The 71,293-nt window shown below is 44.6% G+C and overlaps 3 protein-coding genes, 1 long non-coding RNA gene, 1 other non-coding gene and 2 gene segments (V, D, J or C); 3 read left to right on the top strand and 4 right to left on the bottom strand.

The window, feature by feature from the left end:
* LOC139566120 (uncharacterized) overlaps positions 1-3,079 on the bottom strand; it is a 5,147-nt gene extending 2,068 nt beyond the window's left edge. The window contains exons 1-7 of one of the 4 annotated variants that reach the window (XM_071387052.1): positions 2,668-3,079; positions 2,191-2,393; positions 2,023-2,103; positions 1,474-1,569; positions 1,274-1,384; positions 985-1,105; positions 1-749 (exon numbers count right to left, since the gene is read on the bottom strand). The exon at positions 1-749 is cut by the window's left edge and continues 2,068 nt beyond it. In XM_071387052.1, coding sequence (XP_071243153.1) covers positions 1-749; positions 985-1,105; positions 1,274-1,384; positions 1,474-1,569; positions 2,023-2,103; positions 2,191-2,393; positions 2,668-2,704 — 1,398 coding nt within the window. In that variant the 5' untranslated portion in view covers positions 2,705-3,079. The remainder of the gene's footprint in view (positions 750-984; positions 1,106-1,273; positions 1,385-1,473; positions 1,570-2,022; positions 2,104-2,190; positions 2,394-2,667) is intronic. The other 3 variants (XM_071387054.1, XM_071387055.1, XM_071387056.1) reach the window with 3 other exon arrangements.
* A 107-nt stretch (positions 3,080-3,186) lies between these two features.
* LOC139566118 (uncharacterized) lies at positions 3,187-9,130 on the bottom strand. 4 transcript variants are annotated; one of them, XM_071387048.1, is made up of 7 exons: positions 8,949-9,130; positions 8,472-8,674; positions 8,305-8,385; positions 7,742-7,837; positions 7,542-7,652; positions 5,624-5,744; positions 3,187-5,356 (listed from the first exon to the last, which is right to left on the bottom strand). In XM_071387048.1, the coding sequence occupies exons 1-7, from the start codon at positions 8,983-8,985 to the stop codon at positions 3,618-3,620; spliced, it is 2,388 nt and encodes a 795-aa protein (XP_071243149.1). In that variant the 5' UTR covers positions 8,986-9,130; the 3' UTR covers positions 3,187-3,617. The 4 variants fall into 4 exon arrangements, with proteins under 4 accessions (XP_071243149.1, XP_071243150.1, XP_071243151.1 ...); XM_071387049.1 differs by having other exon boundaries at positions 7,742-7,834; XM_071387050.1 differs by having other exon boundaries at positions 8,955-9,130.
* A 314-nt stretch (positions 9,131-9,444) lies between these two features.
* Positions 9,445-13,746, bottom strand: LOC139566117 (uncharacterized). Its single transcript, XM_071387047.1, has 7 exons — positions 13,590-13,746; positions 13,048-13,250; positions 12,806-12,898; positions 12,586-12,681; positions 12,373-12,483; positions 12,075-12,204; positions 9,445-11,636 (listed from the first exon to the last, which is right to left on the bottom strand). Exons 1-7 carry the CDS (start codon positions 13,621-13,623, stop codon positions 9,895-9,897), a joined length of 2,409 nt encoding a protein of 802 aa, XP_071243148.1. The 5' UTR covers positions 13,624-13,746; the 3' UTR covers positions 9,445-9,894.
* On the top strand, positions 11,524-12,764 carry LOC139566121 (uncharacterized). Its single transcript, XR_011673058.1, has 2 exons — positions 11,524-11,633; positions 12,103-12,764. It is a non-coding gene; the product is annotated as an uncharacterized lncRNA (long non-coding RNA).
* Positions 13,747-34,454: 20,708 nt separating the features above from the next.
* Positions 34,455-36,323, top strand: LOC139566020 (Ig kappa-b4 chain C region-like; the record flags this gene model as incomplete). The annotated part of the segment is given in 2 exon segments: positions 34,455-34,572; positions 35,751-36,323. Coding segments are annotated over 2 exon segments (435 nt in total), but the record flags the coding sequence as incomplete, so codon positions are not given.
* An 18,140-nt stretch (positions 36,324-54,463) lies between these two features.
* Positions 54,464-61,082, top strand: LOC139565716 (Ig kappa-b4 chain C region-like). The segment is given in 3 exon segments: positions 54,464-54,483; positions 59,732-59,841; positions 60,514-61,082. Coding segments are annotated over 3 exon segments (447 nt in total).
* A 7,059-nt stretch (positions 61,083-68,141) lies between these two features.
* Positions 68,142-68,218, bottom strand: trnaa-ugc (transfer RNA alanine (anticodon UGC)). The gene has a single exon. It is a non-coding gene; the product is annotated as a tRNA-Ala (tRNA).
* Positions 68,219-71,293: the final 3,075 nt, after the last annotated feature.

Raw genomic sequence — 71,293 nt, 5'->3', positions numbered from 1 at the left:
CCGAGACAGAAAACGCTTCCCACACTCTTGGCAGGAGTTGGTTGCAGGGTTTCTCTTTTTAGAGCACGCTACTCGTAGTGGCTTTTGCACCCTCTTCCTCTGGATAATGGAACTCTCAAAGAGATCGACCTCTGTTTCCTGACCCCCGATCACCACACTGCTTCCGAGACCTGTGTCGGCCGACTCCATCTCCTTGTCCAAATTATCATTTTGTGGAAGGGGTGGCAAGGAATGGAGCGATAAATTGTAACTGGCAATATGGGAGACCCACTGGTCGACATTCGTTAGCTCGATCGGCTGGTTATCCGTGGCAGGGATGACTATCTGTGAAGGAGAGGCTTCAGTGATGGAAATACTCATCTGTGATACAAGCTGTTGCTGTCTCATCGTTTGCAACATACTCCTTACTGTTGGTGCCCCTTTTGATGGTGCCCCTCCCACCAGTCCGCTAACACCTTGAGGACAAGAGCAGACCACGGCGCTCTCTGGCAGTGAATTCTCTTCTTCACCGCCACGCACTGCATCCTCTTCTCTCTCCACAGTACTATCTTCTCCAGCATGTGGCGAGTCATCTGACATAATTCCCAGATCCTCCAAGTCACTGAAGGAGGCAGGGTTCATGAGGCTTAGAGTGGCTTCTAGTGATTCTGATGGCTTGTCAAGATCTGGCTCCATTGATGGCATTCCACAGGCGAGGCGGAAGGACAGCGAAGACAGCACACAGTCACCCACAGAAGACGTGACAGGTACTGAGGAAAAGGAACAAATATAGAAAAATGACATTCTGATTGGTTAAATTTGAAAGCCTAGGAATGAGCATGTTTACATTAATACCATTGAAAAACTATTTCACAATCCTGTAAATACAGCTAGTTCAAAGTGATCCATGACAGTTTGGGGAAAAATACATTGTTCTTTGTTTATCTGTTGATAATTCTACTTAACATTAACAGGAAGGAGAATATATAATTAAAGTAAGCCTACCAAACAGAATCTTATTTAGCAGGTTCTGGTGCTGGAGGAGGATCTTCAGGTGCTCAGGATCAGACACAGACTGTCCACACTCCTCCAGGTCAGAGGGGGCAGCACTGATAATGGATGCTATCTGAGAAGGAGAGGTAAAAGCTAAGATCAGCAACCAGGGAGTTTCTTAGGATGAAAGGATGAAAAATATTATGGCATGTGTTGACACATATACATTGTCTAACAATGTCAACATTAGATATAATTGGTGAATTGATAGTTATAGACTTGTTGTTTACCAGTTCATTACCTGGGAGAGATCTGGCACAGATAGCAGTCGTTCCAGTCTGAGGACCAAGCCTCCCACAAGGGCCTGCAGTGCTGTGTCATACTTGGAGCCATAATGTGTATGGAACTCCTCCTACAGGGAAGGAAAGAAAAAGTTAAAATCAGTGTCTATGACATGACAAAGTGGACAGTGTGAGAGGAAAGGGAGGAAGCCTGCCGAACCTGGAAGAAGTGCTTCCTCTCATAAGGGTTTTTCAGCAGGGTTTGGACCAGCGCCACAAAGTTAGCCTGTGACTCATCCACTTCTGCATCTTGCTGCTGTAACACAAATTGGGAATCATTTGATACAAAGTACAGCCACTTCCGTCATCAGAATTACATGTTACTAAAAAGAGGGGTATTGAGTGTATGGGTGACAGGGTCTGTAGAAGTCACAAGTCTAGCCTGAGAACAACTTTTATCTCTTACCCTATTTGCAGATCTAAGGAATCAGATAGGTGACAGCAAAGCAAGACAGATGGCAGAAAGCTCCCGCAACCCCACTGGAAGGTGTTAACACTTGTCGCTTACACTTATCCAGTCCCCTCAAATTTGTGCACTGCAGAGCTAAAGGCTATTTTCAAACCAGACCAACATGCAAATGTTACTTCTTTTAAGTAGTCGTCCGAGAATGGTATTGACAGCAATATTTTTGAATGCTGTGTTACAGGTGTGTTGTGAGTTTGTGCCACGGTATGGGGTGGAATTTCCACACAGGAGAAATATTCTTACCCCCAAGATGTTCATCTTTTCCAGGAGACGTTGGATGTCCTGAAGGTTGGGTGGGTCCTTGCGGAACAACTCCAAGATCATCTAAAATAATGGGACAAAAATTGTATATGATTTTTCTAATACAGTTTCAAAACCACCCCTCCCATGACCACACATCATGTCACTCACCCTTGCTCTCAGGCCTAGGATGAGTTGAGCCCTCTGTTTGTAACTCAGCAACTTTGGAACAGCTTCAGTCACTACAGTTACAAATTCCTCGACCTTCCCATAGTGCATCACATTGCGTTGATTCACCACATGCCATACAAATGAATACATCAGCCGCAGCGGGGAAACCAATAGTCGTAAAGAGGAGAGAGGAAGTGGGGGACCTATAGCAAGACGATAGAACAACATGTTAGCTTGTGTGGCTTCATCCTCTTTCTTTAGCAACAAATACCTCCAGCAACATGGCTAACTAGCTAGCAAACTTAATTTAGAAGGCAAGCCGAAACGGACATTAGCTTTATACTTAGCTACCCATTGAAGATAGTCGCTAGCGCTCCGCACTGCAGTGACTTGGGTCTAGCTAGGTTCACATTTGTAAAATGGGTTAGATTGCTAATACATGGCTAGTAAGTGTCATATAATGTAACCTAACGTTACCCGTACTGGCTGTACTCTTCTTGACTCGTTTGTCCATGCCGGAATGTTACCAAATATGTACTATAAGCAGAAATCTAACAGTAAAGGTAACTAGCATGATAGATAGCTATCATCAACTCACTGACGAAAAATTATGAAAATGGCGACAACAACAGATGGAAAAGGAACCAAAACCAGAACAGAGTTTTGACCGGACTTTAACAATAATTTTGGCAGCTTAACATCATTACCGCCACCTATCGTGCTGGAATAAGAGCCACAATTGAAACCTGCTCTTTTCTTGGAATTACATTTTAGGTAAAAACACGAATTCCATAATTTTTCTGTATATATATTTGGTTGAGTATGAATCTTTATTTTGTGGCTTAATTAACTTTTGTGGTTTAATGAACACTTTAAATGTATTATATTGCTCTGCTAAATGACTTAAATGTAAATGTTATAAAATGTCATCACACAGTACCTTTCTAGCATACATTTGGTTTCCCATGCTGTGAATAAAATAGCAAAACAAGAAAGTAGTGGCACACAATTGTGACTTTATTTGCCTTTATCCAACACCAAATGTTGTGCTTATTTTTTGTAAAGGCTCCCTGCAATCATTGACTACTCTCAAAAAGAGAAATAAGTGAGTAGCTATCAATTTACATCTTGTGTCATTGGAATTTCAATAACCTATCCAAAAAAAGAAAAGCATCACAAACAAATGTTTTAATGACACAATCATTAATTGTTATCCAACAGGAGATATGCTTGTTGCTGCATTAATTAAGCCAGACATTATACTATTTTTCAATGTTCAGTCTATTAAGGGAATCCTGAATTCTGGTCCAAATTCTAAAGTTTACAACTAAAAATTAGAAATATTATTACAGCTAATGGCAATTTGTCAGGATATTAAAACTAGCATCCCAGTCGGTGTCTGTGGAGGGCAGCCACTGTGCAGTAAATCAACTCATTTTGGAGGAATTTCTCCTGCGACGGCTGGTGTGACTGTATTTCCTTGTCTGCTCAGATCGCTCTCCTGAGTGCAACCGCTCATGCGCCTTCAGAAGACGTGGTAACTTGAAGACCTTTCCACACTGGTCACAGGGGTGCCCCTCCGCCGTGTGGTGGATAATTATGTGCTCCTTCAGGTGCTGATTCAGCTTGTATGTCTTCCCACACATGTCGCAGTGGTAAGGGCGCTCGCCCGTGTGCAGACGTTTGTGACTGCTCAAGCTGCTGCTCTGTTTAAAGGTCTTGTCACATATGTCACATCTGTAAGGTTTTACAGAGGTGTGCGTAAACATGTGGGCCTTAATGAGTCCGTTGCTGCCAAACACTTTCTGGCAGACAGGGCATGGGATCTTGGGCTTGGGGCCATGGTCCCTTTGGTGTTTCTTCAGGTCAAACTCATAAACAAAAGTCTTTCCACACTGGGCACACAGGAACGGGCGGTTCCCAATGTGATAGCCCATGTGCCTCTTCAGCCCACTGGGATGAAAGAAGCGCATCCCACACTGCTCACAGATGAACGGTCGCTCCATGGTGTGCCAGCGCTCGTGGACAGACAGCTTGTATTGGGTTGGGAATCTCTTCTGACAATGGGTGCAGGGAAAGTTATTTTCACTTGCATGAGACTGGATGTGTATTCTGCAATAGAATGCTTGGGTGAAGCCCTTTCCGCAGATGGTGCATTTATGTGGTTTCGCACCCATATGGATGGGCTGATGCTTCTTCAAGTCAGCCTTTTTCCGAAAGCCCTTGTCACACTTTTCACACTTAAATGGCCGAGCTTCAGAGTGATTTTTCATATGAGTGGTCATGCCTCCTAAGGACCTGAAGGCCCTGCCACACTCAGTGCATTTGAAAGGTTTCTCTCCTGTGTGAATGCGGAGGTGATTTTCCAGCTGAGACGAATACACAAAACTCTTTCCACACTCCTGGCAAATGATGGTTGCCTCAGGGATTTTCCTCTTCGAGGGTACCGTTATTCTTTGTGGCTTGGGCAGTCTCCTTCGGATAACAGCCCTCTCAAAGAGATTGGCTTCTGTTTCCTGACCCCCAATTTCCACACTGCTTCCAAGACACGTGTCACCTGACCGGATCTCCTTGTCTACATCATTGTTTTGTGGAAGGGGTGGCAAGGAAGGGAGCGAAATCGAGTTACTTGCAATGTGGGAGACCCACTGGTGGACACTCGCTAGCTCGACCGGCTGGTTATCTGGCTGGTTCCCATTGGTGACCGTGGCAGGGGTGACAATATGTGAAGGAGAGGCTTCGGTGATGAAAGTATTCATCAGTGTTGCAAGCTCTTTGTGTCTCTCTGTTGGCAGCATGCTCTCTACTGTTGGTGCCCCTCCCACTGGCCTGCTTACACTTTGAGGAGTAGGTGAGACTATGTCGTTCTTTGACAGTGCATTGTCTTCTTCACTGTCGAGTACTGAATTTTTCACCAGACCTCCGTTATCCCTGGCATTCTGCTCTTCTCTCTCCACAGTAGTTACTGCTCCAGCGTGTTCCGATTCAACTGACATCATTCCCAGATCCTCCAAGTCACTGAAGGAGGCAGGGCTCATGATGCTTAGAGCGGCTTCTAATGATTCCGCTGGTTCGTCAAAATCTGTCTGCATGGACTGCATTCCACAGGTTAAGCGGAAAGACAGCGAGGACAGCACACAGTCCCCTACAGAGGACGTGACAGGTACTGAGAAAAAGGGACAAATACAGAAAAATCTATGAGTATTTTATATTACACCACATTCTGATTGTTTGAATTTGAAGGTATTGGGCATGCGATTAATACCATTTCAAAATAATTCAAATTCCTGTAAATACAGCTGGTTCAAAGTTATCAATAGATTGAACCATGGCAGTTTGACAAAAAGGGAAAATTACATTGTTCTTTGTTCAGCTGTTGATAATTCCACTGAACATTAACATGGAGAAGATATACTAATTAAAGTAGCCCTACCCAACTGAATCTTATTTAGCAGGTTCTGGTGCTGGAGGAGGATCTTCAGGTGCTCAGGGTCAGACACAGACTGTCCACACTCCTCCAGGTCAGAGGGGGCAGCACTGATAATGGATGCTATCTGAGAAGGAGAGGTAGAAGCTAAGATCAGCAACCAGGGGGTTTCTTAGAGTGCGCAGGATGAAAAATATTATGGCATGTGTTGGCACGTATACTAACGGTCAAAAGTTTAGGGTCACTTAGAAATGTCCTTGTTTTTTAAAGAAAAGCAGATTTTTTGTCCATTAAAATAACATAAAATTGATCAGAAATACAGTGTAGACATTGTAAATGACTATTGTAGCTGGAAACTGATGATTTTTAAAGGAATATCTACGTAGGCGTACAGAGGTACATTAACAGCAACCATCACTCCTGTGTTCCAATGGCACGTTGTGTTAGCTATTCCAAGTTTATCATTTTAAAAGGCTAATTGATCATTAGAAAAACCTTTTGCAATTATGTTAGCACAGCTGAAAACTGTTGCTCTGATTAAAGAAGCAATAAAACTGGCCTTCTTTAGACTAGTTGAATATCTGGAGCATCAGCATTTGTGGGTTCGATTACAGGCTCAAAATGGCAATAAACAAATAACTTTCTTCTGAAACTCATTAGTCTATTCTTGTTCTGAGAAATTAAGGCTATTCCATGTGAGAAATTGCCAAGACACTGAAGATCTCGTACAACGCTGTGTACTACTCCCTTCACAGAACAGAACAAACTGTCTCTAACCAGAATAGAAAGAGGAGTGGGAGGCCCCGGTGCACAACTGAGCAAGAGGACAAGTACATTAGTGTCCAGTTTGAGAACCAGACGCCTCACAAGTCCTCAACTGGCAGCTTCATTAAATAGTACCCGCAAAACACCAGTCTCAACGTCAACAGTGAAGAGGCGACTCCAGGATGCTGGCTTTCTAGGCAGAGTCGCAAAGAAAAAGACATATCTCAGACTGGCCAATCAAAATAAAAGATTAAGATGGGCAAACGAACACAGACACTGGACAGAGGAAGATTGGAAAAAAAATGTTATGGACAGACAAATCTACATTTGAGGTGTTTGGATCACAAAGAAGAACATTCGTGAGATGCATAAAAAATTAAAAGATGCTGGAAGAGTGCTTGACGCCATCTGTCAAGCATGGTGGAGGCAATGTGATGGTCTGGGGCTGCTTTGGTGGTGGTAAAGTGGGAGATGTGTACAGGGTAAAAGGGATCTTGAAGAAGGAAGGCTATCACTCCATTTTGCAACACCATGCCATACCCTGTGAACGGCGCTTAATTGTAGCCAATTTCCTCCTACACCAGGACAATGACCAAACGCATAGCTCCAAACTATGCAAAAACTATTTAGGGAAGAAGCAGTCAGCTGGTATTCTGTCTATAATGGAGTGGCCATCACAGTCACTGGATCTCTTGCCTAGTTAAATAAAGGTTACCCATCTCAACCCTATTGAGCTATTGTGGGAGCAGCTTGACCGTATGGTACGTAAGAAGTGCCCATCAAGCCAATCCAACTTTTGGGAGGTGCTACAGGAAGCATAGGGTGAAATCTATTCAGATTACCTAAAAAAATTGACAACTAGAATGCCAAAGGTCTGGCTGTAATTGCTGCAAATGGAGGATTCTTTGACGAAAGCAAAGTTTAAAAGGACAAAATTATTATTTCAATTAAAAATCCTCATTTATAACCTTGTAAACATCTTGACTATATTTCCTATTCATTTTGCAACTCATTTCATGTATGTTTTCATGGAAAACAAGGACATTACTAAGTGACCCCAAATTTTTGAACGGTAGTGTATATAGTTGTCTAACAATGTCAACATTAGATATGACTGGTAAATTGTTAGTTATAGACTTGTTGTTTACCAGTTTATTACCTGGGAGAGATCTGGCACAGATAGCAGTCGTTCCAGTCTGAGGACCAAGCCTCCCACAAGGGCCTGCAGTGCTGTGTCATACTTGGAGCCATAATGTGTATGGAACTCCTCCTACAGGGAAGGAAAGAAAAAGTTAAAATCAGTGTCTATGACATGACAAAGTGGACAGTGTGAGAGGAAAGGGAGGAAGCCTGCCGAACCTGGAAGAAGTGCTTCCTCTCATAAGGGTTTTTCAGCAGGGTTTGGACCAGCGCCACAAAGTTAGCCTGTGACTCATCCACTTCTGCATCTTGCTGCTGTAACACAAATTGGGAATCATTTGATACAAAGTACAGCCACTTCCGTCATCAGAATTACATGTTACTAAAAAGAGGGGTATTGAGTGTATGGGTGACAGGGTCTGTAGAAGTCACAAGTCTAGCCTGAGAACAACTTTTATCTCTTACCCTATTTGCAGATCTAAGGAATCAGATGGGTGACAGCAAAGCAAGACAGATGGCAGAAAGCTCCCGCAACCCCACTGGAAGGTGCTAACACTTGTCGTTTACACTTATCCAGTCCCCTCAGATCTGTACACTGCACTGCTATTTTCAAATCAGAGTACAGCACATATTTGACCCTCTTTTAAGTGATGTCGCTCCAGCCTTGGTTTTTCTGGTTTAATGGTATCGACAGTCATTCTTGAATATGTTGTGTTACATGTGAGTTGTTCACTGGTATGGGGCGGAATTTCCACACTTTCACACAGGAAAAATATTCTTACCCCCAAGATGTTCATCTTTTCCAGGAGACGTTGGATGTCCTGAAGGTTGGGTGGGTCGTTGCGGAACAACTCCAAGATCATCTAAAATAATGGGACAAAATTGTATATGATTTTTCTAATACAGTTTCAAAACCACCCCTCCCATGACCACACAACATGTCACTCACCCTTGCTCTCAGGCCCAGGATGAGTTGAGCCCTCTGTTTGTAACTCAGCAACTTTGGAACAGCTTCAGTCACCACAGTTACAAATTCCTCGACCTTCCCATAGTGCATCACATTGCGTTGATTCACCACATGCCATACAAATGAATACATCAGCCGCAGCGGGGAAACCAATAGTCGCAAAGAGGAGAGAGGAAGTGGGGGACCTATAGCAAGACGATAGAACAACATGTTAGCTTGTGTGGCTTCATCCTCTTTCTTTAGCAACAAATACCTCCAGCAACATGGCTAACTAGCTAGCAAACTTAATTTAGAAGGCAAGCCGAAACGGACATTAGCTTTATACTTAGCTACCCATTGAAGATAGTCGCTAGCGCTCTGCACTGCAGTGACTTGGGTCTAGCCAGATTCACATTTGTAAAATGGGTTAGATTGCTAATACATGGCTAGTAAGTGTCATATAATGTAACCTAACGTTACCCGTACTGGCTGTACTCTTCTTGACTCGTTTGTCCATGCCGGAATGTTACCAAATATGTACGATAAGCAGAAATCTAACAGTAAAGGTAACTAGCATGATAGATAGCTATCAACTCATTGACGATTTTTTGTGTGAAAATGGTGACAACAACGGGACAGAGGGAAACGGAACCAAATCCAGAAAAGAGTTTTGACCGGACTATTAACAATAAGAGTGGTAGCATAACAACATTACCGCCACCTACCGTGCTGGAATAAGAGCCGCAAGTGAATCCTGCTCTTTTCTTGAAATTACATTTTAGGTAAAAACATGAATTTCATATTTTTTCTGTATAACGTTATATATCTGGATGAGTATTAATCTTTATTAATGAACTTTTGTGGCTTAATACAATCTTTAAATGTATTATAAAAAGTAATCGCACAGGACCATTCTAGCAAACATTTGGTTTCCCTTGCTGTGAATGTTTTCAACTTAAACAGCAAAACAAATGAGTAGTGGCACACAATAATGACTTTATTTGCCTTTATCCAAAACCAAATGTTGTTCATATTTTTTTGTAAAGGCTTCCGGCAATCATTGACTACTCTCAAAAAGAGATATGTAAGTAGCTGTCAATTTACATCTTATGTCATTGGAATTTCAACCTATCCAAAAAAAAGCATCACAAACAAATATGTTTTTAATGACAATCATTCATTGTTGGTATCTAACAGGACATATGTTTGTTTCTGCATGAATTAAGCCAGCCATTCTACCATTTGTCAATGTTCAGTCTAGGGAATCCTGGATTATGGTCCAAAATTGTCAAGTTTACAACAAAAAAAACCAAGAACATGATTACAGCCAATGGCATGGCATTGTGACAAAGTTAAACTTGTGTCAGAACAATAAAACTAGCATCCCAGTCAGTGTGTGTGTGGAGGCCAGCCACTGTGCAGAAAATCAACTCCTTTTGGAGGAATGTCTCCTGCGACGGTTGGTGTGACTGTATTTCCTTGTCTGCTCAGATCGCTCTCCTGAGTGCAACCGCTCATGCGCCTTTAGAAGACGTGGTAACTTGAAGACCTTTCCACACTGGTCACAGGGGTGCCCCTCCGTCGTGTGGTGGATAATTATGTGCTCCTTCAGGTGCTGATTCAGCTTGTATGTCTTCCCACACATGTCACAGTGGTAAGGGCGTTCGCCTGTGTGCAGACGTTTGTGACTGCTCAAGCTGCTGCTCTGTTTAAAGGTCTTGTCACATATGTCACATCTGTAAGGTTTTACAGAGGTGTGCGTAAACATGTGGGCCTTAATGAGTCCGTTGCTGCCAAACACCTTCTGGCAGACAGGGCATGGGATCTTGGGCTTGGGGCCATGGTCCCTTTGGTGTTTCTTCAGGTCAAACTCATAAACAAAAGTCTTTCCACACTGGGCACACAGGAACGGGCGGTTCCCAATGTGATAGCCCATGTGCCTCTTCAGCCCACTGGGATGAAAGAAGCGCATCCCACACTGCTCACAGATGAACGGGCGCTCCATGGTGTGCCAGCGCTCGTGGACAGACAGCTTGTATTGGGTTGGGAATCTCTTCTGACAATGAGTGCAGGGAAAGTTATTTTCACTTGCATGAGACTGGATGTGTATTCTGCAATAGAATGCTTGGCTGAAGCCCTTTCCACAGATGGTGCATTTATGTGGTTTTGCACCCGTGTGGATGAGCTGATGCTTCTTCAGGTCAGCCTTTTTCCGAAAGCCCTTGTCACACTCATCACACTTAAATGGCCGCGCTTCAGAGTGATTTTTCATATGAGTGGTCATACCTCCTAAGGACCTGAAGGCCCTGCCACACTCAGTGCACTTGAAAGGTTTCTCTCCTGTGTGAATGCGGAGGTGATTTTCCAGCTGAGACGGATAGACAAAACTCTTCCCACACTCCTGGCAAATTATGGTTGCCTCAGGAATTCTCCTTTTCGAGGGTACTGTTATTCTTTGTGGCTTGGGCACCCATCTCCTTCGGATAACAGCCTTCTCAAAGAGATTGGCTTCTGTTTCCTGACCACCAATTACCACACTGCTTCCAAGACATGTGTCACCTGACCGGATCTCCTTATCTACATCATTGTTTTGTGGAAGGGGTGGCAAGGAAGGGAGCGAGATCGAGTTACTTGCAATGTGGGAGACCCACTGGTGGACACTCGCTACTTTGACCGGTGGGTTACACGGTTGGTTCCCATTGGTGACCGTGGCAGGGATGACTAATTTGACTATCTGTAAAGGAGAGGATTTGGTGAAGGAACTACTCATCAGTGATACAAGCTGTTGGTGTCTCTGTGTTGGCAACATACTCCTTACTGTTGGTGCCCCTTTTGATGGTGACCCTCCCACTAGTCCGCTAACACCTTGAGGACTAGACACGCTCTCTGGCAGTGCATTGTCACACACTGCATTTTTCACCCCATTTCCGTTATCCCTGGCATCCTCTTCTCTCTCTATAGTACTATCTTCTCCAGCATGTGGCGAGTCATCTGACATCATTCCCAGATCCTCCAAGTCACTGAAGGAGGCAGGGTTCATGAGGCTTAGAGTGGCTTCTAGTGATTCTGATGGCTTGTCAAGATCTGGCTCCATTGATGGCATTCCACAGGCGAGGCGGAAGGACAGCGAAGACAGCACACAGTCACCCACAGAGGAAGTGACAGGTACTGAGGAAAAAAAAAATATATATATTTAAGTACATCACAGTTAAGGATATTCTGCTAATTAAAAAAAATACTACTATTAAGTTTAGCTTTTTAATCTTTTTATTTAAGGTTTTGTAAACTAAATTCATACAGCAAAAAATATTATATTCATGATCATTGAAAATATATTTCACAGTGGTTTATATTGTACAGCCATTATTTAAATTGCTTTTTTTTGTCACATACTGAAAGTAGGAGAACATTACAGAATTTTACCAACCAGGTAATGGCTGAGCGATTTCTCCACATTGTACTTTTAATTTTCGATGTCAAAAATAAAACTTGTAAAGTTTTTTTTTTATAGCTGTTTATAAATCTACTGTACATACACAGAGAGGATAACAGATACTGATTGAAGTAGAGACTCCAAAGCTTTCTATGGACTATTTTCAAGCCTACCATTTTTGTTTAACTGGATTTTATTTAGCAGGTTCTGGTGCTGGAGGAGGATCTTCAGGTGCTCAGGGTCAGACACAAACTGTCCACACTCCTCCAGGTCAGAGGGGGCAGCACTGATAATGGATGCTATCTGAGAAGGAGAGGAAGAACATAAGATCAGCAAAAGGGGGGTGGCTTAGCATGTGAGGTCAAGACAATAATATGGCATGTGTTGACATAAACTGTTATCTAATAATGACAAAATTAGGTATGATCAGTGAACTGTTAGTTATAGACTTGTCATGTACCAGTTCATTACCTGGGAGAGATCTGGCACAGATAGCAGTTGTTCCAGTCTGAGGACCAAGCCTCCCACAAGGGCCTGCAGTGCTGTGTCATACTTGGAGCCATAATGTGTATGGAACTCCTCCTACAGGGAAGCAAAGAGTGACAGTGTCTGAGAGAACCTACCTGAATGATGAGGCGCTAAAATCAAGTCAGACGAAAGGGAGAGAGAGAAAGTATGTCAAACCTGGAAGAAGTGCTTCCTCTCATAAGGGTTTTTCAGCAGGGTTTGGACCAGTGCCACAAAGTTAGCCTGTGACTCCTCCACTTCCATATCTTGCTGCTGTAACACAGAATGTGAATAATTTGATACAAGTATAACTTATCTGGTTATCTGAATTGAGCTATTAAAATGAGTAGCTGTTACATCCTTTGAATGTATGCAGGAGAGAGAAAAATATTCTTACCCCTGCGGATGCACTGATGTTAATCTTTCCCAGGAGACGTTGGATGGCCTGAGGGTTAGGTGGACAATCGTTGCGGAACATCTCCAAGATCATCTAATTAATGGGAATCATGGCGATATTGAGCAAACTTGCAACTTCCCTGCCCTCCTTACACACATATAGTTTCTACTGGCATTGATATAAATGTGTCAATCAAAGCATAATCAACTACTCCTCCCATAACCACACATCATGTCACTCACCCTTGCTCTCAGGCCCAGGATGAGTTGAGCCCTCTGTTTGTAACTCAGCAACTTTGGAACAGCTTCAGTCACCACAGTCACAAATTCCTCGACCTTCCCATAGTGCATCACATTGCGTTGATTCACCACATGCCATACAAATGAATACATCAGCCGCAGCGGGGAAACCAATAGTCGTAAAGAGGAGAGAGGAAGAGGGGGACCTATGGAAAGAAGAGGGACCCAATAAATATTTAGGCTGTACTGGTTGTTGCATAACAAAAAATCATATTCGTCTACAACATCAAGGCTATACAAAATATTATGATAAGACTATACCACAGATGAGAGTTATAATCTTTGGTTTTACTATATTTAGCAGCAATAGCTAGCTACATTTAGAAAGAAAGCCAACATGATATTAACATGAAACGAATGTAGTTAGCTATGTTACTTTACAGTTCACTTGGGGCTGCCTGTATGTTGAATTTGAGCTACTCTAGCTTACGTTAGCCAGAGTTAATAGCATAGACTGTAACGTTACTTTTAGAAACAACCCCTACCCGTACTGGCAGCCGCTTTGACTCGTTTGTCCATGATGGAAAAGTTGTTATCAAAAGTATGTATGGATAATTAACAGCATACAACTGTATATCAACATGCAATAAAATAAATGTGGAAATGGAAACAACAACCGTACATTCAGAAAGTAATTAGTGTCTCGTCAGCAACACTAGAAAAGTATTTCCGGGTCACTGTTTCGGGAAATTCCAAAATAAAAGTAACCACGTAATAGTAAAAAAGTAATTCACCTCTATTTCAGTGGCGATTTTAGCATGTAAATCTTGTTGGGGCAAACACATTTTTTGGGGGATGCATGCCAGCAAAGCCACTACACAACTCAACACTAAACAATACATGAATTGCACTATAATGGTGACAAACAGTGCCCACAAACTGTTAGGGCCGATATCAAGCTGTCCCAACAGCAGTCCCGACACCTTAGCACTGCTACACCTTGCTTTCAGCGGAGCCTTGTCTGGCAGCGAAACAGTTCATTCAGACTCATTTACTGCCTTTAAAAAAAACATTGCTGATATGGCTGATTTGCCTAAACAAATGTGATTTCTACTGACAATTGAGATGTACACACTATGGCATAAGGGGAGGAAAAGCGTATAAGAGGCAATCCATAATTTCGATTAAGACATGAATGAGCGAGTAACGACAGACGTAGTCAATATAACTATTTGTTCAGCCTTTTTGAAATGTGCAGCGACTGAATTGGGCCGTTCTTACAGTGTACTCCCTGTACAACATGTCAGAACCGTAGGATAAATAAAGGGGGCATATAAACAGAAAATTAAATGATTTAATGATTTACTCGATGATTACATTTCTCTAAAACAGGTTATAGGCTACATGTGCACCACCATCTTAGAATAGTAGGGGAAATTAAGAGGTGGAAATAGACCAGATTATTAGGGTGAGGCACATTGAATGCCATTTGGGCTCCCGAGTGGCACAGCGGTCTAAGACACTGCATCTCAGTGCTAAAGGTGTCACTACAGACACCCTGGTTCGAATCCAGGCTGTATCACATGATGGCCGGTGTAGGACGTCATTGTAAATCAGAATTTGTTCTTAACTGACTTGCGTAGTTAAATAAAATAAAAATTGTGTCTTTGCGTGTCAAAAAACATACATGTCATATAAGACAATTTGACATGTTAAATAACACTATTATATAATGTTGTTTGTGCTGAATTTGCACATGCAAGCCAAGCACCACCACTGCTATCAGTAGCACTGTCAAAGCTGTACAAAAAAAGTTGTCAAACAAGCACACACCGGCCACGAACGATGTGTTTACAATACCACGTTGGTGAAATTAGACTACATTTTTAGGGTTAGGCACATGGGCTACTAACAGCTTACTACACTTAGTATTACTTGCTTAGCTACAGTATACATACAGTTGAAGTCGGAAGTTTACATACACTTAGGTTGCAGTCATTAAAACTCGTTTTTCAACCACTCCACAAATTTCTTGTTAACAAACTATAGTTTTGGCAAGTCGGTTAGGATATCTACTTTGTGCATGACACAAGTAATTTTTCCAACAATTGTTTACAGACATATTATTTCACTTATAATTCACTGTATCATAATTCCAGTGGGTCAGAAGTTTACATACACTAAATTGACTGTGCCTTTAAACAGCTTGGGAAATTCCAGAAAATAATGTCATGGCTTTAGAAGCTTCTGATAGGCTAATTGACATCATTTGAGTCAATTGGAGGTGTACCTGTGGATGTATTTCAAGGCCTACCTTCAAACTCAGTGCCTCTTTGCTTGACATCATGGGAAAATCAGCCAAGACCTCAGAGAAAAATGGTAGACCTCCACAAGTCTGGTTCATCCTTGGGAGCAATTTCCAAACGCATGAAGGTACCACGTTCATCTGTACAAACAATAGTATGCAATTATAAACACCATGGGACCACGCAACCATCATACCGCTCAGGAAGGAGACGCGTTCTGTCTCCTAGAGATGAACATATTTTGGAGTGAAAAGTGCAAATCAATCCCAGAACAACAGCAAAGGACCTTGTGAAGATGTTGGAGGAAACAGGTACAAAAGTGAAGCAACATCTCAAGACATCAGTCATGAAGTTAAAGCTTGGTCGCAAATGGGTCTTCCAAATGGACAATGACCCTAAGCATCCTTCCAAAGTTGTGACAAAGTGGCTTAAGGACAACAAAGTCAAGGTATTGGAGTGGCCATCACAAAGCCCTGATCTCAATCCCATAGAAAATTTGTGGGCAGAACTGAAAAAGCGTGTGGGAGCAAGTAGGCCTACAAACCTGACTCAGTTACACCAGCTCTGTCAGGAGGAATGGGCCAAAATTCACCCAACATATTGGGGGGAAGCTTGTGGAAGGCTCCCTGAAATGTTTGACCCAAGTTAAACAATTTAAAGGCAATGCTACCAAATATTAATTGTGTTTGTAAACTTCTGACCCACTGGGAATGTGAAAATCATTCTCTCAACTATTATTCTGACATTTCACATTCTTAAATTAAAGTGGTGATCCTAACTGACCTAAGACATGGAATTTTTACCAGTATTAAATGTCAGGAATTGTGAAAAACTGAGGTTAAATGTATTTGGCCAAAGTGTATGTACATTTCCGACTTCAACTGTATCTCCCTTGAATTTTACATAATATATGCAGTAGCCTACAAGACATTTTTGGACTCACCTTGTGAAGGTGGCACAGCGGTCCTTTGTGGGCAAATTCTGTCATCAAACTTTGTCATCAAAGTCTGGCATTCTCTGCATTTTTGGTGGGAACTCTGAAAAAAAACACACAGCCACTCCGTTGAATAGCAGGATAACGTTAATTGTTGCTTTGCAATGCTTGCAGTTAGCCACTGATTCCTTCCAAACTATTCATTGTTGAGTTTGCTATTTCCAACTTGTTGTGTAATCTTTATGTCCAATGGCCGATGAGCACCGATACGTTTTATCTATAATTTCTCTTCCTTATTTCTCTTCATTTGACAAGGATTAAAAAGGATTTGCCAGTAGATTGTCGACTTTATTCATGATGATGACTGCTAGCTAATACTTTGAAAGTAAGATGTTGACATGATAAGTCCAATCAAAGCTACTATACATATAACGTGATTTGACATAATTTTTTCTTTTGCCAATGACCTTGAGCCAACTTGGAATGGCACTTGTCATATAACTCTATGGCAGTACCCCAAGGGCTGAAATTTTAGATGTCTACCATTATCAAGGACTTAAACCTGGCGATGACGTACTTTCCCCATGATTGACAGAACACTAAGCCAATCACGGCTCAATGCTCCTATTTGCTGCTGGCTCGCCCCACCACCACTACAGAAAGCACTGAGCTTGGCTGAAATACCTGCATTTTGGAGCTGCCTTACTTAAGAAAACAAAAAAGAGACCATGTGTGTATGCAGCTTTATTAACTGAATGACATGTATCTATTTTTTACATTGTTTGCAAACTGATATGTGACACGTATTAATTCCAAAATAACATGCAAAACGGACAAGCTAAAAAAACACATATATTTATATATATATGCAGTCATAGTAAGTACATTTTTTCTCAGGAAAATAGCTATCAGCAAAGTCAGTGTCAAGTGCTAGTGTTAGTTAACAAAAGTATTTTAAGGGGGGATTATTTAAAATACTAATTGAAGAGGTAGGGTTTAATATGTTTTTTGGAAGATGGGCAGGGACTCTACTGTCCTAGCTTCAGGGGGAAACTGGTTCCACCATTGGGGTGCCAGGACAGAGAAGAGCTTGGACGGGGCTGAGTGGGAGCTGCTCTCCCGTGGGGGTGGAAGGGCCAAGAGACCCAGAAGTGGCAGAACAGAGTGCTTGGGGTGTAGGGTTTGAGCATAGCCTAAAGGCAGTGCCTCTTGCTGCTCCGTAGGCAAGTACCATGGTCTTGAAGTGGATGCGAGCTTCGACTGGAAGCCAGTGGAGTGTGTGGAAGAGTGGGGTGACATGGGAGAACTTTTAAAGGTTGAACACCAGGCAGGCTGCAGTGTTTTGGGTAAGTTGCAGGGGTTTGATGGCACAAGCGGGGAGCCCAGACTACAGTGAGTTGCAGTAGTCCAGACAGGAGATGACAAGTGCCTGGATTAGGACCTGCACTGCTTCCTGTGTGAGGTAGGGTCGTACTCTATGGATGTTGTAGAGCATGAACCTGCAGGAGCGAGTCACTGCTTTGATGTTTGCAGAGAACGACAGGGTGTTGTCAAGGGTCACGCCATGGTGATTTTCACTCTGGAAGTGGGACACCACTTCCAGCCATGATAAAGAGGTGAAATAGATATCTGCCAGGCATGCAGAGATGCGTGTCACCACCTGAGTGTCAGAAGGGTGGGAAAAAGTAGTTGAGTGTCTTCCGCATAGCAATGATAGGAGAGACCATGTGAGGATATGACGGAGCCGAGTGACTTGGTGTATAGACAGAAGAGGGCCCAGAACCAAGCCCTGGTGGACATCGGTAGTGAGAGTACGTGGTGCAGACAAAGATTGTCTCCATGTCACCTGGTAGGAGCGGCCTGCCAGATAGGATGCAATCCAAGACTGTACAGAGCCTGAGACACCAAGCTCTCAGAGGGTGGAGAGGAGGATCTAATGGTTCATATTTTCGAAGGAAGAGGATAGATCTAGAAGGATGAGAACAGAGGAGAGAGAGTCAGCTTTGGCAGTGCGGAGAGCCTCCGTGACACAGAGAAGAGCAGTCTCAGTTGAGTGACCCGTCTTGAAGCCTGACCGGTTTGGGTCAAGAAGATCATTCTGAGAGAGACAGGGAGAGAGTAGGTCTGAGACAGCACGCTCAAGTGTTTTGGAAAGAAAATCAAGAAGGGATGCCGGTCTGTAGTTTTTGAGGTCAGAGGTGTCGAGTGTTGTTTTCTTGAGAAGGGGAGCAACTCAGAACATTTTGAAGTCACAGGGGACGCAGCCAATGGTCAAGGATAAGTTGATGAGGGAAGTGAGGAGTGGGATAATCAAATCAAATCAAAGTTTATTTGTCACGTGCGCCGAAAACAACAGGTGTAGACCTTACAGTGAAATGCTTACTTACAGCCTGTAACCAATAGTGCGAAAAAAAGGTATATGTGTGTGTGTGTGTGTGCGTGCGTGCGTGCGTGCGTGCGTGCGTGCGTGCGTGCGTGCGTGCGTGCGTGTGTGTGTGTGTGTGTGTGTGTGCGTGCGTGTGTGTGTGTGTGTAGGTAAGTAAAGAAATAAAACAGCAGTAAAAAGACATTTGAAAATACCAGTAGCAAGGCTATATACAGACACCGGTTAGTCAGTCTTATTGAGGTAGTATGTACATGTAGGTATGATTAAAGTGACTATGCACATATGATGAACAGAGAGTAGCAGTAGCGTAAAAAGAGGGGTTGGCGGGTGGTGGGACGCAATGCAGATAGCCCGGTTAGCCAATGTGCGGTAGCACTGGTTGGTCGGGCCAATTGAGGTAGTATGTACATGAGTTAAAGTGACTATGCATATGTGATAAACAGAGAGTAGCAGCAGCGAAAAGAAGGTTTGGGGGGTGCAAACAATGCAAATAGTCCATTTGGTTACCTGTTCAGGAGTCTTATGGCTTGGGGGTAAAAACTGTTGAGAAGCCTTTTTGTCCTAGACTTGGCACTCCGGTACCGCTTGCCATGCGGTAGTAGAGAGAACAGTTTATGACTGGGGTGGCTGGGGTCTTTGACAGTTTTCAGGTCCTTCCTCTGACACCGCCTGGTGAAGAGGTCCAGGATGGCAGGCAGCTTTGCCCCAGTGATGTACTGGGCCGTACGCACTACCCTCTGAAGTGCCTTGCGGTCAGGGGCCGAGCAATTGCCGTACCAGGCAGTGATGCAACCGGTCAGGATGCTCTCGATGGTGATGCTGTAGAACCTTTTGAGGATCTCAGGACCTATGCCAAATCTCAGGACCTATGCCAAATCGTTTCCTGATGGGGAATAGGCTTTGTCGTGCCCTCTTCACGCCTGTCTTGGTGTGTTTGGACCATTCTAGTTTGTTGTTGATGTGGACACCAAGGAACTTGAAGCTCTCAACCTGCTCCACTACAGCCCCGTCGATGAGAATGGGGCGTGCTCAGTGCTCCTTTTCCTGTAGTCCACAATCATCTCCTTAGTCTTGGTTACGTTGAGGGATAGGTTGTTATTCTGGCACCACCCGGCCAGGTCTCTGACCTCCTCCCTATAGCCTGTCTCGTTGTTGTCGGTGATCAGGCCTACCACTGTTGTGTCGTCTGCAAACTTAATGATGGTGTTGGAGTCGTGCCTGGCCATGCAGTCGTGGGTGAACAGGGAGTACAGGAGTGGACTGAGCACGCACCCCTGGGGAGCTCCAGTGTTGAGGATCAGCGTGGCAGATGTATTGCTACCTACCCTCACCACCTGGGAGCGGCCCGTCAGGAAGTCCAGGATCCAGTTGCAGAGGGAGGTGTTTAGTACCAGGTTCCTTAGCTTAGTGATGAGCTTTGAGGGTACTATGGTGTTGAACGCCGAGCTGTAGTCAATGAAAAGCATTCTCACATAGGTGTTCCTTTTGTCCAGGTGGGAAAGGGCAGTGTGGAGTGCAATAGAGATAGCATCATCTGTGGATCTGTTTGGGCGGTATGCAAATTGGAGTGGGTCTAGGGTTTCTCGGATAATGGTGTTGATGTGAGCCATGACCAGCCTTTCAAAGCACTTCATGGCTGCAGGCGTGAGAGCTACGGGTCGGTAGTCATTTAGGCAGGTTACCTTAGTGTTCTTGGGCACGGGGACTACTCTGCTTAAAAGATGTTGGTATTACAGACTCAGACAGGGAGAGGTTGAAAATGTCAGTGAAGACAATTTCCAGTTGGTCAGCGCATGCTCGCAGTACACGTCCTGGTAATCCATCTGGCCCTGCGGCCTTGTGAATGTTGAACTATTTAAAGGTCTTACTCACATCGGCTGTGGAGAGCATGATCACACAGTCGTCCGGAACAGCTGGTGCTCTCATGCATGTTTCAGTGTTATTTGCGTCGAAGCGAGCATAGAAGTAGTTTAGCTCGTCTGGTAGGTTTGTGTCACTGGGCAGCACTCGTCTGTGCTTCCCTTTGTAGTCTGTAATGGTTTGCAAGCCCTGCCACATCCGACGAGCATCGGATCCAGTGTAGTAAGATTCGATTTTAGTCCTGTTTTGAAGCTTTGCCTGTTTGGTGGTTAGTCGGAGGGCATAGCGGGATTTCTTATAAGCTTCCGGGTTAGAGTCCCACTCCTTGAAAGCGGCAGCTCTAGCCTTTAGCTCAGTGCGGATGTTGCCTGTAATCCATGGCTTCTGGTTGGGGTATGTACATACGGTCACTGTGGGGACGACGTCATCGATGCACTTATTGATGTAGCCAATGACTGATGTTGTGTACTCCTCAAAGCCATCGGAAGAATCCCGGAACATATTCCAGTCTGTGCTAGCAAAAGAGTCCTGTAGCTTAGCATCTGCTTCATCTGACCACTTTTTTATTGACCAAGTCACTGGTGCTTTCTGCTTAAACCTCTTGACACTAGGGGGGCGCCATTTCGACTTTGTAAAAATTCGTTCCCAAATTAAACTGCCTCGTACTCAATTCTTGCTCGTACAATATGCATATTATTATTACTATTGGATAGAAAACACTCTCTAGTTTCTAAAACCGTTTGAATTATTTCTCTGAGTGAAACAGAACTCATTCTGCAGCACATTTCCTGTCAGGGAGTGAGATTTCAGAAATCGAGGTCCCTGTTCTGAGGTCAGTTTATAAGTCCCCATGTAAGCCATCGGGCTACATGCACTGCATACGCCTTCCTCTAGATGTCAGTAAGCGGGGAGAATTTGAATGGAGTGGATTGCGCAATCTGGGGCCCTATATAAGACCGTGGAACGGAAGTACCGTTCTTTTCAACGGGGCGCCTGGCGCAGCAGGGACATCACAGTGGCCTCCTGCAAAGCTTTCGTTTTAGCAGTTCTATATCTCCGGTCATGTTTTTATTCGTTATAGTTGTTAAAGACATCATAAGGTAGTTAATTTAAACCGACTTATAGCAGTTTATATCAGTTTATTGCGATTTTCCTGGATTTCTTTGTGATGCGCTTTCACGAGTTGGACACCTCTCCAGTGGGTGGCTATCGTTAGCTGCTATTTCCACATGAGAAGAGGACATCTTTCAACCAAAAGACGATTGTTCTGGAGAAAGGACACCTTGCCCAAGATTCTGATGGAAGCTCGGCAAATAGTAAGCAATCTTTATGTTGTTAATTCGTATTTATGTTGACAAATGTCAAATAATAATTCCGCCATGAATTTCGGTGCGGTCTCGCTTTAGCGCACGCTGTATGCTGAAGTAACGTTAATTTTAAAAATGTAACACAGCGATTGCATTAAGAACTAATTTGTCTTTCATTTGCTGTCCAACTTGTATTTTTTAGTCAAGTTTATGAATAGTTTTCGATTAGAATAGGTGCCTCTCCAAGATGGCGCCGGACAGATTGCTTGAAGTTTTGGCCACTAATCACATTGTATAACCACGATTTGTGCCGCTAAATATGCACATTTTCGAACAAACTCTGTATGCATTGTGTAATATGATGTTATAGGACTGTCATCTGAAGAATTCTGAGAAGGTTAGTGAAAAAATTAATATATTTTGGTGGTTTATACGTTATCGCTATTTTTGGCTTGAATCAATGCTGTTGTGATGTTTGCTATTGTGGTAAGCTAATATAACGCTATATTGTGTTTTCGCTGTAAAACACTTAGAAAATCTGAAATATTGGCTGGATTCACAAGATCTGTGTCTTTCATCTGCTGTACGCTGTGTATTTTTAAGAAATGTTTTATGATGAGTAATTAGGTAATACACGATGGTCTCTGTAGTTATTCTAGTCGCTTTGGTGAGAGTTGTGATGGTGGCTGCAATGGTAAACTATGATTTATACCTGAAATATGCACATTTTTCTAACAAAACATATGCTATACAATAAATATGTTATCAGACTGTCATCTGATGAAGTTGTTTCTTGGTTAGTGGCTATTTATATCTTTATTTGGTCGAATTTGTGATAGCTACTGATGCAGTAAAAAAATGGTGGAGTAAGAAAAGTGGTGTCTTTTGCTAACGTGGTTAGCTAATAGATTTACATATTGTGTCTTCCCTGTAAAACATTTTAAAAATCAGAAATGATGGCTTGATTCACAAGATGTGTATCTTTCATTTGGTGTCTTGGACTTGTGATTTCATGAACATTTTATTATATGATATCCCTGTGGCTTTAGGCTAGGCTATGCTAGTCAGCTTTTTTGATGGGGGGGATCCCGGATCCGGGTTTGTGAGGCATTAGAGGTTAAATTTGAGCTTGTAAGCAGGAATCAGGAGGATAGAATTATGGTCAGATTTGCCAAATGGAGGGCGAGGGATAGCTTTGTACGCATCTCTGTGTGTGGAGTAAAGGTGGTCTAGAGTTTTTTTCCCCTCTGGTTGCAAATTTAACATGCTGATAGAAATTTGGTAAAATGGATTTAATTTCCCTGCATTAAAGTTCCCGGACACTAGGAGCGCCGCCTCTGGATAAGCTTTTTCCTGTTTGCTTATGGTGAAATACAGCTCTTTTTGTGGGGTCTTAGTGCCAGCATCGGTCTGTGGTAGTACGTAGACAGCTACAAAAAATACAGATGAAAACTCTCTAGGTAGATAGTGTGGTCTACACCTTAAGATGAGATACTCTACCTCAGGCGAGCAAAACATTGAGACTTCCTTAGATATCGTGCACCAGTGGTTGTTTACAAATATACTGTACATAGTCCTTCCCCCCTTGTCTTACCAGATGCCGCTGTTCTATGCTGCCGATAAAGCGTATAACCAGCCAGCTGTATGTTGATAATGTCGTCGTTCAGCCATGACTCCGTTAAGCATATGATATTACCATTTTTAATGTCCCGTTGGTAGTTTAATCTTCCTTGTAGGTCGTCGATTTTATTTTCCAATGATTGCATGTTAGCTAGTTGAACGGAAGGCAGTGGGGGTTTGTTCGAATGCCATCGAATTCTCAGAAGGCAGCCGACCTCCGTCCTCTTTTTCTCCGTCTTCTCTTCATGCAAATGACGGGGATTTGGGCCTGTTCCCGGGAAATCAGTATGTCCTTCATGTCAGGCTCTTCGGACTCGTTAAAGGAAAAAAAAGCTTTTTCCAGTTTGTGGTGAGTAATTATTGTTCTGATGTCCAGAAGTTATTTTCTGTCATAAGAGATGGTACCAGCAACATTATGTACAGAATAAGTAAAACAATAAGTTACAAACAACAAAACAAAACAAAAAGACACATTTGTTTAGGAGCACGTAAAACTTCAGCCATCTTCTCCGGAGCCATGATACAATCGCCATCCGGCGCCATCCTCGACTTTCGTCGGCAGTCAGTTGCTTCATCCTTACCACTCAAGCAAGACCATTAACATTTTATATTCATCCAATGTTTGCTATATTTTTGGATGACGTGATGATGTCGTCGCTGCTCATGAATGTGATGTTGGTGACCCAGTGGATTCTGCTGAGGGGCGGCTCATAATAATGGCTGGAACGGAGTTTTTGGAATGACATCAGACACATGGAAACCATTTCACTAATTCCGCTCGAGCCATTACCACGAGTCCATCCTCCCCAATTAAGGTTCCACGAAACTCCTGTGGTTGGTCCATATAAACTGGATGCAACCCGTACAGACAGTCCATGAAGCGGTGTATGTGAACGTGAGTAGATTACCTTGAAAACAACGGTCGGACGTCTTGGACGTTGTCCCCAGTTCTTATTATACCTCAGTGATCCAGGTAGTGTTGCTGCCGTGAATCAGAAAATATTTTAAACATCCAACCAGAAGTTTTTTTCAGGCAGCATAGAAGCTGGCAGCATTACCGCCACCTAGCGTGCTGGAGGAATTTGACGCGTAGACTACGAAAAACATTGAAATCCTATAGCGCAGGGTAGGCCTACTCTTGAATACACATATACTTTTTAGGCCTACACAAATGTCTGGATGGTTTGTACACTTTTCACACTGTCAGTGTTAATTGTCTGCGTTCTGTCTGGACCAACCGTACCTAAATAGGCATAAACATACCCACAAATAGGCATATTAACTGATATTATATTCAAATTGGGCCTTGACCTTACCTGTGTTTGTCATGATAATCCTTGTCATGATAAATGTTAATATTGTATTTCAACACAACATTTGTGAAAGCTCCCAGTAAGCAGATTTAGATCACTTTCTCTACAGCTGAGGGAGGTTTGTGTACGGCTCTTTATCACTGTGTGAACGGAGTAGCTTCATGTTGCTGACAGTAGTAATCTCCTGCATCTTCAGGTTGAACTCCACTGATGGTCAGAGGGAAATCAATATCATATCCAGTGCCATGATATCGACCAGATGTTAAACCTCTGTCAAAGTTGATGATGAATTTAGGAGCTTCTCCAGGTTTCTGATGGTACCAGAATAAATCATCGTCAATATCGTCATATGCAAATGGAGAAACAGTCTGATGATACATGATACCTGTGATAAGAAGTCTGTTGACAAATCATCAGTGAGATTACCAGAAGTTTTGTGTGGTTTATTTATTCATAAAAAAAGCAGTATCAATACTGTCCCATATTGTAAGACAGACACTAATATTGTCTAGATAAAACATTGTCTAGATATATTTAACTTTAGAGTTACAGTATTTCCCTTCCCTTGTAAATACATCTGGCCCCTATTGGCTCCTAATGTCCTACACAGACAAAATGTACTTTGCTAAGTCACCTTGTGTGTGCCTGATCAAAACCTTACAATGAGTAACAAGTGAGTGATTTGTCACGAGTTGTACGTTCATCCACCTCCATGTTGTCTGACTCGTATATGCTACCAACCACTCTCAAAGAGCAGCTTTTGTTGTCACACTCTCTCTCTCTCTCTCTCTCTCTCTCTCTCTCTCTCTCTCTCTCTCTCTCTCTCTCTCTCTCTCACACACACACACACACACACACACACACACACACACACACACACACACACACACACACACACACACACACACACACACACACACACACACACACACACACACACACACACACACACACACACACACACACACACACACACACACACACTATGTGACTGGTACACAATACTGTCCTTGTGCTGTACACAAAAGGTCAGATGAATCAAAGCATATGAATCACAGACAGCTGTCTCTCCTCTCAGGCTCTCAGACGCACTTCTAATCCACATCACAGCCAAATATCCTCCTCATTTTCTTGGATACTACACTGGATATTGATTCACAATCCATTTGACAATATTTATGATAAATATTTAGCTGGAAATGTTAGCGAAACAGCACAGAGACGTTTTTGTGAGATGAGGGCATGGTGCTTGAAGAGTCTCAGGGCAGGTTATGAATGGATAGGGGACTACAACTCTTTAAAAAAAAGTTATGTCCTCATTTAGATAGAACACAAAAATCAAAGAAGTAAGAGTTTTTAAAATGTGTGTGTGTGCGGGTGAGTGTATGAATGGTAGTGACAGACAGTAGTGCCCGTAGGCGGCCCTTGCCACATTAGTCCGCCGGACCCTGGTCTATAGTATTTACTGTACATATCATCATGACAAGTCCTCTGCCTGAAGGAAGAAACATTGGATTTCAAGTCTTCCTTATTAACTTCTCAAGTTCCATATGAAGAGCAAAGTGAGTAGAAATCCATATTTTTATGTATGATATTATTATCAGATTTTCCTGAATATATATATATTTTTTAGAACGTTTCTAGAATTAACTTGAGGGTTGATGAGAAAGTGAAGTCATATACAGATTTAGAAAAGAAAGCCATGTACGGAGGGGCTGGGAAAGGAAAGTCTTCCCTTTCTGATGTGCTTCCTCTGTCAGATTCGGACGACCACGTGTGTCCTCCTATTTCTATTCACACGTCTTGGAGTAGGCTCCGGAGGATTTGGGAATCCTGTCACAGATGACGTGAGCAGGCTGATGTTATTGGTAAGAACTTCTACATACTCTAACCTGAACTGTACTATGCAAAACTAGTCTGGTGATTATTTAGAGTTTATTTAATCATTAAAACTACTTTAAATCTCTTCCTTTGGTACAGAAAATGTGTAAAACTGGGCAAAAAATAAATGACCAAATAATCCTAATTTATTTTTACAGAAACACAATATTCCAAAGGATTATAACATTTCTATACATTATCTTCCCAAAGAGAGGGTGAGTAGAATTTCTCAAAAACAAAACATAATGCAGAAACTTTTAGAAGGGGAGAACTTGTGCTGGGTGGTCTTAAACTTTGGCAGCATTTTTGTTGATGAACATTTTTGTTTTATCTGGAATCTGTAGATTGAAAATATATGTAACCTAGTCGGTTTTCTCCCTTTTCTTACTCCAGAGTGGTGTGTGCTGGGTTCTACTGAATATCTACCCACTGGAACAAAGCCTCAGGGAACTGGCCCGGGTGTTTGGTGCCATTTCTTCCAACAAAGATAATATTATGATCTTCATCACCATGCTGCAAAATCTACGCTTCCAATTTGATCATGAGGAGCTGGTAATGCCTGTCAGCTCTCCCAAATGTAGATCCAGTTACTTTAAACCCAGTTACTGTAGACCCATTTACTGTAGACCCAGCTAATTGACTGTATTAAGTGGTGCAACCATCCTGGTGTTTACTTTGTTTGTCTGTACTTCCAGGAGGCAACAATGCAAGTCTTTAAATGCCACTATAGGGCGGTCAAATGGCCATCTGGGCAGTATTTTGACTATATCAGAGACATTTTGAGTTCTGCAGCTCAGGGAGAAGGAGGATTCCGCTGTGTGCCTCCACCCTGCCCTGCCCCTACTACACCAGGTAAGAAACACGCCCCAACACACAGTATCCATTCAGCCCCCACATACAGCATTCACAAGTCTCTTCCTCACAGAGCGTGTTGTTGTCGTTCTCAGGAAGTGAAGCACAGGACCATGAACAGACTCGGTCCAGGGGGGGTCTGCTGTCCCTGCTTCCGATCCCAGTCACAGCCTGTGTGTTCCTCATTGTGTGGGTGGTAAGTTAACAATGTGGATGGCTTGCTGTCACGTTCCTGACCTGTTTTTCCTTTTTCTTGTATTTATTTAGTTGGTCACGGCGTGAGATGGGGTGGGTTGTCTATGTGTTATTTTCTATGTTGGGATGTTTGTGTTCGGCCGGGTATGATTCTCAATCAGAGACAGCTGTCAATCGTTGTCCCTGATTGAGAATCATACTTAGGCAGCCTGGGTTTCACGTGTGTTTTGTGGGTGTTTGTATCTCGTGTCAGTGTTCGTGCCACACGGGACTGTTTTCGGTTTTGTCACGTTTGTTGTTTTTGTATGTGTAAGTGTTCAGTTTACGTTCATTAAAATATGACCACTTTCCACTCTGCGTGTTGGTCCGATCCATGCTCCTCCTCGTCTGAGGAGGAGAACGACTTCGACAACCGTTACAGAAACACCCACCAAAAAAGGATCAAGCAGAGTGGGAACAGACAGCAGCAGAGACCGAGGACACAGGACTCGTGGACTTGGGAGGAGATCCTGGACGGCAAAGGACCCTGGGCTCAGCCAGGGGAATATCGCCGTCCCAAGGCGGAGTTGGAGGCAGCGAAGGCAGAGAGGCGCTGGTATGAGGAGGCAGCGCAGCGATGCGGTTGGGAGCCCGAGAGTCAGACCCAAACATTTCTTGGGGGGGGCACACGCGGAGTGTGGCAAAGCCGGGTAGGATACCTGAGCCAACTCCCCGTGCTTACCGTGGAGTGAGAGGGGGTCGTACTGGTCAGACACCGTGTTATGCGGTGAAGCGCACGGTGTCCCCAGTACGCATGCTTAGTCCAGTGCGGGCTATTCCACCTCGCCGCACTGGTAGGGCTAGGTTGGGCATTGAGCCGGATGTCATGAAGCCGGCCCAACGCATCTGGCCTCCAGTGCGTCTCCTCGGGCCGGCATACATGGCACCAGCCTTACAAATGGTGTCCCCGGTTCGCCAGCATAGCCCAGTGCGGGCTATTCCACCTCGCCGCACTGGCAGGGCTACGGGGACCATTCAACCTGGTAAGGTTGGGCAGGCTCGGTGCTCAAGAGCGCGTGTCCTCCTTCACGGTCCGGTTTTTCCGGTGCCACCTCCACGTACCAGTCCACCGGTGGCAGCCCCCCGCACCAGGCTGTCTCTCCGGGTTCTCTCTCCAGCTGCTCCCACCTGTCCAGCGCTGTCAGAGCCTTCCTCCTCTCCAGCGCAGCCAGTGTCTGAACTGTCTGCCTGCCCAGCGCTGTCTGAACTGTCTGCCTGCCCAGCGCTGTCTGAACTGTCTGCCTGCCCAGCGCTGTCTGAACTGTCTGCCTGCCCAGCGCTGTCTGTCTGTCCCGAGCCTTCAAAGCCGCCTGTCTGTACTGAGGCTTCAAAGCCGCCCGTCTGTCCTGAGCCTTCAGAGCCGTCCACCAGACAGGAGCCGCTAGAGCCGTCCGCCAGACAGGAGCCGCTAGAGCCGTCCGCCAGACAGGATCAGCCAGAGCCTTCCGCCAGACAGGATCAGCCAGAGCCGTCCAGCCAGGACCAGCCAGAGCCGTCCAGCCAGGACCAGCCAGAGCCGTCCAGCCAGGACCAGCCAGAGCCGTCCAGCCAGGACCAGCCAGAGCCGTCCAGCCAGGACCAGCCAGAGCCAGCCAGCCAGGATCCGCCAGAGCCAGCCAGCCAGGATCCGCCAGAGCCAGCCAGCCAGGATCCGCCAGAGCCAGCCAGCCAGGATCCGCCAGAGCCAGCCAGCCAGGATCCGCCAGCCAGCCAGGATCCGCCAGCCAGCCAGGATCCGCCAGCCAGCCAGGATCCGCCACTCAGTCCGGTGTTGCCTCTCATTCCGGTGTTGCCCCTCATTCCGGTGTTGCCCCTTAGTCCGGTGTTGCCCCTTAGTCCGGTGCTGCCCCTTAGTCCGGTGGGGTTAATTTGGAGGGTGGCCATTGGGAGGAGGCCAAGGAAGCGGGGTTTGACTATGGTGGGGTGGGGACCACGACCAGCGCCAGAGCCGCCACCGTGGACAGACGCCCACCCAGACCCTCCCCTAGACTTTATGCTGGTGCGCCCGGAGTTCGCACCTTAAGGGGGGGGTTATGTCACGTTCCTGACCTGTTTTTCCTTTTTCTTGTATTTATTTAGTTGGTCAGGGCGTGAGTTGGGGTGGGTTGTCTATGTGTTATTTTCTATGTTGGGATGTTTGTGTTCGGCCGGGTATGATTCTCAATCAGAGACAGCTGTCAATCGGTGTCCCTGATTGAGAATCATACTTAAGCAGCCTGGGTTTCACGTGTGTTTTGTGGGTGTTTGTATCTCGTGTCAGTGTTCGTGCCACACGGGACTGTTTTCGGTTTTGTCACGTTTGTTGTTTTTGTATGTGTAAGTGTTCAGTTTACGTTCATTAAAATATGACCACTTTCCACTCTGCGTGTTGGTCCGATCCATGCTCCTCCTCGTCTGAGGAGGAGAACGACTTCGACAACCGTTACACTTGCTCAGGCTGTATGACAGTGTCTGGTCCAGAAGACCTACAGGGTATGTAGACTCTTGTTCCAGCCCAGCACTACTACTACGCACCTAAATCAACACTTCAACTAATCATCAAATGTGTTAGTACTCACCAACAAACTAAAATGGTCCAAGCACACCAAGACAGGCGTGAAGAGGACACGTCAAAACCTATTCCCCCTCAGGTGACTGAAAAGATTTAGCATGGGTCCTCAGATCCTCAAAAGGTTCTACAGCTGCTCCATCGAGAGCGTCCTGACTGGTTGCATCACTGCCTGGTATGGCAACTGCTTGGCCTCCGACCACAAGGCACTACAGAGGGTAGTGCGAACGGCCCAGTACATCACTGGGGCCAAGCTTCCTGCCATCCAGGACCTCTATATCAGGCGGTGTCAGAGGAAGCCCCTAAAAATTGTCAAAGACTCCAGCCACCCTAGTCACAGACTGTTCTCTCTGCTACCGCACGGCAAGTGGTACCGAAGCGCCAAGTCTAGGTCCAAGAGGCTTCTAAACAGCTTCTACCCCCAAGCCATAAGACTTCTGAACACCTAATCAAATGCCAACCCAGACTATTTGCATTGCCCCCCCCCCCCCCCTATTTTACACCGCTGCTACTCTCTGTTGTTGTCATCTATGCATACTCACTTTAATAACTCTACCTACATGTACATATTACCTCATCTAACCGGTGCCCCCACACATTGACTCTGTACCGGTACCCCTCTGTATATAGTCTCGCTATTGTTATTTTACTGCTGCTCTTTAATTGCTGGTTACTTTTATTTCTTATTCTTATCCGTATTTTTTAAATGCATTGTTGGTTAGGGACTCGTAAGTAAGCATTTCACTGTAAGGTCTACACCTGTTGTATTCGGCGCATGTGACTAATACGATTTGATTTGATACTTGGCTAGAAAAAAAGAGCCTGCACACAAAAGCCTGCACACTGGCTCTCCAGGACTAGGACTGAAGAGCGCTGGTGTATGGTATCGGATGCTTCAACATGATACTCTGTTCCACAGATTAAATCTAGAAGAGGAGGCTCCCCAGAGAGTAACCTTGAGAGAGACCATAGAAGGCTGTCCACTAATGTGGAACGGACCATAAACATCCCTATTCCACCAGTCACCAGTACAACTGACACACCAATAATGGGGGAAGCCTGATCACCACTGAGGGAGCAAATGAAGCCAACATCAAGAACTGCATAGAGAGCAGAAAGCTCCCCGTCTGGACTGGTGTCACTCTGGACTGGTGTCACTCTGGACTGGTGTCACTCTGGACTGGTGTCACTCTGAACTGGTATCACTGATTCTTCTTGGGTGATATCCCTGAGAGAACAGAGCTGAAATCTTTTATTTGGTACCTTTGACATATCGGAGCTGATATCTCTAAAATATATGGGCTGATATAGGGGTCTCACTTAAACAAGGGACAATGGTGATAAGACATGAATCAACCGCTTCCTAGAACTATATCATTTGGACTGTCATATATTTTGACACAACACCATGTATCACAGGTTCCTACCTTGTCTATGTCTGTCTAATCAGAGATTTTGACATGACAACATATCAGAGACATTCTCTACTGAGACTAGACCTTGTTGTGGCCTAAAGATCTATTGCTGCTGTGTGGCCACAGAGTGTGTGCTGTCTCACCCCCTCTTTGAGTCACATCATCAGTGTGTGTGTGACTACAGTATGACAGTTTAACTGCCAGCTGTGTGTGTGTGTGTGTGTGTGTGTGTGTGTGTGTGTGTGTGTGTGTGTGTGTGTGTGTGTGTGTGTGTGTGTGTGTGTGTGTGTGTGTGTGTGTGTGTGTGTGTGTGTGTGTGTGTGTGTGGTGTGTGTGTGTGTGTAAGCTACCCTGCTCTGAATGATCTCAGTGAGGGCCATAAGAGGGGCTTGTTCTCGCCACAAAGGAAAAGAGCCGTAGGCTGAAGGAAATACCAGTTCCATGCTAACCGACAGAGACAGATTCATATGAATCAAAAACCGTTTGATCCTCAATCCCCAGACAGCAGAAAATCAGGATTATCTGCCATCCCCTCTCATGCTGCACTATCACACGCATTATGAAACCTTCTCACTGGGCACAGACGTCAATTCAACGTCTATTCCACGTTGGTTCAATTTAATTTCATTGAAATGACGTGGAAACAACTTTGATTCTACCAGTGTGTGCCCAGTGGGATAGGACTGACTGATTTCAAGCATAAGTTATGGCTGCTTTTTAACTCCCCTCTAGTGGTCAGATACAGTTACTATACTTGATTCCCTCAGAACCTGCAATAGGTCCCAGCTGAAGCAGTACAGTCACTGTGCAGTCTGACTGAGGGAGGTTTTTGTATGGCTCTATATCACTGTGTGAACACCTACACTTTTGTGTATATAGTGTAGTGTAGATAGTGTGTGTAGTGTAGTGTAGTGTAGATAGTGTATGTACTGTAGTGTAGGTAGTGTAGTGTAGATAGTGTATGTACTGTAAATTATGTCGATAGTGTATATAGTGTAGATAGTGTAGGTAGTGTAGGTAGTGTAGTGTAGATAGTTTAATATGTAGATAGTGTATGTAGTGTACAGTACATGTGTCTCATGTTTGAGTCCAGCATCATTCACAGTCTCATTCACAGATCTAGCGGTCAGTAATCTGCTCATGTAAATAGTTAATATAATGTTAGAAGATCACATCCATTTAAATCAGACATTTGGTTGAGGTCCATATGAGGGCTTGTTTTGGGGGCTGAAGTGGTTGTAACTTTGAAGTAATGTTAAGGTCATAACACCTTTTGTTTTACTTCTGTAGATCTTGCTTTGCATATGGACAGGAATTGTGTTTCAAAACTTCAAATGATTTTTATATATACACTTAAAGACCATGACAAATACTATAAGTCATAACCATGATGATGATGATGATGATTATGGTCATGTGATCTGAATGATTGCTTTCTAACCATATTGTCACATGTAACAGTTGACCTCATTTAGTGTCCAGTGTTCCATGTCACTGTCTCTTCCCTCTCAGACACTGCAATCTGACTGAGGGAGGTTTTTGTACAGCTCTATATCACTGTGTAAACACATTGAGATGGTGGTAACTCTGACAGTAGTAATCTCCTGCATCTTCAGTCTAGACTCCACCGATGGTCAGAGTGAAGTCACTCCCAGATCCACTGCCACTGAATTTAGATGGAGTACCAGACTGAAGTGTTGTAGCATAGTAAATAAGGAGTTTAGGAGCTCCTCCAGATTTCTGTTGATACCAGGCTAGATAGTTATTGTTATACACGTTACTGCTGGTTTTACAGTTCAGAGAGACTGTCTGTCCTGGGAGAACAGCTTTCACTGCAGGAGTCTGAGTCACAGTGTACTGTCCTCTGGATTCTGAAAAATTGAATAAAAACATTTATATGAATGAAATAGTTCTGAATATAAATATTATTATTGATATACATTACTGTGGCATAGATTTAATACATTTTCAACAATAAATTCAGAAAATGTTAACCTTGAAAGCAGACAGCCAGTGTCCAGATGAGGATGGTGATAAAAGTCATGGTTGTTGTGGGTTCTGTTGTCATGAAGGACAGCTCTCAGTCATGAAGTGTTCAACCCACAGGGATATAAATGCTCTCAGAGCAGCAGGGCAGATGCATTATGTAAATTAATGTTTCAAATGTATTTCCGTTTCCAGGAAGGCTCACATCTTTAGAATGTATTTTATCCTGCATGTGCTAATTTTTATAACATCAAACAGCAACTTTTTAATCACATCACTAATGTATGACGTTTTTTAGGCACACCACCACTGTATTTTTATTCTGATGATGATCAGATATAATGAACTGTCTGTTCACTCATGCTTGGTCTCTGATGTAAGTTCCTCTAATCAGTTAGTGAACACTTCTCTAAACTAAAGCTGGTAGGATTCCTCTGGTAGTGTTGTCTGTCCTCTGTGACTTTACCACCACTGTTAAATCTGAGATCAACATGTTTAATAAAGGAATATACAACATGGATCACTATCACTACTGCTGCTGCTGTTGTCTTTCATATGGACAATATGGAGGAATACTAGCAACACTGATCTAATGCTGGACTGTACCTACAGACTAGGAGAACACCTGATACACAGAGGAAGGAAAAAATACTCATATCTGGATTTAAGATACAATTCATTTGTATTATCTAGAAACAGCTTATATGAAGTGTTTGTTCTACCTGGAAGATGGTCAAGTGTATTAATGTTGATTATGATTCTGTATGAGTGATCTTCACTGTAACAGCTGCAGCATCACAACACAGAGAGGTTTTTGTACCAGCAGTAATAGGGAATGTATCACTGTGGTGGACTTTTGGTAGCGGCACCAGGCTAGATGTTGGAAGTAAGTAAACAACTAAATTAACTGTTTTGTTCACCTTTTGATGTCGTGTTTCAATATTTCTATAAATTTAGCCTCAATATTGAGGATTTTTTAATTTACCTTTTCTACATGTTTTTGGGGAAAAATATACAAGACCTTCACATTATATGGACAATTTTAATAAGTATGTTATTACATCTAATTCAATTTGACCTGCCTTTAAACGATGAGAGTGATTAGCCTACATTCTAGATTAGGTGTATGAATAAACATACTGCACCTTGTAGGAAATGTTCAATAAACAGTAGTTTCAGCAAATTCTTTGGGAAAACAAAACAAAAACACTTTATTTCTAATGAACAAGATAAAATCATCTTTGGCAAGTATTCATACCATGTTAGAGTCAATGATTTGAACCACAATCTAAAGAAATTCAGCTTGTCCAATGGTCAGGAGGTTTTTGTACCAGCAGTAATAGGGATTGTATCACTGTGGTACACTTTTGGTAGCGGCACCAGACTAGATGTTGGAAGTAAGTAACAAGATCTCTTGATATTTCTTTCTGATTACACCAAGTATATTATTCTTACACTCTGTCTCTATGAAAATATTGCAATTTTAGATTTTCTAAATGTTTTAATTGCTTTTGATTGGGCCTTTTTCCAACTAACATTTTATTGAATCAAAATGTTATATTGTAGGTTTATTTATGTCTGATTGTATGCAGAATATAACTCTTAGTTCTGGTATGACAATTATTTAATAGTATTGGATATAGTAGTCATTATTGTTGCATTGAGTTCATGGTAGCCTTCACTGTTAGTGTGAAGACAAAGGGTCTCAGTTATGTTTGTAACCAACTTAATGAACTAACATGGTTGATATGTGATTAAAAATAATTCTGTCTCAAATTCTGCAAATACTATGAATATGACTAGGCCATTCTCATCAGATCCATTCCTAAATAATATCTGTATGACATGTATAACAGACGTCGTATAACTTGTAACTCTGCTTATTTAATACTTGTTCGGTTCATAAATCTGCTTTATCATATTACTAAACAATCTAACTTGTACATTCATATTTAGAGGGCATTTCCAATTCACTTTATTTTGATGTGTACTTTGCTGAAGATGAGCTCTTACTGTAGTTGTACTTGATGTAGTTAATAAGTTAATGTCTTCTGTTTGTTCCAGGTAACAGTGCTCCCACCCTCACCGTCCTGCCCCCATCTAGTGAGGAGCTGTCCAGTACAACAACAGCCACACTGACGTGTCTGGCCAACAAGGGCTTCCCCTCAGACTGGACCATGAGCTGGAAAGTGGACGGGACCAGCAAGAAGCAGGAGGCCAGTCCCGGGGTCCTGGAGAAGGGCGGTCTGTACAGCTGGAGCAGCACCCTGACTCTCACTGCCCAGGAGTGGACCAAGGCAGGAGAGGTGACCTGTGAAGCCCAGCAGAAATCTCAGACTCCAGTCACCAAGACCCTGAGGAAGGCTGACTGTTCTGGGTAGGACCCACCAGTCACACACCCCTGTGGAGAGAGATTGCTGGTTCCTCTGCTTTGACTTGCTTCGTTCTCTGATTTAGTGATCGCTCTCGTATTGAATAACAGGGGGCTTGGCTTGAGTTCATGTGTCAATCCAATCTGTAGACTGAGATTTTGTTCGTTTTAGATTTGATGTGATCTGTTTTATTCACTATCATGTTTGCTTTGATGCTTCAATTATGTAATAATGGATTCAAATAAAGATGTATTTTTGCAATCCATAATTGTGTTGTTTCTATTAGTTAACTGGATCATAGATATATTTGTAATATTCTGGAAAAATAAATGTAATCAGTAAGGCTGATTCATGGTGTCTTTGAAAACTGTCAGGCCTAAACCTCATTCTCACTTAACATCATCATTGACCAGTAATTAATACCATCTCAATATACTATGATATAATAGAAGAGGTTCTGCCATGGTAGTAGTTGATGACTGTCTTTACTCATCAGGATACTGAGTCTGTGTCAGACATGTTTAACTTGACAGACTTTACAGCAATAAAATAAGAACTATCACACAGTCTACGGGTGTCTTGGACATGTGTTATAGTCTGTGATTTGAAGTTAAATAAATTATTAAAATGACTAATATTGCAAGTGCCACTACTTCAAGATAGAAAGTATAGTTATAGTCTTCTCTATCTCCAAGCCCCTGGGGACAGGGCAAACATCTGGTGACAGTGCTGCTCTATTCTGGGACAAGCAGAACCACCGAGCCCTGTCTATGCAAATCTGTTTCACTCCCACTGCTACCAATCTAGTTTCAGTTTCACTGCCTGGACTGGGCCAGATGTGAGTGGGTTGACTAGTTTGACTGTAACCTCTCTGGTGGATTCAACGAGTGGGACTTTCTTACAATTAATAAACCAGCATGTAATAGATTACATGTAAGATGGGTATTTTTTTTCTTTTTTTCTTTTTTTCTTTTCTTTAAATTATATATATTTTTTTTACCCCCCCTTTTCTCCCCAATTTCGTGGTATCCAATTGTTAGTAGTTACTATCTTGTCTCAACGCTACAACTCCCGTACGGGCTCGGGAGAGACGAAGGTCGAAAGCCATGCGTCCTCCGAAACACAACCCAACCAAGCCACACTGCTTCTTAACACAGCGCGCATCCAACCCGGAAGCCAGCCGCATCAATGTGTCGGAGGAAACACTGTGCACCTGGCGACCACCACTGCGCTGGTGCGCGATGAGACAAGGATATCCCTACCAGCCAAACCCTCCCTAACCCGGACGACGCTAGGCCAATTGTGCGTCGCCCCACGGACCTCCCGTGGGTATTACTTAAGATGGGTATTACTAAAGACATGACTGCTAAGCAGCAAGATGGCGGACTGAACACAGCAGTGCAAATTACCTCAAGATAAAAACGTAATATTCAATATCTGTAAGTTAGACTCAATATTAGCACTGGATCTGGATAACTGGATAACAATCTGGATAACAACACAAAACAAATCATAAGGCTAGAGAAATGTATCTACAAATATTAGGAAAACAAGCAGCACCCAAACATAACGGAGAGTAAACAAGGAGAACCAATCTCCAAAAGAAAACGCCACTCCTCGATGGATACAGACGATTTAAGCTTTTAACCCCCGGGTATGGTAAGGGTGGAAACTGATCTGTTAAAATCAATAAATGAAAAACTGGGCATAATTGAACTACCCATTAATGATACAAATGAGTTGAAGGCGAGCCTTGAGATGAGGGACGAAAAAGCTGTGACAATGGAGAAAGAAACAAACAAGCTAAAAGGGACAGTCAATAAGATTGAAATGGACATTAATTTCTTATGGGCAGGTGGGACGGTAGCGCCCCACCTGGCCAACATCCGGTGAAATTGCAGAGCGCGAAATACAAACTACAGAATTATAAATATTTAACTTTCATAAAATCACAAGTGTAACACATCAAAATAAAGCTTAATTTCTTCTTAATCCAGCCACTGTGTCAGATTTCAAAAAGGCTTTACGGCGAAAGCACACCATGCGATTATCTGAGAACAGTGCCCCGCATACAAAACCATATAAAACCACATATTTCAACCAGGGAGGTGCGACATGAAAGTCAGAAATAGCGATATAATAAATGCCTTACCTTTGATGATCTTCTTCTGGTGGCACTCCAAAAGGTCCCAGTTACATCACAAATGGTCCTTTTGTTCGATAATGTCCTTCTTTATATCCATAAAAACTCAGTTTAGCTGGCGCGCTTCAGTCAATAATCCACCCAGTTTCCCTCCATCAAAATGCATACAAAATTAATCCCAAACGTTACTAATAAACTTGACTAATAAAGTCAAACAACATTTATAATCAAACCTTAGGTACCCTAATACGTAAATAAACGATACAATTTAAGACGGAGAATCGTTATTGTCTACACCGGAGGAAAGTACCAAAGAACGTGCACTCATTCACGCGCTTGGAAACACTACAGCCAAAATGGGAGCCACCTAGAAATACTACAATTTCTGGCTCATTTTTCCAAAAACCAGCCTGAAACTCTTTCTAAAGACTGTTGACATCTAGCCCTAAGAACTACAACCTGGGAGGACTTCGCCTTATAATAAAAGTGACAGCCATTGAAAATAGTGGTAGGCTGAATTATTATTTTTTGGGGATGGTTTGTTTTCGGGGTTTCGCCTGCCATATCAGTTTTGTTATAGTCACAGACATTACTTTAACAGTTTTAGTAACTTTAGAGTGTTTTCTATCCAAATCGACCAATTATATGCATACCCTAGCTTCTGGGCCTGAGTAACAGGCAGTTTTCTTTGGGCACGCTTTTCATCCGGACGTGAAAATACTGCCCCCTACCCAAGAGAGGTTAATGAACTTAAAAGGAGAACATCTTTATGAGAGAAGCCTTACTTGACATACAGACTAGAACTATGAGAGAAAATCTGTTAAGAAGGGGTCTGTGAGAAAGAAGGAGAAATTCCTGAGGGTGTAGTGAGGGAGTTCCTCCTTACAGCGCTTCAGATCCCACACGAAGCTGTCGACAAAATCCAACTTGAAATGTACAAGGTTTCAGACAGAGAGGACAGAGATATGAGCCCCCAACCGTTGCCAAATTTGTTTTCTTTAAAGATAAAATAATGGTTAAAAGCCTGGATAAAATACTTGCTGGCATGAAAATAGGCATGAACGAAGTTGCAAAACGCCGCAAAGTTCTGTACCCAGTCTTCAAGGACAAAAGATTTAAAGGGAAACGTGTAGCTCTTGTAGTCGATAAACTGTATATTGATAGCCATGGACTAGTCTTTGGTCCAAGACACAAAGACTAGTCCATGGCTATGCTAAATGTTACACAGTTCCCATAGAGGACTCAAATAATGCAACACCCAATACTAGCCATGTTAGGGATTGTAATAAAAATATATATAGACAAGCAAAAAATACAATAATTGTTAAAGAAATAAACTACAGCTACGCTATACCATTCTAGATAGGGGGAATGTTGGAAAATAATTAGTATTAGACTTTCTGTTTATAGTATTTCATAAATTGATAAGACAGCATTAGAAGAAAGGATAATTAGCGAAATAATGCATTTTTAAATATAAGGAACTGAAACACAAAAGTACTCAATCAACATGGTAGAGATAAAACACAGCAAACAGAGGACATAGAAGGCACAGTATGTGGGTATGTGTCACAGTGTGCGCAACTGGTCGAATGAAGTCAGGTGCAGGAGAGCAGAGATGAGTGAACAGGCACACTTTATTCAGTCAGAGGAAAACAGCCGTACGCAACTGCGTCACAACACTCTGGCCCATGGAAAAAAGTGATAGCGCACAAATACAGAAATAGGTACAAATAACAAAACCACGGGTTACAACAATACCCGGCGGAAAACCAGCCTGTAGCGTCACACACGTAACGAACGAACAATACCACACACAGACATGGGGGAACAGAGGATAAAATACATGTAGAGTAATGAGGGGATGTAAACCAGGTGTGCAGGAAAACAAGAGAAAACAAATGGAAAATGAAAGGTGGAGCGGTGATGGCTAGAAGACCGGTTACTTCGACCGCCGAACGCCGCCCGAACCAGGAGAGGGACCGACTTCAGCGGGAGTCATGACAGTACCCCCTCTTGACGCGCGGCTCCAGCAGCACGCCGACACCGGCCTCGGGGACGACCCGGTGGGCGAGGTGCAGGGCGATCCGGACGGCGACTGTGGAACTCCTGCAGCAGTGAAGGGTCCAACACGTCCTCCACCGGAACCCAGCATCTCTCCACCGGACCGTACCACCTCCCACTCCACGAGGTACTGAAGGCCCCTCGCCCAACGCCTCGAATCCAGTATGGAGCGAACGGAATATGCCGGGACCCTCGATGTCCAGAGGGGGCGGAGGAACCTCCCGCACCTCAGACTCCTGGAGCGGGCCAGCCACCACCGGCCTGAGGAGAGACACATGGAACGAGGGGTTTACACGGTAATCGGGGGGAAGCTGTAACCTGTAACTAACCTCGTTTAGTCTCCTCAGGACTTTAAATGGCCCCACAAACCGCGGCCCCAGATTCCGGCAGGGCAGGCGGAGGGGCAGGTTTCGGGTCGAGAGCCAGACCCGGTCCCCCGGTGCGAACACCGGGGCCTCACTGCGGTGACGGTCTGTGCTGGCTTTCTGGCGCAGCACGGCCCGCTGAAGGTGAACATGGGTGGCGTCCCATGTCTCCTCCGCACGCCTGATCCAGTCGTCCACCGCAGGAGCCTTGATCTGACTCTGATGCCAAGGTGAACTGGCTGGTACCCCAGTACGCACTGGAAGGGGGAGAGGTTAGTGGAGGAGTGGCGGAACAAGTTCTGAGCCATCTCGGCCCAGGGCACGAACGCCGCCCACTCCCCCGGCCGGTCCTACCAATAAGACCGCAAGAACCTACCCACATCCTGGTTCACTCTCTCCACCTGCCCATTATTCTCGGGGTGAAAACCCGAGGTAAGGCTGATCGAGACCCCCAGACATTCCATGAACGCCCTCCAGACCCTCGACGTGAGCTGGGGACCCCGATCAGACACTATATCCTCAGGCACCCCGTAGTGCCAGAAGACGTGCGTAAACAAGGCCTCCACAGTCTGTAGGGCCGTAGGCAGACTGAGGAGTGAGGAGACGGCAGGACTTAGAGAAACAATCCACAATGACCAGGATCGTGGTGTTCCCCTGTGAGGGGGGAAGATCGGTGAGGAAATCGACCGACAGGTGCGACCATGGCCGTTGTGGAATGGGTAAGGGGTGTAGCTTACCTCTGGGCAAGTGCCTAGGAGCCTTACACTGGGCGCACACCGAGCAGGAGGAAACATAAACCCTCGGTCCTTGGCCAAGGTAGGCCACCAGTACTTCCCACTCAAACAGAGCACCGTCCGACCGATGCCTGGATGACCAGAGGAGGGTGACGTGTGGACCCAATAGATCAACCGGTCACGGACAGCAGATGGAACGTACAGACGCCCAGCGGGACACTGGAGGGGAGCGGGCTCTGCACGTAACACCTGCTCAATGTCCGCGTCCAGCTCCCATACTACCGGCGCCACCAGGCAGGAGGCCGGGAGAATGGGGGTAGGATCCATGGGCCGCTCCTCTGTGTCATACAGCCGGGACAGTGCGTCTGCCTTCACATTCTGGGAACCTGGTCTGTAGGAAAGGGTGAAAACAAAACGGGTAAAAAACATGGCCCACCTTGCCTGACGAGGATTCAGTCTCCTCGCTGCCCGGATGTACTCCAGGTTGCGGTGGTCAGTCCAGATGAGAAAAGGGTGTTTAGCCCCCTCAAGCCAATGTCTCCACGCCTTCAACGCCTTGACAACAGCCAACAACTCCCGGTCCCCCACATCATAGTTTCGCTCCGCCGGGCTGAGCTTCCTCGAGAAGAAGGCACAGGGGCGGAGCTTCGGTGGCGTGCCCGAGCGCTGAGAGAGCACGGCTCCTATCCCAGCCTCGGACGCGTCCACCTCCACTGTGAATGCCAAAGAGGGATCCGGATGGGCCAGCACGGGAGCCGAGGTAAAGAGAGCCCTTAGGTGACCAAAAGCCCTGTCCGCCTCAGCCGACCACTGTAAACGTACCGGGCCCCCCTTCAGCAGTGAGGTAATGGGAGCCGCTACCTGACCAAAACCCCGGATAAACCTCCGGTAGTAATTGGCAAACCCTAGAAACCGCTGCACCTCCTTTACCGTGGTTGGAGTCGGCCAATTACATACGGCTGAAATGCAGACACTCTCCATCTCCACCCCTGATGTGGAAATGCGGTACCCTAGGAAGGAGACGGACTGCTGGAAGGACAGGCATTTCTCAGCCTTGACGTACAGGTCATGCTCCAACAGTCGACCAAGCACCCTGCGCACCAGGGACATATGCTCGGCGCATGCAGCGGAGTATATCAGAATGTCATCAATATACACCACTACACCCTGCCCGTGCAGGTCCCTGAAAATCTCGTATACAAAGGCTTGGAAGACTGATGGAGCATTCATCAACCCGTACGGCATGACGAGGTACTCATAATGCCCTGAGGTAGTACTGAACGCCGTCTTCCACTCTTCTCCCTCCCGGATACGCACCAGGTTGTAAGCGATCCTGAGATCTAGTTTGGTGAAGAAGCGTGCCCCGTGCATTGACTCAATCGCTGTGGCTATAAGAGGTAGCGGGTAACTGTACTTCACAGTGATCTGGTTTAGGGCTTGATAGTCAATACACGGGCGCAGACCTCCCTCCTTCTTCACAAAAAATAAACTCGAGGAGGCGGGTGAAGTGGAGGACCGAATGTACCGCTGTACCGCTAGGACGGGATCAGAACACAGGCCATCTTTTAGCGATTGAAAGGCCTCTTCCGTCTCGTCTTTCCACTCTACCTGGTTTGGCAAGTTTTTCTTGATGAGGTTTGTGAGGGGATTGGCAATGGTTGCATATCCCGGGATAAAACGGCGATAATATCCCGTTATCCCTAAGAAGGCCCGAACGTCCCGCTTGGTCCGGGGTCGCGGCCAGTCCCGAATTGCCCTGGTCTTCTCTGCCTGTGGGCGTATTTTCCCATTCCCGGTGTACCCCAGGTATTCCGCTTCGGACAGACCCAGGCAGCATTTATTTGGATTGGCCGTCAACCCTGTGGCTTCCAAACTCACGAGCAGCGCCCGTAATCGCAGGAGGTGACTATCCCAGTCCTCGCTGTGGATAACCACATCGTCTATGTACGCCGCTGCATACTCTTGATGGGGCCGTAGAATGGCATCCATGAGGCGTTGGAAAGTTGCAGCGGCACCATGCAGTCCGAAGGGCATCCTCACATACTGGAAAAGCCCCTCTGGTGTGGCGAAGGCAGTCTTTGGGCGATCCTCCGGAGCCACCGGCACTTGCCAATATCCCTTCGTCAAATCCAGGGTGGTGATGAACTTGGCCTTTCCTAAGCGCTCCAAGAGTTCATCCACGCGGGGCATGGGATACGCATCGAATGTAGAGATGGCATTCACGGCCCTAAAATCGTTGCAGAGTCTCATACTACCATCGGATTTGGGGACCAGGACTATGGGACTGGACCACTCACTCGTCGATGGCTCGATCACACCCATCCTCAACATCTCCCTTACCTCGTTCTTAGCGATGACTCGGCGAGCCTCAGGAATCCTGTAAGGGCGGATATGCACCTTCTTGCCGGGTTCAGTGTGGATATGGTGGAACAGGACATCTGTTTGTCCTGGGAATGGAGAGAATATTCGACCGAAGTTCATAATCAGCTTGTCTAGCTGTCTTGACTGCTCCGGCAGGAGAGTTTGACCACGGCGCACCGGTGGTAGAGCCTCCTCTTTTCCTTTTCCCTCCAGGGCCATCAAAGCCACCTCCTCCTCTCTTCCATGGTACGGCTTCAACAGGTTTATGTGATAGAGTTGGACCTTCTTCCTTCTATCAGGTTGCTTGATGAGGTAATTGACCGGTGAGACCCTTTTCAGTACCTCGTAGGGTCCCCTCCACTGTGCCAGCAAGCGATGTTCGGCCGTGGGCACGAGCACCATCACTTTCTCTCCCACGGTGAACTCACGGGGGGTCGCGGACTTATCATAGGCCCGGCCTTGGGTCCTTTGTGCCTTCTCCATATGCTCCTTGACTATGGGCCACACTGCTGACAGGCGGTCTCTCATCAGGGTAATATGTTCTATTGTGGATCGAAAGGGGCATGGTTGGGTCTCCCAGGTCTCCTTGGCTAAGTCGAGGATCCCTCGACAGGGTCTGCCATAGAGCAATTCAAACGGAGAGAATCCAGTGGATGCTTGGGGTACTTCTCGCAGGGCAAACATTAAGTGTGGGAGAAGCATGTCCCAGTTTTTCCCGTCTCGGGACACCACTCTTCTCAACATGCTTTTAATCGTTTTGTTCAAGCGTTCACACAACCCGTCTGTTTGAGGGTGGAATATGCTTGTACGTATCTGTTGAACCTGATACAACCGACACAAGTCCTTCATCAACCGCGACATGAATGGGGTTCCCTGATCAGTTAAGATCGTCTTGGGGAGGCCCACCCGAGAGAACATCATGAATAATTCCTTGCAAATTCCCTTTGACGACATGTTACGCAGGGGTATGGCCTCCGGGAACTTGGTAGCGTAATCTATGACCACTAGGATGTACTCGTGTCCTCTGGCGGATTTTGGGAGGGGTCCTACGAGGTCCATAGCTATGCGTTCAAAGGGAGTCTCTATGATGGGGAGAGGAATCAAAGGGTTACGCAGGTGTGGCCGTGGAGCTGTATGTTGACATTGATCACACGTCCTACAATACCTGGCCACATCCCGGGTGACCCGGGGCCAATAGAATCTCTGCATGATTCTGTCAATAGTCTTGTCTCGTGCCAGGTGTCCTCCTAGGACGTGGGAATGGGCTAACTGTAGAACGGTATCCCTGTATGGTCTAGGCACCATTAGTAATTCCTGGTTTTCCCCCCTTCGTCGTACGACCCAGTATAAGAGACCCCGCCTGATTGCATAGTAAGGAAGAGGGGGCTCACCTGATCCGTCGACGTTCCTCCCGTCGATCACCTTCACCTTCCTCATGGCCTCCCTTAGGTCTGGGTCTCTATGCTGCGAGGTGCCGAACTGTCCCTTTAATTCCTGGGGCAGATCAACCTCGGTAGAGGGATGTGGAGGGTGTTCCCCATCCCCCTCAGGGGTGACTGATGAGAACCCCTTCCAGGTTCCCTCCTCGGATGGAGCTTCAAATATATCCCTTAGCGTCTGGTTGCTCCTTCCTTCCTGTGTAGTGTATAACCCTTCACAGGTGTCTTCATTGGTGGTTTCCTGGAATATCTGTCGTAAACGTTGGGTTGCTATTTCTTCCTCTGCTGCAGAGGACGAGGACGTAGCTACGTCTCCTTGTAGGACTACTACCTCGGGCTTGGATTTTCTCTTCTTTCCTGTCCCCCTTCTTTCCATGCATAACGTCATCTGCCGAAGCTCCTTATATAGGGGACAGTCTCTCCCGATCAATAATGGTACCTTCAGCTGGGGCACTTTCCCTGCCCTGACTGTACACCTTCCTTTTGGAGTGAGAATCGGCAGATTCACAGTGGGGTAATAGTGGGTGTCTCCATGGATACAGGATACGGCTACTTTGTCTGGTAGCAGTGTTGCGGAGGTCACCAGCCGCTCCTCTACTAACGTAACCATACTTCCCGAGTCGAGAATGGCTACCACATCTTGTCCTTCGACTCGAACTGGAATCTCTGGGGCTGGAGCTATTTCTGCTAACCAACAGTGTTGATCCTGCCCCCTCAAACCTGAGATGTGTGGGGGTGGGCAGTGATGACTCTGTGACCATGGGCTCGTCCTTGCTAGGACATTGTGGGGCATAATGGTTAGGAGACTGACATTTATAACACCGACCCTGCTGTGTGGGGGATGACTTCTCCCACCTCCGGAGGGAGTTTGGACGTTTCGGTGGCGGACGCGCCGGGGTGAGTCGTGGTACGGGATTGGAAGAATCCTTCCGTTCCTCCTTGTCACTTTTTAACAACTCCCCTGTAGACCAATATGTTTCCACCGCCTGTGCTATGTCGTCGGCTGACAACGGGTTGGCTTGCCCCACAACCCTTTTTAAGTCACTGGGTAATTCCCTCAATATCTTGTCCACTACAAGAGTCTCTATCACCTGTCCTACTCCTTTTTCAGGTTCTAGCCACTGTTTCGTCAGTCGTATTAATGCAAAAATCTGGGCACGGACGGGTTTGTCAGCTGTGTAGGTCCATTGATGGAACTTTACAGCCCTATCTCTGGCAGTCAGCTGGTACCGGGATAGGATCTCGGTTTTTAGTCGCCCATAGTCTGCAGCTTCGCGGGCATCCAGGTCAAAATAGGCTTCCTGAGCCACCCCGGTCAAAAGAGGGGCTAATGCGCTCGCCCATTCTGTGGGCGGCCACTCTTCCAAGGTGGCCGTCCTTTCGAAGGTCATGAGGAGGGCCTCAATATCATCCTCCTTGGAGAGACGAGGTAAGATGGCGTGAGCAGCCGCTCTTGGCTTAACTCTAGGTTCTTCTCGTCGGCTCAGCTGTTGTTGCAGGAGTTCTATGGTTGTATGCTGTGCTGTGATCAATTGTTGTAGTAGGGCGTTATCCATCGTTCTTGAATGGTTCCTCCTGGTCTACTGGAAGAATCTTGAATTACTCACTTATCCTTGTGTCACTCGTCCACCTAATGCCCACATTCTCCACCAATGTGAGCGGACCAAGTAATTGGGCGTCACTCTAAAGCGGGAAGGTGGAACAAACGAGTCAGGAGTAGGTTTTCTTGATTGAACAAAGTTCTATATTGAGGGCATTTGGTCAACACAAACACTCCAACATAATCAATGAAAATCTTGGAAAAAAACATATATCTTCTTCTCCAGAGCAAAACAGGAACACAATACGATTGTCTTTAAACTAAATCAAAAAGTCACGGCATTGTCACCGTCTTAATGGTTCTTCCTAGATAGCTCCTCTGTCTCGGTGGCCATCTTCCAGAGATAGTTCCCCCTTCTGCTGGTTCCATACTCTCTCTTATAGGGGAAGAAGAATATCTCATTAGTAGTGTCAGCTGTGCTTAATTGCCTCTGGTTACCTTGTCTCCCATGCCTTGTTGGGCTACCATCCGTGAGCCCCGCCTGCCCTCTGGTGGTCCTTCCACAATATATATATATATACAGTACCAGTCAGAAGTTTGGACACACCTACTCATTCCAGAATTTTGCTTTATTTTTTACTATTTTTTACTTTTTAGCTTTTTTAATAGTGAAGACATCAAAAATATGAAATATCACATATGGAATCATCTAGTAAGCAAAAAAGTGTTTGTCACACCAGTCTTTGCTTTGGCTCCCCCTCCTGTCCAGCTCAGGCATTCGGCGTTGCCGACCTGCTGCTTGCAAACGCCCTTCACTCAATAACCCCGACTTGTCTCGTCATCATTCCACACACCTGGTTCCAATCCTCACTCTATCACTGTATATATACTCCCTCTGTCATTTGTCTTTGTCGCTCATTGTAAATGTTGATTGTTTTCCTGAGAGGAATCTCTCCTACTATTTCCTGAATACTTTATTATTTTGCACTTTTGGTTTTGTCCAGTTTTTATATATGGTGCTTTAATAAATTCAGTAGTTCTAAACCTGCAACTGCCTCCTGCCTACTCCTACCTACACTTGTGACAGGGTCTCCGTTATGTTTGTATCAAACCTCTTGGATTCAAAAAATATTATACATTTGAGTATTCTGATCAGATACGTTCCTAAAAAAATGTCTGTTTGACAAAGTAATGTTTAAGTTAAACACGTCATACCTATATCTTTTCTGCTTGTATACTTTATTACTTTAATCTGATTTATATTAAGTTACTGTTTTCTTCACATCTTTTAGCAATATAACTGTTATATTCATATACAGTTTTAGAAGTCATTTCCAAAGTGCTTTATTTTGATGTAGTTGATGTGTTGTTTCTCCTTGGTAACAGTTCCCCCACCCTGACTGTCCTGCCCCCCTCTAGTGAGGAGCTGTCCAGTAAGACAACGACCACACTGATGTGCCTGGCCAACAAGGGCTTCCCCTCAGACTGGATCATGAGTTGGAAAGTGGACTGAACCACCAAGAAGCAGGAAGCCAATCCTGGAGTTCTGGAAAAGGATGGCCTGTTCAGCTGGAGCAGCACCCTGACTCTCACTGTCCAGGAGTGTATTCAAAACAGAGGTCATATTCAGGGATTTTGATTATTGTATTGTCAACAAAACAAAGGAGATGATCGTGGACTTCAGGAAACAGCAGAGGGAGCACCCCCCTATACACATTGACGGGACAGTAGTGGAGAAGGTGGAAAGTTTTAAGTTCCTCAGCGTACATACACATCACGGAAAAACTGAAATGGTCCACCTACACAGACAGCATGGTGAAAAAGGCACAACAGCGCCTCTTCAACCTCAGGAGGCTGAAGAAATTTGGCTTGTCACCGAAAACACTCACAAACTTTTACAGATGCACAATCGAGAGCATCCTGTCGGGCCGTATCATCGCCTGGTACGGCTACTGCTCCGCCCACAACCGTAAGGCTCTCCAGAGGGTAGTGAGGTCTGCACAACGCATCACCGGGGGCAAACTACCTGCCCTCCAGGACACCTACACCACCTGATGTCACAGGAAGGCCGAAAAGATCAAGGACAACAACCACCCGAGCCACTGCCTGTTCACCCCGCTATCATCCAGAAGGCGAGGTCAGTACAGGTGCATCAAAGCTGGGACCGAGAGACTGAAAAACAGCTTCTATTTCAAGGCCATCAGACTGTTAAACATTCATCACTAACATTGAGTGGCTGATGCCAACATATTCACTCAAATCTCTAGCCACTTTAATAATAAAAAATTGGATGAAATAAATGTATCACTAGTCACTTTAAACAAAGCCACTTTATATAATGCTTACATACCCTACATTACTCCTCTCATATGTACATACTGTACTCTATACCATCTACTGCATCTTGCCTATGCCGCACGGCAATCACTCATCCATATATTTATATGTACATATTCTTATTCATTCCTTTACACTTGTATGTATAAGGTAGTTGTTGTGAAATGTATAGTTTACTTGTTAGATATTACTACACGGTCGGAACTAGAAGCACAAGCATTTCGCTTCACTCGCATTAAAATCTGCTAACCATGTGTATGTGACCAATGAAATTTGATTTCTTTTCAGATTGGTTGATGGCTTTCCTTGAGTTACTCAACAGAGTCAACATGTAGTTAATGATCAAGTGGAACATTTAGTGATCAGTTATGATGTAAGGTCTTCTAGACACAGCTCTAGTTTGACTCTATTGTTGTTCAGCTCTACTACACACTGTGTCATTGTACTGGATCATCTCCTCCCCTCAGCACCTGCAGTAGGTCCCAGCTGTAGCAGGACAGTCACTGTGCAGTCTGACTGAGGGAGGTTTTTGTACGGCTCTGTATCACTGTATCACGTCAGAGTGTTTTCTATCCAAATATACTAATAATATGCCTGTCCTATCTTCTGGGGATGAGTAGCTGGCAGTTGAATTTGGGTATGCTTTTCATCCAAACGTGAAAATGCTGCCCCATATCCTAGAGAAGTTAACAAACCTCCAAACGAGCTTCAATGCCATACAACCCTCCTTCCGTGGCCTCCAACTGCTCTTAAATGCAAGTAAAACTAAATGCATGCTCTTCAACAGATTGCTGCCCGCCCAACCAGCATCATTACTCTGGACGGTTCTGACTTAGAATATGTGGACAACTACAAATACCTAGGTGTCTGGTTAGACTGTAAACTCTCCTTCCAGACTCACATTAAGCATCTCCAATTCAAAATTAAATCTAGAATCGGCTTCCTATTTGGCAACAAAGCCTCCTTCACTCATGCTGCCAAACATACCCTCGTAAAACTGACTATCCTACCGATCCTTGCCTTTGGCGATGTCATTTACAAAATAGCCTCCAACACTCTACTCTACTCAGCAAATTGGATGTAGTCAATCTCAGTGCCATCCGTTTTGTCACCAAAGCCCCATATACTATCCACCACTGCGACCTGTATGCTCTTGTTGGCTGGCCCTCCCTACATATTCGTCGCCAAACCCACTGGGTACAGGTCATCTATAAGTCTTTGCTAGGTAAAGCCCCGCCTTATCTCAGCTCACTGGTCACCATAGCAACACCCACCCGTAGCACGCGCTCCAGCAGGAATATTTCACTGGTCATCCCCAAAGCCAACACCTTCTTTGGCCGCCTCTCCTTCCAGTTCTCTGCTGCCAATGACTGGAACGAATTGCAAAAATCACTGAAGCTGGAGACTTATATCTCCCTCTAACTTTAAGCATCAGCTTAAACAGCGCATCTGTAAATAGCCCACCCAACTACCTCATCCCCATATTGTTATTTATTGTTTTCCTCTTTTGCACCCCAGTATCTCTACTTGCACATCATCATTTGCACATCAATCACTCCAGTGTTAATGCTCAATTGTAATTATTTTGCCACTATGGCCTATTTATTGCCTTACCTACCTAATTTTACTTTATCTGCACACACTGTACATAGATTTTTCTATTTTGTTATTGACTGTACATTTGTTTATCCCATGTGTAACTGTGTTGTTTTTTGTCAGGCTCAATGGAGCCTCATTTGTCAGGCTCAATCAAGCTAGTCGTCTTGATTACTTTGTTATGTAATTCTCTCTGACATCAAATTGTCACGCCCTGACCATAGAGAGCCCTTGTTTCTCTATGGTGTAGTAGGTCAGGGCGTGACTAGGGGGTATTCTAGTTTATAATATCTATGTTGTGTTCTAGTTTATATTTTCTATGTTGGTGGTTTGTATGATTCCCAATTAGAGGCAGCTGGTAATCGTTGTCTCTAATTGGGGATCATATTTAAGTAGATATTTCTCCCACCTGTGTTTGTGGGATATTGTTTTGTGTTTGTGCATGTGCACCACATAGTCACGTTTAGTTGTTCGTTTATTGGTCTATTTTTGTTTTGCTGAAGTTTCACTTGGAAATAAATATGTGGAACTCAACATCCGCTGCGCCTTGGTCCCGTTCTTACGACAACCGTGACACAAATGTTTAAAAAGTGTTGATAGGGGACAGAATGCGGTCAGACATCACATAATTGGCATATATAATACTGTTATAGAATTTCCACGTGGCCGAGGATATTGGAAATTTAATCAAAGCCTATTGGATGATAACTTGTTTTTAAAATCTCTCATACTCTGATGTGTTGATTTTTACTTGGAATTAACTCTTCGACGGAAGGACCTTACAGAGAATGTGCTTTTTTCTGAAATGATGTGAGACACTTATTTAACACAGATGGAGTCCATTCAAAATATTGTGTGACATTTTGAGGCAATATTTGCATATGAACTAATTCAGCATAGGAAGACTTGGCTGTTATTACTTCAGGAATGATTTAACGTGACGGTGTATGAGTTGACATATTGTCATCATTACTGATATACCCTGAGTGTACAAAACATTAGGAACACATGCTCTTTCCGTTACATAGACTGACCAGGTGAAAGCTATTTTTCCCTTATTTATGTTACTTGTTAAATCCACTTCCATCGATGTAGATGAAGGGGGGGAGACAGGTTAAACAAGGAATTTAAGGCTAGAGACATGGATTGTGTTGTAACACTTTACTTAACACTATGACACGGTCATAACCATGTCATAACAGCTGACATAACTTGTAATAATCTGTCATAATATGGTCATAACACTGTCATGACACATATATTTTGACCTCTTGTGACATTTATATTGCTGTATTTTATGGCTGGTTATGACACCTACACAAGAGTGTTGAAACCCACACAACCTACCACACAAGGCAAAACATTCCATTACACCATAGCCTACTTGTCAACAGTATGTTTATGTTATATAACATTTTCTGAAATTGATGTCAGACATGCACCTACTGTACCAAATGCTCTGTTGCTGATGACCGGGATGTGTGCAGGAGCAGATTTCAGGAGCAGGACAAGACACCCTCTTTTTGACTGATGACTGACATAAGGGCATGTTCGTCATAAGCCTATCTGGCTTATAAGATTATGATGGTCATAATGCTTCTTGACAGTGTCATAAAGTGTATTTTCTTAGTCCAAGTAAAGTGACACAGGATGGTCATAATGCTTCATGATAGTCACAAAATGTAACGTTATTTCCTACAAGTTATTTAAAATACAAAGAAAACAAAACATGACTGTAAAGCATTCATTACAACAACAACAAAGGATTTACGAAACAAAACAAACTCTTATGTAGGTGTCATAACCAGCGATTAAATAATGCAATATATGTCACAGGTGTAAATATATGGGTCATGACAGTGTTGTATGTCAGCTGTTATGTCAGCTGTTATGTCATATTATGACATGGTTATGATGCTGGGTGTCACAAAGATGCTAGTTCCTTTGAACAGGGTATAATAGTAGGTGCCAGGGGCACTGGTTCGTGTCAAGAACTGCAACGCTGCTGTTCCTGGTGTAACTCTACAACTCTACAATGAGTTACACCAGGAACGCACAATCCCTCCATCAGTGCTCACACTGTCCGCAATAGGCTGAGAGAGGCTGGACTGAGGGCTTGTAGGCCTGTTGTAAGGCAGGTCCTCACCAGACATCACTAGCAACAACGTTGCCTATGGGCACAAACCCACCGTCGCTGGACCAGACAGGACTGGCAAAAAGTGCTCTTCACTGATAAGTCGCGGTTTCGTCTCACCAGGGGCGATGGTCGGATTGCAGGCAATCTCAACACTGTGCATTACAGGTAAGACATCCTCCTCCCTCATGTGGTACCCTTCCTGCAGGCTCATCCTGGCATGACCCTCCAGCATGACAATGCCACCAGCCATACGGCTCGTTCTGTGCGTGATTTCCTGCAAGACTGGAATGTCAGTGTTCTGCCATGGCAGTGGGATTGAGAGCCCGGATCTCAATCCCATTGAGCACGTCTGGGACATTTTGGATCGGAGGGTGAGGGCTAGGGCCATTCCCCCCAGAAATGTCCGGGAACTTGCAGGTGCATTGGTGGAAGAGTGGGGTAACATCTCACAGCAAGAACTGGCAAATCTGGTGCAGTCCATGAGGAGGAGATGCACTGCAGTACTTAATGCAGATGGTGGCCACACCAGATACTGACTGTTACTTTTGATATTGACCCCCCATTTGTTCAGGGACACATTATTCAATTTCTGTTAGTGACATGTTTGTGGAACTTGTTCAGTTTATGTCTGTTGTTGGATCTTCTTATGTTCATACAAATATTTACACATGTTAAGTTTGCTGAAAATAAACACAGTTGACAGTGAGAGGATATTTCTTTTTTTGCTGAGTTTATGTTTATAATGTTTCATTTCTAATATGGTGACTGTGCTGCTCTATTCTGGGACAAGCAGAACCACCCTGTCCTGTCTATGTATCACTCCATCAGTTGAACAGTTTCACTGAGTGAAATACACTGGACTGGGCCAGATGTGAGGGAGTGGACAGGTTTAATTTTTTTTTTTTACCACGTATGTTGACTGAGAACACATTCTCATTTACAGCAACTACCTGGGGAATAGTTACAGGGGAGAGGAGGGGGATGAATGAGCCAGTTGTAAGCTGGGGATTATTAGGTGACTGTGATGGTATAAGGGACAGCTTGGGAATTTAGCCAGGACACCAGGGTTAACACCTCTACTCTTATGATAAGTGCCATGGGATCTTTAATGACCTCAGAGTCAGGACACCCATTTAATGTCCCATCCGAAAGACGGCACCCTACACAGGGCAACTACGCTGGTGCATTGGGATATTGTTTTTAGACCTGAGGAAAGAGTGCCTCCTACTGGCCCTCCAACACCACTTCCAGCAGTATCTGGTCTCCCATCCAGGGACTGACCAGGACCAACACTGCTTTGCTTCAGAAGCAAGCCAGCAGTGGGATGCAGGGTGGTAGGCTGCTGGTGACATCTATGGTGGAATTTGTAACATAGAAAATGGATATCATACTTTACGATAATAGTGTGTAGTTTGTCTCTACATAAATGTGTTTCTTGTTTGAGCCCAGCATCATGTCTCATTCACAGATCTAACAGCTCATTAATACATGCTAGATGATCACATCAATAATTGGTTGTGAAGCTCATGTAGGGATTTGGTTTGGGGGGCTGATGCTGATTTAACATCAGTAGATCTTACTCTACATATGGACTGGTAATGTGTTCCAAAATGTCTAATAACTTTTATATACACTTTCAGTTCATGACCAATATAACAAGTTACAGCCATGATGATGATGATGACGAAGATGACGACGTTGGAGAACGTGTGATTTGTATGATACTTTCCAACCATTTTCAAAGTTGACCTCCTCTACTGATCAGTGTTCCATGTCACTGTCTCTTCCCCCTCAGCACCTGCAGTAGGTCCCAGCTGTAGCAGTACAGTCACTGTGCAGTCTGACTGAGGGAGGTTTTTGTACGACTCTGTATAACTGTGTGAACACATATTTACTATTGGGGATGTGTAAACTCTTACAGTAGTAATCTCCTGCATCTTCAGCCTGGACTCCACTGATGGTCAGAGTGAAGTCACTCCCAGATCCACTGCCACTGAATCTAGATGGAATCCCAGACTGACGTTGGTTGGAAGTGTGCATCAGGAGTTGAGGAGCTCCTCCAGGTTTCTGTTACCAGTGCAAATAGTGTCCATTGCCCTCACTGTATACAGCACTGCTGGTCTTACAGCTGAGACTGACTGAGTGTCCCACTGAAAAAGTTTTCACTGCAGGAGTCTGAGTCACAGTGACCTGGCCTCTGGACTCAAACAGAGATGAAATGTATCATTAGCAATCAAATCAAATCGAAGTTTATTTGTCATGTGCGCCGAATACAACCTTTAAGTGAAATGCTTACTTACAGGCTCTAACCAATAGTGCGGAGGGAGAAAAAAGTATGGTGTGTGTGTGTGTAGGTAAGTAAAGAAATAAAACAACAGTAAAAAGACATTTGAAAATAAGAGTAGCAAGGCTATATACAGACACCGGTTAGTCAGGCTTATTGAGGTAGTATGTACATGTGGGTATGGTTAAAGTGACTGTGCATATATGATGAACAGAGAGTAGCAGTAGAGGGGTTAGGGGGGGCACACAATGCAATAGTCCGGGTAACCATTTGGTTACCTGTTCAGGAGTCTTATGGCTTGGGGGTAAAAACTGTTGAGAATCCTTTTTGTCCTAGACTTGGCACTCCGTTACCGCTTGCCATGCGGTAGTAGAGAGAACAGTCCATGACTGGGGTGGCTGGGGTCTTTGACAGTTTTCAGGGCCTTCCTCTGACACCGCCTGGTGTAGAGGTCCTGGATGGCAGGCAGCTTTGCCCCAGTGATGTACTGGGCCGTACGCACTACCCTCTGAAGTGCCTTGCGGTCGGAGGCCGAGCAATTGCCGTACCAAGCAGTGATACAACCGGTCAGGATGCTCTCAATGTTGCAGCTGTAGAACCTTTTGAGGATCTCAGGACCCATGCCAAATCTTTTTCGTTTTCTGAGGGGGAATAGGCTTTGTCGTGCCCTCTTCATGACTGTCTTGGTGTGTTTGGACCATTCTAGTTTGTTGTTGATATGGACACCAAGGAATTTGAAGCTCTCAACCTGCTCCACTACAGCCCCGTCGATGAGAATGGGGACGTGCTCGGTGCTCCTTTTCCTGTAGTCCACAATCATCTCCTTAGTCTTGGTTACGTTGAGGGATAGGTTGTTATTCTGGCACCACCCAGCCAGGTCTCTGACCTCCTCCCTATAGGCTGTCTCGTCGTTGTTGGTGATCAGGCCTACCACTGTTGTGTTAAACTTAATGATGGTTAAGTTGTGTTAAACTTAATGATTACAACTGAGACTGACTGAGTAACCCACTGAAACAGTTTTCACTGCAGGAGACACAGTGATCTGGACTCTGAAAAAGAGATGTATAATCATTAGCATTCAATTGTTAATTAATTTGTCCAGTACTGTATAAAATAATAACTTTATATTGTCAAGGTAATTTTCTGTAAACGATATAACATTGAAAGCAGAGTGCCGGTGTCCAGATAAAGATTTTTTCTACATGTTTTTGGGGAAACAATATACAAGACCTACACATTATATGGACAGTGAGTGATTAGCCTACATTCTAGATTAGGTGTATGTAACGGCGGTCCTCCTCCTCTTCAACCGAAAAGGAGGAGTATTGAGGGAAGCAAAATGCAGCGGATGTTGAAGACATAATTTATTAAACAAGACGGGAAAAAACACGAAACGAAATACACTTGACTAAACTAACAAAATAACAAACGGTGTAGACAGACCTGGACGACGGACTCACATAACACACGAGAACGCACGAACAGGAAAATAGCCTACACATAAAATAACTATGAACAAACAAAACCGAACAGTCCCGTATGGTGCTACAAACACAGACACAGGAGACAATCACCCACAACGAACACTGTGAAAACACCTACCTAAATATGACTCTTAATTAGAGGAACGCCAAACACCTGCCTCTAATTAAGAGCCATACCAGGCAACCCATAAACCAACATAGAAACAGAAAACATAGAATGCCCACCCAAACTCACGTCCTGACCAACTAACACATATAACAAACTAACAGAAATAGGTCAGGAACGTGACATAACCCCCCCCATAAGGTGCGAACTCCGGGCGCACCAGCACAAAGTCTAGGGGAGGGTCTGGGTGGGCATCTGACCACGGTGGTGGCTCAGGCTCCGGGCGAGGTCCCCACCCCACCATAGTCAATCCCAGCTTCCATCTCCCCCTATGAATGTCCACCCTCATCTTACCCCCACAAAATCCTCTTGGTAACATCAACAACAGGGGCAGCACCGGGACAGAGGGATAGATCAAGACAGAGGGATAGCTCAAGACAGAGGGATAGATCAGGATATAGAGATAGCTCAGGATAGAGAGGGAGATCAGGATAGAGGGGCAACTCCGGACTGAAAGGCAGCTCCGGACAGAGAGACAGCTCTGGACTGAGGGGCAGTTCTGGGTAAATAGCCGCTCCGGGCTAAGGGACAGCTCATGACTGGCTAACGGCTCTGGACGCTCATGGCTGGCTGACGGCTCTCGACGCTCATGGCTGGCTGACGGCTCTCGACGCTCATGGCTGGCTGACGGCTCTCGACGCTCATGGCTGGCTGACGGCTCTCGACGCTCATGGCTGGCTGACGGCTCTCGACGCTCATGGCTGGCTGACGGCTCTCGACGCTCATGGCTCGCTGACGGCTCTCGACGCTCATGGCTCGCTGACGGCTCTGGACGCTCATGGCTCACTGACGGCTCTGGCAGATCCTGTCTGGTTGGCGGCTCTGGCAGATCCTGTCTGGTTGGCGGCTCTGGCAGATCCTGTCTGGTTGGCGGCTCTGGCAGATCCTGTCTGGTTGGCGGCTCTGGCAGATCCTGACTGATAACTGGCTCTAGCGGCTCCTGACTGACTATCGGCTCTGACGGCTCGGGACAGACGGGCGGCTCTAATGGCTCAGGACAGACGGATGGCTCAGACGGCGCTGGGGAGACGGATGGCTCAGACGGCGCTGGGGAGACGGATGACTCAGACGGCGCTGGGGAGACGGATGGCTCAGATGGCGCTGCGGAGACGGATGGCTCAGATGGCGCTGCGGAGACGGATGGCTCAGATGGCGCTGCGGAGACGGATGGCTCAGACTGCACCTGTCTGGCGGAAGGCTCTGGCTGCTCCTGTCTGGCGGAAGGCTCTGTAGGCTCATGGCAGACGGGCAGCTTTGCAGGCTCATGGCAGACAGGCAGTTCATGCGCCGTTGGGCAGACGGCAGACTCTGGCCGGCTGAGACGCACTGTAGGCTTGGTGCGCGGTGCCGTAACTGGAGGCACCTGACTGAGGACACGCACTTCAAGCCTAGTGCGGGGAGCAGGGACAGGGCACACTGAACTCTCAAAGCGTGCTGTATTCCTGGTGCGTGGTACCGGCACTGGTGGCACCGGGCTGAGTGCACGCACATCAGGACGAGTACGGGGAGAAACAACAGTGTGCACAGGACTTAGGAGACGCACATGAGGCTTAGTGCGTGTTGCCGGAACTGGAGGCACCGAACTGGATACACGCACCATAGGAAGAGTGCGTGGAGGAGGAACAGGGCTCTGGAAACGCACTGGAAGCCTGGTGCGTGGTGTAGGCACTGGTGGTACTGGGCTGGGGCGGGGAGGTAGCGCCGGAAATACCGGACCGTGCAGGCGTACTGGCTCTCTTGAGCACTGAGCCTGCCCAACCTTACCTGGTTGAATGGTCCCCGTCGCCCTGCCAGTGCGGCGAGGTGGAATAGCCCGCACTGGGTTATGCAGGCGAACCGGGGACACCATGCGTAAGGCTGGTGCCATGTAAGCCGGCCCGAGGAGACGCACTGGAGACCAGACGCGTTGAGCCGGCCTCATGACACCTGGCTCAATGCCCAATCTAGCCCTACCAGTGCGGGGAGGTGGAATAACCCGCACCGGGCTATGAACACGTACAGGAGACACCGTGCGCTCTACTGCAAGTAACACAGTGTCTGCCCGTACTCCCGCTCTCCACGGTTAGCCTGGGAAGTGGGCGCAGGTCTCCTACCTGCCCTTGGCCCACTACCTCTTAGCCACCCCCCAAGAAATTTTTGGGTGTTACTCACGGGCTTTTCGGGCTTCCGTGCAAGATGCGTCCCCTCATAACGCCGGTTCCTCTCTCTCTTTTCCTCCGCTCTCCGAACTGCCTCCAGCTGTTCCCATGGACGGTGATTCACTTTAGCCCATGGTCCTTCTCCGTTAAATACTTGCTCCCAACTCCACAAGTCCTGTATACTCTCCCGTTGCTCGAAATTACGCTGCTTGGTTCTGGATTGGTGGGTGATTCTGTAACGGCCGTCCTCCTCCTCTTCAACCGAAAAGGAGGAGTAGTGAGGGAACCAAAATGCAGCGGATGTTGAAGACATAATTTATTAAACAAGACGGGAAAAAACACGAAACGAAATACACTTGACTAAACTAACAAAATAACAAACGGTGTAGACAGACCTGGACGACGGACTCACATAACACACGAGAACGCACGAACAGGAAAATAGCCTACACATAAAATAACTATGAACAAACAAAACCGAACAGTCCCGTATGGTGCTACAAACACAGACACAGGAGACAATCACCCACAACGAACACTGTGAAAACACCTACCTAAATATGACTCTTAATTAGAGGAACGCCAAACACCTGCCTCTAATTAAGAGCCATACCAGGCAACCCATAAACCAACATAGAAACAGAAAACATAGAATGCCCACCCAAACTCACGTCCTGACCAACTAACACATATAACAAACTAACAGAAATAGGTCAGGAACGTGACAGTGTATGAATAAACATACTGCACCTTGTAGGAAATAAACAGTAGTTTCAGCAAATTCTTTGGGAAAACAAAACAAAAACACTTTATTTCTAATGAACAAGATAAAATCATCTTTGGCAAGTATTCATGCCATATTAGAGTCAATGATTTGAACCACAGTCTAAAGAAATTCAGCTTGTCCAATGGTCAGGAGGTTTTTGTACCAGCAGTAACAGGGATTGTATCACTGTGGTACACTTTTGGTAGCGGCACCAGACTAGATGTTGGAAGTAAGTAACAAGCTCTCTTGATATTTCTTTCTGAATACACTAAGTATATTATTATTACACTCTGTCTCTATGAAAATATTGCGATTTTAGATTTTCTAAATGTTTTAATTGCTTTTGACTGGGCCTTCTTTCAACTAACATTTTATTGACTCAAAATTTTAAATTGTAGGTTTATTTATGTCTGATTTGTATGATTGCAGAATATAACTCTTAGTTCTGGTATGACAATTATTTAATAATATTGGATATAGTAGTCATTATTGATGGATTGAGTTCATGGTAGCCTTCACTGTTAGTGTGAAGACAAAAGGTCTCAGTTATGTTGGTAACCAACTTCATGAACTAACATGGTTGATATGTGATTAAAAATAATTTTGGCTCAAATTCTGCAAATACTATGAATATGACTAGGCCATTCTCATCAGATCCATTCCTAAATAATATCTGTATGACATGTATAACAGACGTCGTATAACTTGTAACTCTGCTTATTTAATACTTGTTCGGTTCATAAATCTGCTTTATCATATTACTAAACAATCTAACTTGTACATTCATATTTAGAGGGCATTTCCAATTCACTTTATTTTGATGTGTACTTTGCTGAAGATGAGCTCTTACTGTAGTTGTACTTGATGTAGTTAATAAGTTAATGTCTTCTGTTTGTTCCAGGTAACAGTGCTCCCACCCTCACCGTCCTGCCCCCCTCTAGTGAGGAGCTGTCCAGTACAACAACAGCCACACTGACGTGTCTGGCCAACAAGGGCTTCCCCTCAGACTGGATCATGAGCTGGAAAGTGGACGGGACCAGCAAGAAGCAGGAGGCCAGTCCCGGGGTCCTGGAGAAGGGCGGTCTGTACAGCTGGAGCAGCACCCTGACTCTCACTGCCCAGGAGTGGACCAAGGCAGGAGAGGTGACCTGTGAAGCCCAGCAGAAATCTCAGACTCCAGTCACCAAGACCCTGAGGAAGGCTGACTGTTCTGTGTAGGACCCACCAGTCACACACCCCTGTGGAGAGAGATTGCTGGTTCCTCTGCTTTGACTTGCTTCGTTCTCTGATTTAGTGATCACTCTCGTATAGAATAACAGGGGGCTTGGCTTGAGTTCATGTAACAATCCATTCTGTATGGATTTTGTTCGTTTTAGATTTGATGTGATCTGTTTTATTCACTATCATGTTTGCTTTGATGCTTCAACTATGTAATAATGGAATCAAATAAAGATGTATTTTTGCAATCCATAATTGTGTTGTTTCTATTAGTTAACTGGATCATAGATATATTTGTAATATTCTGGAAAAATAAATGTCATCAGTAAGGCTGATTCATGGTGTCTTTGAAAACTGTCAGGCCTAAACCTCATTCTCACTTAACATCATCATTGACCAGTAATTAATACCATCTCAATATACTATGATATAATAGAAGAGGCTCTGCCATGGTAGTAGTTGATGACTGTCTTTACTCATCAGGATACTGAGTCTGTGTCAGACATGTTTAACTTGACAGACTTTACAGCAATAAAATAAGAACCATCACACAGTCTACGGGTGTCTTGGACGTGTGTTATAGTCTGTGATTTGAAGTTAAATACATTATTAAAATGACTAATATTGCAAGTGCCACTACTTCAAGATAGAAAGTAGAGTTATAGTCTTCTCTACCTCCAAGCCCCTGGGGACAGGGTGAACATCTGGTGACAGTGCTGCTCTATTCTGGGACAAGCAGAACCACCGAGCCCTGTCTATGCAAATCTGTTTCACTCCCACAGCTACCAGTCTAGTTTCAGTTTCACTGCCTGGACTGGGCCAGATGTGAGTGGGTTGACTAGTTTTACTGTAACCTCTATGGTGGATTCAACGAGTGGGACTTTCTTACAATGAATAAACCAGCATGTAATAGATTACATGTAAGATGGGTATTACTAAAGACAGGACTGCTAGGCGGCAAGATGGCGGACTGAACATAGCAGTGCAAATCACCTCAAGATAAAAACAAACAAGATATTAGCACTGGATCTGGATAACAGGATAACAATCTGGATAACAACACAAAACAAATCATAAGGCTAGAGAAATGTATCTACAAATAATAGGAAAACAAGCAACACCCAAACATAACGGAGAGTAAACAAGGAGAACCAATCTCCAAAAGAAAACGCCACTCCTCGATGGACACAGACGATTTAAGCTTTTAACCCCCGGGTATGGTAAGGGTGGAAACTGATCTGTTGAAATCAATAAATGAAAAACTGGGTATAATTGAACTACCCATTAATGATACAAATGAGTTAAAGGCGAGCCTTGAGATGAGGGACGAAAAAGCTGTGACAATGGAGAAAGAAACAAACAAGCTAAAAGGGACAGTGAATAAGATTGAAATGGACATTAAAACTTCTTATGGGCAGGTGGGACGGTAGCGCCCCACCTGGCCAACATCCAGTGAAATTGCATTATAAAATTATAAATATTTAACTTTCATAAAATCACAAGTGTAATACATCAAAATAAAGCTTAACTTCTTGTTAATCCAGCCACTGTGTCAGATTTCAAAAAGGCTTTACGGCGAAAGCACACCATGCAATTATCTGAAGACAGCGCCCCACATACAAAACCATGAAAAACATATTTCAACCAGGCAGGTGCGACACGAAAGTTAGAAATAGCGATATAATAAATGCCTTACCTTTGATGATCTTCTTCTGTTGGCACTCCAAAAGGTCCCAGTTACATCACAAATGGTCCTTTTGTTAGATAATGTCCTTCTTTATATCCATAAAAACTCAGTTTAGCTGGCGCGCTTCAGTCAATAATCCACCCAGTTTCCCTCCATCAAAATGCATATCCCAAACGTTACTAATAAACTTTTCCAAACAAGTCAAACAACGTTTATAATCAAACCTTAGGTACCCTAATACGTAAATAAACTATACAATTTAATACGGAGAATCGTTATTGTCTTTACCGGAGGAAAATACCAAAGAACATGTTCTCATTCACGCGCTTGGAAACACTACAGCCAAAATGGGAGCCACCTAGAAAAACTATAATTTCTGGCAAATTTTTCCAAAACCCAGCCTGAAACTCTTTCTAAAGACTGTTGACATCTAGTGGAAGCCCTAGGAATGGCAATCTGGGAGGACTTCGCCTTATAATAAAAGTGACAGCCTTTGAAAACAGTGGCAGGCCGAATTTTTTTTTAGGGATAGTTTGTCCTCGGGGTTTCGCCTGCCATATCAGTTCTCTTATACTCACAGACATTATTTTAACCTTTTTTGAAACTTTAGAGTGTTTTCTATCCAAATCTACCAATTATATGCATATCCTAGCTTCTGGGCCTGAGTAACAGGCAGTTTACTTTGGGCATGCTTTTCATCCGGATGTGAAAATACTGCCCCATACCCAAGAGAGGTTAATGAACTTAAAAGGAGAACATCTTTATGAGAGAAGCCTTACTTGACATACAGACTGAAACTATGAGAGAAAATCTGGTAAAAAGGTGTCTGTGAGAATGAAGGAGAAATTCCTGAGGGTGTAGTGAGGGAGTTCCTCCTGACAGCGCTTCAGATCCCACGCGAAGCTGTCGACAAAATCCAACTCGAAATGTACACTGTTTCAGACAGAGAGGACAGAGATATGAGCGCCCAATCGTTGCCAAATTTGTTTTCTTTAAAGATAAAATAATGGTTAAAAGCCTGGATAAAAGACTTGCTGGCATGAAAATAGGCATGAACGAAATTGCAGAACGCCGCAAAGTTCTGTACCCAGTCTTCAAGGAGAAAAGATTAAAAGGGAAACGTGTAGCTCTTGTAGTCGATAAACTGTATATTGATAACCAAATGTTCCAAGACACAAAGACTAGTCCATGGATATTCTAAATGTTACAAAGTTCCCATAGAGGACTCAAATAATGCAACACCCAATACTAGCCATGTTAGGGATTGTAATAAGAAATATATATAGAAAAGCAATAAAATACATCAATTGTTAAAGAAATAAACTACAACTACGCTATACCATTCTAGATAGGGGGAATGTTGGAAAATAATTAGTATTAGACTTTCTGTTTATAGTATTTCATAAATTGATAAGACAGCATTAGAAGAAAGGATAATTAGCGAAATAATGCATTTTTAAATATAAGAAACTGGAACACAAAAGTACTCAATCAACATGGTAGAGATAAAACACAGCAAACAGAGGACATAGAAGGCACAGTATGTGGATATGTGTCACAGTGTGCGCAACTGGTCGAATGAAGTCAGGTGCAGGAGAGCAGAGATGGGTGAACAGGCACACTTTATTCTGGCAGAGGAAAAAAGCCGGATGCAACTGCGTCACAACACTCTGGCCCATAGAAAAAAGCGATAGCGCACAAATACACAAATAGGTACAAATAACAAGACCCCGGGTTACAACAATACCCGGCGCAAAACCAGCCTGTAGCGTCACACACGTAGCGAACGAACAATACCACACACAGACATGGGGGGAACAGAGGATAATATACACGTAGAGTAATGAGGGGATGTAAACCAGGTGTGCGGGAAAACAAGACAAAACAAATGGAAAATGAAAGGTGGAGCGGCGATGGCTAGAAGACCGGTGACTTCGACCGCCGAACGCCGCTCGAACAAAGAGAGGGACCGACTTCGGCGGGGGTCGTGACAGTATGTGCAGATCTATTGTGATGGAAGGTGGGGTGTGTTTGTTTGTGTTTGGAAAAGTGTTAAGTGAGTGAAGATGGATAAAGGTTGCAAATCCCAGAGCCCATGTGTGTTTGTGAGCAGAGGTTGTGTCACGATCGTCGTAACATTGAAGAGAGGAGGACCAAAGCGCAGCGTGGTTTGAATACATCTTCTATTTTTAATGAAGACGAAAAACGAAGAACACTTGACAAACTAATACAAAACAATAAACGACGAACATGAAGCTAATCAAAACAATGTGCTAACATGCAACATAGACATAGACAATAACCCACGAACTACCCAATGAATATGGCTGCCTAAATATGGTTCCCAATCAGAGACAACGATAGACAGCTGTCTCTAATTGAGAACCAATCTAGGCAACCATAGACATACATACACCTAGACTAGACACTGCCCCATAAACATACAAAACCCCTAGACAATACAAAACACATACATCCCCCATGTCACACCCTGACCTAACTAAAATAATAAAGAAAACAAAGATAACTAAGGCCAGGGCGTGACAGGTTGTGCCAGAGAGCTTTCAATTTTGTGCAGATATGAGATAAACATTTTAAAATAAATTATAAATATTGTTTATTTATTTATTGTTCTATCCTGATGGAATGGTCCCCAACCCTATACCATGGACACCCACCTGAGCAACCCATACACTAAGGAGAAGTCCTTATCTGTTTCATGGGCCTGCTGTAAGTACCCTATACGCAGCCAAATCAGAAAGATGAATGTGGTCAGAGACCTACTAAAGCAACACCGCCCCCTCAAGATTCTGAGCCTGCCTGGCAGGGTTGGTCCTACAAAGCCAAAGCCCCCTGATGGGAGAGCATAATATACAAGGAAATTCTCAAAGCTGCTAATGAGAACCTTTACGACCTTGTACCTAGCCGGTGGGGATTCCGGTGGGGTGCCCCCACCTAGGTAGTGGCAGTGCTGGCAACACTATCTGCAGTAGCCCATGGGGAGGGGGTCACACTCGGACATTCAGAGAGGGGGCATATTATTGTTGCCCTGGTGGCACAAAATAATCAAAGGTCTGACTGCACAGAGATGCTTGGGAAAATGGTCACAACGGGGGACCCTTGTGTGTGTGTTTCAGGGGAAGGGGGTGTATCTGATCTCAGTCACCTAGTACTTGACAGTGGTTAATCAAATCTCCCAATTTTTTCCAGTTTTTGCTCAATTTTGCATGCCTTCTCAAACATCTGCAACTGTATATGCATTCGTAAATCAAGTCCGTTTTTGAGTTGGGCTCTGGGATGGAACAACTGTTGAGCATCTGAGTTTATGGTTGTTTGTGGGGGAAAGGGGTTGAGTGTGTATGAGTGTTTGTGTGTGTGTATGTATCCCACAACTGTTGCAAGGGAGTAAAGATGTTAGGGACAATATAGGATGAATCTCAATAATTGTTTGCTAAAATAATAATTTCTTGCCAAAAATGTAATTTTTGTAATGGCAATCCTGGTTACAGGTAACAATCCTTAGCATGAACTGCCTACATTATTACGAAAATGATTTGTTCATTATGGAAATTAAGATAAGCAGGATTTTTAATATTAATATATTTTTTAATAGCTATATATAATGCAAATCGAAGTGAGGGCGATGGAAATGCTTTTGGCGGTTGATCTGCTTCTGTTCTGTGGGTGGCACTGTGTGCTCTTTTCGAAGGATGGGTCCCGGTCGCTCGGGGGCCCTGGGACCCGGGGGAACGGGGGTGGTCTGCTGGTCACTGGGATGACAACCCAACTTGGGATGGGGAGGGGTTTTATGTGGGGGGAATAGTGGGGAACAATTGGAGGTTTACTTAGTAGCAATGCAATTATCATGGTATAGCTATATGGGCACTCAATCACTATGCTACTTTTTAATGGTGAGTTTACAAACATATGTTATGATAAATAGATTTGAAACTTGTATCTCATTATGGTAAATGGTGAAATAAGTATAGCCAGTTATAATTGTAATGGCTTAACAGATAATAATAAAAGACTATTAGTATTTACCTGGCTAAAAGAGAAGGAATATATCTATATTTATAATATCTATTCAACACGTTTAGATAAAGTTGTGTGGAAAAAGGACTGGGGGGGCAAAATGTATTTCTCCCATGGGCAAAGAAATTCAAAAGCAATCAATCAATCAAATGTATTTGATTGTGGGGGGTGGCCAGTCCTCTTCTGGCTGTGCCGGGTGGAGATTATAACAGAACATGTCCAAGATCATAGATGAGCAGCAGGGTCAGATAATAATTATCACAGTGGTTGTAGAGGGTGCAACAGGTCAGCACCTCAGGAGTAAATGTCAGTTGGCTTTTCATAGCCGATCATTCAGAGTATCTCTACCGCACATGGTGTCTCTAGAGAGTTGAAAACAGCAGGTCTGGGACAAGGTAGCACGTCCGGTGAACAGGTCAGGGTTCCATAGCCACAGGCAGAACAGTTGAAACTGGAGCAGCAGCACGACCAGGTGGACTGGGGACAGCAAAGAGTAATCAGGCCAGGTAGTCCTGAGGAATGGTCCTAGGGCTTACGTCCTCCGAGAGAAAGAGAGAGAGAGAAAGAGAGAGAGAAAGAGTGAGAGAGAATTAGAGAGAGCATACTTAAATTCACACAGGACACCGAATAAGACAGGAGAAATACTCCAGATATAACAGACTGACCCTAGCCCCCAGACACATAAACTATTGTTGCATAAATACTGGAGGCTGAGACAGGAGGGGTCGGGAGGACGATACCCCCGGACAGGACCAAACAGGCAGGATATAACCCAACCTACTTTGCCAAAGCACAGCCCCCACACCACTAGAAGGATATCCTCAACCACCAACTTACTATCCTGAGACAAGGCCGGTAATATCAAACACCACGCACCAGGCTTCCAGTGCGTCTCCAGAGCCCTGTTCCTCCTCCACGCACTCGCCCTATGGTGCGTGTCTCCAGCCCGGTACCACCAGTTCCGGCACCACGCACCAAGCCTCCTGTGCATCTCCAGAGTCCTGTGCGTCCTGTTGCTGCTCCCCGCACTAGCCTTAAGGTGCGTGTCTCCAGCCCGGTACCACCAGTTCCGGCACCACGCACCAGGCCTACTGTGCGCCTCAGCCGGCCAGAGTCTGCCGTCTGCCCAGTGCCGCCTGCACTGCCCGTCTCCCCAGAGCCGCCTGCACTGCCAGTCTGCCCAGAGCCTCCCGTCCCCTATAGGTTCAGGTTTTGCGGCCGGAGTCCGCACCTTGGGGGGGGGGGGGGGTACTGTCACGTTCCTGACCTTATTTCCTTTTGTTTAGCTTTGTGTAGTTGGTCAGGACGTGAGCTGGGTGGGCATTCTATGTTATGTGTTTCTATGTTGGGTTCATGTTCAATTAGCCTGATATGGTTCTCAATCAGGGGCAGGTGTTTTACGTTTCCTCTGATTGAGAACCATATTTAGGTAGGCTGTCCACACTGTTTGTTTGTGGGTGATTGTTGCTGTGTCTGTGTTTGTTGCACCACACATTTAAGACATTTAGCAGACGCTCTTATACAGAGCGACTTACAAATTGGAAAGTTCATACATATTCATCCTGGTCCCCCCCATGGGAATTGAACCCTGGTCCCCCCGTGGGAATTGAACCCACAACCCTGGCGTTGCAAGCGCCATGCTCTACCAACTGAGCCACACGGGACCACACAGTACTGTTTCGTTTCGTTCGTTCTTTCCTGTTCCTGTGTCAGTGTTTGTGCCACACGGGACTGTTTTCGTTCATTCGTTTCGTTCATTCATTCGTGTGTTCCTTCCTGTTCGTGCGTTCATGTTATATGTTCTCAAGTTTAGGTCTGTTAACGTCGTTTATTGTTTTGTAGTTTATCAAGTGTTTTTTTCGTGTTCGTCTTTCTTTAATAAAACAAGTATGTATTCAAACCACGCTGCGTTTTGGTCCGATCCATGCTCCTCTTCAGACGAGGAGGAGGACGAGCGTTACAGCACTTCTCCTTAATGCAACCGCTGTGTCAGATTTTAAAAAAGCTTTACGAAAAAACCAAACCATGCAATAATCTGAGTCGGCGCTCAGAGCCAAATCAAGACACAAATATATCCGCCAAATTATGCAGTCAACAGAAGTCAGAAGTAACATTATAAACATTCACTTACCTTTGATGATCTTCATCAGAATGCACTCCCAGGAATCCCAGTTCCACAATAAATGTTTGTTTTGTTCGATAATGTCCATCATTAATGTCCAAATTCCTCCTTGTTGTTCTAACGTTCAGTACACTTTCCAAACTCACGACGCGTGGGCAGGTCCAACGGAAAGTACGGACGAAAAGTTAAAAAAGTTATATTACAGTCCGTAAAATCATGACAAACGAAGTATTGAATCAATCTTTAGGATGTTTTTAACATAATTCTTCAATAATGTTCCAACCGGAGTATTCCATTGTCTTCAGAAGTGCGATGGAACAGAGCTCGCTCTCATGTGAACGCGCATGGTCAGGGCATGTTCAGGTCATGATAGACCTGACTCATTCCTCTCTCCTTCGGCCCCACTTCACAGTAGAAGCATCAGACTGTTGACATCTATTGGAAGCCTTAGGAAGTGCAACATTACCAAAATCCCACTGTATCTTCAATAGGAGCTGAGTTGAAAATCGACCAACCTCAGATTTCCCACTTCCTGGTTGGATTTTTTCTCAGGTTTTTGCCTGCCATATGAGTTCTGTTATACTCACAGACATCATTCAAACAGTTTTATAAACTTCAGAGGATTTGCTATCCAAATCTACTAATAATATGCATATTCTAGCTTTTATGGCTTTGTAGCAGGCCGTTTACTCTGGGCATGCTTTTCATCCGGACGTGAAAATACTGCCCCCTACCCCAAAGAAGTTAATCAACGTTTCAGTAAAAGTGCCGGTTTTAGCCAGCCGGCTAATTTTCAACCGCAGTCCCTGGGCAGGTTATTAAAATCAATTACAATATAAACAATCATTGAACAGTGAGCTCACGCAGAGCAACATAGGACAAGCAGGACATAGCACACAGACAGAGCAACATAGGACAAGCAAGACATAGCATACAGACAGAGCAACATAGAACAAAAATCAGCAAGACAAAATTCATAAAAGCAACAAAGTGTTTCCACACCTCACAAGCTACAGACAACAGACAACATGGAATGCGGCAATACACAGCTTGGGATTATGATCACAAATCTGATTGACCTTTAGCCATGTCTTCATGCATTTTGTGAAAGTGTGATATGTGGTTCAGTTATGTGTGTCTGATGGCAATGTATTCCAGACATGGGAAGCTCTCACAGAGAAAGCGGATTTACTAAAGGTGCTTTTCCTTAAGGGAACTATACAGTCACCTCATGGCAGACCTTGTGGATCTGCTGCCATATGTTTGGGTTTTCTGTTTAACAAAAATACTGAGTGGAGGGGGAGCCAGGCCATTTAGGATCTTGAATACAAGACATGCGTCGGTGTATTGCACAAGATTTTCCCAACTCAGGAGCTCATGCTTTCTGAGGATGTAACAGTGATGATGGCTATTGGGTTTCCAATCAAGCACTTTGAGAGCCTGTTTGTAGACAGACTGAATAGGTTTTAATGTTGTACAGCAAGCTTGGGCCCAACTAGTGAAGCAGTATGTTAAGTGGGGGAGTATCATAGATTTGAAGTACAGTTTTGCTACCTCTGTAGTCAAACAATTTCGTATAAATCGGAAATTAGCTAGGTTGAATTTGGTTATCTGAATTACCTTTTTCACATGCTTTTTAAAAGAGATGATGCCAAGGTACTTAAAATCAGATACCAACTGGAGCTTCTCCCCTGACACATAGACATCTGACTCAGTAGCATATGTTGCCCTCTTTGTGAAGAACATGCAAACAGTTTTTTTCACATTGAGATGCAAACACGAGTCACTGAGCCACTTTGTAACCTAGACCATTTCAGTAGTGAGTTCTTGTGCAGCTTGTTGTTTGCTCTTTGCATGCACATATATCACTGTATCATCTGCATACATTTGAACTTCATACCCAGTACAGACAGAAGGCAGATCATAAATGTACAGGCTGAACAGGAGGGGCCCCAGTATTGACCCTTGGGGCACGCCCACATCATAGCTAAGAGTGGGCGACAGCTCATTGCTCACTCTGACACACTGAGTTCTGCCTTCAAGGTATGATTTCATCCATCACAAGGCATCGGGGGGAAAGTTGAATTTGGACAATTTTGAAATGAGAATCTCATGGTTAACAGTATCAAAAGCCAAAAGTACATAGATTTTTCTATTGTAGTATTGACTGTACGTTTCTATATACCATGTGTAACTCTGTGTTGTTGTTTTTGTCGCACTGCTTTGCTCTATCTTGGCCTGGTCGCAGTTGTAAATGAGAACTTGTTCTCAACTGGCCTACCTGGTTAAATAAAGGTGAAATAAAAATGTAATAAATAAATAAGGAAATCATGAATGTCACGGATATGTTGGAAGTAGTGGATATATGGAGGCTTAAATATCCTGACCTAGTTAGATATACATGGTGGAGGCTCAATCAAGCTAGTCGTCTTGATTACTTTGTTATGTCATTCTCTCTGGCACCAAAAGTTTAAAAAGTGTGGATAGGGGACAGAATGCGGTCAGACCATCACATAATTGGCATATATAATACTGTTATAGAATTTCCAAGTGGGCGAGGATATTGGACATTTAATCAAAGCCTATTGGATGATAACTTGTTTTTAAAATCTCTCAAAT

Source organism: Salvelinus alpinus, chromosome 37 (genome assembly GCF_045679555.1).
Source record: "Salvelinus alpinus chromosome 37, SLU_Salpinus.1, whole genome shotgun sequence".
Taxonomy (NCBI): Eukaryota; Metazoa; Chordata; class Actinopteri; order Salmoniformes; family Salmonidae; genus Salvelinus; species Salvelinus alpinus.
This window is presented reverse-complemented; position numbering and strand designations above follow the sequence as displayed.

Bases quoted from the DNA above. Each gene is read 5' to 3' on its own strand.
- LOC139566118 (XM_071387048.1), bottom strand. From the start codon at position 8,985: ATGGACAAACGAGTCAAGAAGAGTACAGCCAGTACGG. The intron at 8,675-8,948 runs GTAACGTTAGGT...GTCTTGCTATAG, and splicing joins GAAGAGTACAGCCAGTACGG to GTCCCCCACTTCCTCTCTCC. The intron at 7,653-7,741 runs GTTCGGCAGGCT...CCTTCCCTGTAG, and splicing joins AGAGGAAGCACTTCTTCCAG to GAGGAGTTCCATACACATTA.
- LOC139566117 (XM_071387047.1), bottom strand. From the start codon at position 13,623: ATGGACAAACGAGTCAAAGCGGCTGCCAGTACGG. The intron at 13,251-13,589 runs GTAGGGGTTGTT...TTCTTTCCATAG, and splicing joins CAAAGCGGCTGCCAGTACGG to GTCCCCCTCTTCCTCTCTCC. The intron at 11,637-12,074 runs GTAGGCTTGAAA...TTTTTTCCTCAG, and splicing joins AATCCAGTTAAACAAAAATG to TACCTGTCACTTCCTCTGTG.